The sequence below is a fragment of the Culex pipiens genome, chromosome 2 (genome assembly GCF_016801865.2).
Source record: "Culex pipiens pallens isolate TS chromosome 2, TS_CPP_V2, whole genome shotgun sequence".
NCBI lineage: Eukaryota > Metazoa > Arthropoda > Insecta > Diptera > Culicidae > Culex > Culex pipiens.
The window spans coordinates 158,837,009-158,909,097 of NC_068938.1; the positions used below are offsets into that span (position 1 = coordinate 158,837,009).

Here is a 72,089-nt window from a genome sequence, read left to right on the forward strand (position 1 = left end):
TTTTTTTTGCAATACTGTATATTTTCTATCAATGCCAGCCATGCAAAATATGATTTTAAATGCAGGAAAAGGCATAAATTGTTTTCAGTTAATTGTGCTTCTATTTCCAGTTAAATTTCAGAGTTTTATGAAAAAATATTTTTTCCCCTTGATTTCTCGGACCATTTTTGAAAGGGAAGGGGAGAAGGAGGGAGCGACATAATCTACGAAAAAAAAATTAATAATAATATTAAATACTCAATGTTTTCACTTAGAATACATTTGTTTGAAAATGTAGTAAGTATCAGAGTACAAAATTTGTAAATTTGTATTTCGACGTCGTCGTGCTATCTTGTCGCACCCGCCATTTCGACGTTCCGAGAAAAACGCGTTTTAATGTTTGACATTGAATATACAAAAACGAGAGCACGCAATGTAAACAATAACAAACACGTTTTGTTTGGCTGACCATTCTGTGCATTGTCCCAAAGTTTGGTTGAAGTTGGTTGCTGGAGTCCCGAGTTATAATTACAAATGTTTACGGTAGTCTTGCTTGTACGTGCGACAAACGAGCAATTCTCTACGAAATCGGTCTTTTTTCTTCAATTTTAATTTTTGTATTTTTTAATCCGGCTGAAACTTTTTTGGTGCCTTCGGTATGCCCAAAGAAGCCATTTTGCATCATTAGTTTGTCCATATAATTTTCCATACAAATTCGGCAGCTGTCCATACAAAAATGATGTATGAAAATTCAAAAATCTGTATCTTTTGAAGGAATTTTTTGATCGATTTGGTGTCTTCGGCAAAGTTGTAGGTATGGATACGGACTACACTGGAAAAAATAATACACGGTAAAAAAAAAATTTGGTGATTTTTTTATTTAACTTTTTATCACTAAAACTTGATTTACAAAAAAACACTATTTTTAATTTTTTTTATTTTTTGATATGTTTTAGAAGACATAAAATGCCAACTTTTCAGAAATTTCCAGGTTGTGCAAAAAATCACTGACCGAGTTATGAATTTTTTAATCAATACTGATTTTTTCAAAAAATCGAAATTTTGGTCGTAAAAATTTTTCAACTTCATTTTTCGATGTAAAATCAAATTTGCAATCAAAAAGTACTTTACTAAAATTTTGATAAAGTGCACCGTTTTCAAGTTATAGCCATATTTAAGTGACTTTTTTGAAAATAGTCGCAGTTTTTCATTTTTTTAAATTAGTGCACATGTTTGCCCAGTTTTGAAAAAAATATTTTTGAAAAGCTGAGAAAATTCTCTATATTTTGCTTATTCGGACTATGTTGATACGACCTTTAGTTGCTGAGATATTGCAATGCAAAGGTTTAAAAACAGGAAAATTGATGTTTTCTAAGTTTCACCCAAACAACCCACCATTTTCTATCGTCAATATCTCAGCAACTAATGGTCCGATTTTCAATGTTAATATATGAAACAATTGTGAAATTTTCCGATCTTTTCGAAAAAAATATTTTTGGAATTTTCAAATCAAGACAAACATTTTAAAAGGGCGTAATATTGAATGTTTGGCCTTTGTGAAATGTTAGTCTTGATTTGAAAATTCCAAAAATATTTTTTTCGAAGAGATCGGAAAATTTCACAAATGTTTCATATATTAACATTGAAAATCGGACCATTAGTTGCTGAGATATTGACGATAGAAAATGGTGGGTTGTTTGGGTGAAACTTAGAAAACATCAATTTTCCTGTTTTTAAACCTTTGCATTGCAATATCTCAGCAACTAAAGGTCGTATCAACAAAGTCCAAATAAGCAAAATATAGAGAATTTTCTCAGCTTTTCAAAAATATTTTTTTCAAAACTGGGCAAACATGTGCACTAATTTAAAAAAATGAAAAACTGCGACTATTTTCAAAAAAGTCACTTAAATATGGCTATAACTTGAAAACGGTGCACTTTATCAAAATTTCAGTAAAGTACTTTTTGATTGCAAATTTGATTTTACATCGAAAAATGAAGTTGAAAAATTTTTACGACCAAAATTTCGATTTTTTGAAAAAATCAGTATTGATTAAAAAATTCATAACTCGGTCAGTGATTTTTTGCACAACCTGGAAATTTCTGAAAAGTTGGCATTTTATGTCTTCTAAAACATATCAAAAAATAAAAAAAAATAAAAATAGTGTTTTTTTGTAAATCAAGTTTTAGTGATAAAAAGTTAAATAAAAAAATCACCAAATTTTTTTTACCGTGTATTATTTTTTTCCAGTGTAGTCCGTATCCATACCTACAACTTTGCCGAAGACACCAAATCGATCAAAAAATTCCTTCAAAAGATACAGATTTTTGAATTTTCATACATCATTTTTGTATGGACAGCTGCCGAATTTGTATGGAAAATTATATGGACAAACTAATGATGCAAAATGGCTTCTTTGGGCATACCGAAGGCACCAAAAAAGTTTCAGTCGGATTAAAAAATACAAAAAAAAATCGAATGACCGAAATCCTAGAGAACTGCTCAAACGCATCCTGACTTTCTTGGCCTGAAATACCTTTGGCCTTTTGTCGCACTTACATCAATTTTCATGGAGTGACAAGATAGCACGACAAGATTGAAACTGCTTTCATTTATAAAGTGACACAAATGCACGGAGTTTTTTCGGTTTTTGTTGAATATCTCAGGATTAAAATCGAATTTTGAGAATCTGTAACGGTCAAAAGGTGAGGCATTGTGAGCTGCACAATATGGCGTTCTTAACTCAATTTGGCCCAAAATGCACGTACGACAAGTTATCACGATGGCGACGATTTGAGCACCCAAATTTGTTTACAAAATGCAGTTTTTTTTTCGAAGGTACTCAAATTTTCATAATTTGGAATATGGGTATCATTCGAAGCAAAATTTTAAATGCTTGTTCTCTTTTCTACAGATTTTTTTTTAAAAATACTAAAATATTCAAAAAATACCATATTTTTCGAAAATACTAAAATTTTCTAAAATTGCAAAATGGATATAAAAAGTCGCAAAATTTTGTATGACCTTACTAAAGTTTTTTTTAATTTAGTAAAATTTTCACAAAATATCGTATATTTTCAAAAATACTCATTTTTTTTTAAATTTCTTTATTAGAGTTTTTTTGCTTAAAACTTAAATTTTTACAGTTTAAAAAAATAGTTTTTTTTAAATATGGTATTTTGTAAAAAAAATCATATAAAATAAAAAAAACTAAAAAAAAAAATGAAAAAGCATGCAAATTTCGCATTGTTTGATAATGACCATCCATAAAACACGTGGGTACTTTTTCCTGGAAATTTCATCGCTTCAAATTTAAGTACATTCGAAAAAAAACGGTATTTGATGAAAATTTTAGTATTTGTATAAAACTTTTAAGAATATTTGCAACGGCCTTACTATATTTTCTAAAAATATACTCTTGGAGAATGCATTGAAAATCTAAGATGATGTGGTTGAACTAAAACGATTGCAGAAAGATTAAAAAAAGGGTTATCTTCCATTAATAATCTTATCGCCGATAGAATTAAGTTATAATAGTTATTGTCCCGCCGATAACTATTGAATTACATTTACCTGAACTGTTTTCCCGTGATTTTTTGGATAACTTTGCGGGGAGAGGAATCGCAGCATAGCAAATATATTTATTTTGCATATTCTTTTCTTTCCAAAAAATAGCTGTACAAAAATAAATAGTTAGGGGAAAAAATATAAAAAGAAACCTGTTTTTTTGTATGCCAATCTCTGTACTTGAGATAACTAGGGTTTTATTCTTCTGACTGGATTTAAATAAAAATATTTTTTTATGGGCATTTATTTTATTTTTGAAGAGGTTTTTTAACACATTACCTTAAAAAATTTCTGTTTTTAGAATTATTTGTAAGCATAAGTAATTACAAAAAAAGTTTAATAACATTTTCAGAACAAATGGAGAACTCAAAACACAACCTACTTCAGCACTCGTTTCTACAGGTAACAAAAGTTAAGTGATCAAAAAGCAATTAATTTAACATTCCAACGCCCAAGGCTCCAAAAAAAAAAAAAAAAAAATGGAACGGTAACTTACACTCAATGGTTCTCGGGCATAACTAAACCAATCAAGATGATTCTTCTTTCCAGTGATTTGTAAGGATGTCTAGATAATTCTAGAACTTTGCAGAACTTAATTTGATCAAATCTGCAATTGTTGCGATCAAAAACATCGTTCCAACTTTTTTTTCGCGTGTAAAAAAAAATTCGCCGAAAATTCTGCGGAGGCAGTCGTTTTAACACTGGAACGCCCAACGCATGTCGAACACGGACGCCCAAGCCTCCCAAAAAGTTGGAACGGTAACTTCAACTCGCTGGTTTTCGGGCCTAACTCAACCAATCAAGATGATTCTTCTTTCCAGTGATTTGTTAGGATGTCTAGATGATTCTAGAACTTTGCAGAACTTAATTTGAACAAATCTGTAATTTCTGCGACCGAAAACATCGTTCCACCTTTTTCAAAAAGACTGCCTCCGCGGAATTTTCGGCGATTTTTTTTTACACGCGAAAAAAAAAGTTGGAACGATGTTTTCGATCGCAAAAATTACAGATTTGATCAAATTAAGTTCTGCAAAGTTCTAGAATCATCTAGGCATCCTAACAAATCAACGGAAAGAAGAATCATCTTGATTGGTTGAGTTAGGCCCGAGAACCAGCGAGTTGAAGTTACCGTTCCAACTTTTTTGGAGCCTTGGGCGTTGGAATGTTAAAAAAGGTGGAACGATGTTTTCGGTCGCAGAAAATACAGATTTGTTCAAATCAAGTTCTGCAAAATTTTAGGATCATCTAGACATTCTTACAAATCACTGGAAACAAGAATCGTCCTCATTCGTTGAGTTATGCCGGAGAACCAGCGAGTTGAAGTTACCGTTCCACCTTTTTTGGGAGGCTTGGGCGTCCGTGTAAGTTGGACATGCGTTGGGCGTTCCAGTGTTAAGGTGGCTATACTTGGAAACGGTGCACGATATCGAATGTTATGTTCGGCCTATTTCGATTGCAAATTTGATTTTATGTCTTATAATGAAGTTTAAAAAAAATCAATTCATTTTCTACGCTCTAGAATGTTTTTTTTTTCTAAAATTTGGCAAAATTATTGCAACTCTACCAAATGAATTTTTACCTAATATTGCCATAGCTAAATAAAAGATTGATTTTTCTGTCATTTTGAATTTAATCTAAATACAATATTTTTAAGGATAGCCTAATTATATCTGGGTAATTTTTGTAAAGTGTTACTTTTTACTTAAGAAGTTTCCTAGCCACTCATTTTAAAATAATAAATCATAATTTAACAAGCATTAAAGTCACATGCCTACTAAGGGTTAAATGCTTCAAAACTAGTAAAACTGTGCGAAATGAATGCGCAAATGAGATTCTTTCCCCCTTTTCCTCTGGAGGACGCAAGTTAAACACTATAAAGTGCCCTCTTTTTTATTCCCGCCAACCCAACTCGGTACGTCACGCATCAGTTACTACGGTAATGGATGTTGCTCAGCTCAGCTCGGAGTGCGTCGTCATGACCAACGGCCGGCCGACGTAAACGGCAGGAGGGCGCTTGACCCTTTGCGAAAAGTGAGCAATTATACGGCACTATAGTTTGATAAAAAGGGGAACTGGCTTGATGCAAGAGTTTGGAATATGTTTTTGCGCTCTTTCACACCAAATATGTTCTCAAAAACTCCACATATTTAAAGTTCTCTAATTTATTTAAATGTTTAAAACTAATTAAATTTTGCTTCGACCGAGATTTCGAGAAACTTTTGAAATTCAAACATCACCTAGAACAGAATTTTTCTATCCAAAATTGCCACAAACTGTTGCTCTCCTCTCTAAAAGGTAAGAAAATCTCCACTTCTTCAATTCTACTTGTGAAGTGCAATAAATTACGGCAGCTGATGAAGTTTATCCATTTTTCCTATGAGTATCTCTTGATGCTTGTTGGTACTTGTTTTTCCTCATTTTAATTTGTTTTTTTTCCACCCTGCCAGCTACTTCTCCCTTCTTCCACATTTAACGTAATTTTTGATCCATCATCAAAGGGGGAGTGAAAGTCACCCCTCGAAGATGCAGTTCTAGGAAAAATGGATATTTTTTCCCGCTGAGCTTCGCGATTCGTCAGAGTTGAGGAAAAACCTGCAAGCTGGCTGGTTAGGGAAGATGATGGATGCGCGGTAGGTTGGACAGTTCTTGCCAAAACACGACCGTTATGCAATCCCTGAGGATTGGCACAGCAGTACTGAGGGGTGCTTGCTGGAATTACGGGAATTATGAAGGGAATTTCTTTTTTTTTCTGGTGATTGCTTTGGGACATGGCTATACGGGATCAAATGACAATATTTTATGTATTATCTCCGGAGCAAATTGATGTTAATTAGATTCTCATCAATTTTTGATTTGGAACGGAGTTTAGGGGGTTCACGGTAGAGAACAATTTCTTTTGATTTTTTTGTTAGTACCGAGCAGATGATATTGTTTTAAGGAAACCAAGGAAACATTTCTAAGTTCACATAACCAAATAATAGAACATATTTTTTATTTCAAAGAGTTTACTTGTTTTTTACTTGTCTGAGCAAACAAATAATTCTTTTGCTCATTTTAAACTCGATAATTTTGAACAAAAAATAATATTAAAGTTTACCTTCTGAACAGTTATAACGGCATTACAATATTTCTTAAAAACCATATGATTACAGCTTTGAAAAAATAAAAGTAAATTCAATAATAAATTTGTATAAAATGACATTAAAATTACAAAATCCAAATAAATAACGAAATAATTTCTGATCACCAAATTGATTTAGACAAAGTTATAGGTATTGATGATGATCGTTCAGCCATAAAGAAGTAGGATCAACAATTTTTCCGCCGAGTTATGAATGTTTGGAAATATTGTGATTTTGGAAAAAATTTAAATTTTGTACATAACATTTTGTTGACCCCATTTTTTAACTGTAAACTTGAATTTGCAATCGAAAAGAACTTATCAGTTTTTTTTTTTGATAAAGTGCCTTCTTTCCATTTCTCAATTTTTTACGTTTAACTGACAGATATTATTCAAAAATGATTTTTGGAATTATAAAATATGTAGCATTAAATCCGTAGCAAAACTCATTATCGTCATGATTATCTCACAGGGCTGCTGAAAAAATCATCATTTTGCAATTGTCATACTCGAACTACACAGAAAAAAATGATGGTAATATTCATCAGAAAATGGTGACAGATTTTGTGTCAGGTTCACATTTTTACACATTTTTTAGGTAATATTACTCCAAAAAGAAGTTATATTCAACCTACAAAATTTTCAACAATCTAAAATTATAGTCTTTTTTGGTGTGTACAGTCTATTTTCCTCAAGTCACAGAATCGAAAATTAATTCTTTTCGATTTAAGGGCTGAAGCGCTCTATCACAGAAAAAATAAATCAGAGTAATATTTATCATTCACATTTATCATATCATATTTATGCTAACAGATTATTTGTCAAAAAAGATGTACCAAAATTTCAACTTTCCAAACTTAAACTTTTTTTTCTGTGAACTTTTCTTAATAAATGTACGACTTGTGCTGAAAAAACCATTTCTTTTGCAACGTGTTGCATAATATGCTATTTTGTAACTGCTTGAATTAAGCAAAAAAAAAAAACAAAACTTTACCCGAAACTTGTTTATACGATTCGCCTAATGAAAAACACCCACACACCAAATTTCACCCTCTCTAGCAATGTGATTGACCAATTTTAAGATGTTAAGATGTTTAGGATAGGGAGCATAAATTCCACAAAAAAAAATTCCAAACTATCTGAGATAATTGCTGCATGGCAAAATCATTTTTAATGTTTAAATTGAAAGAAAACAGCATCTAATTTCACCGTACCTCTAATGTTGACAATTCAGCACTCACAGTTCATAAAAAGTGATTTCAACTGAAATTTAATTTTAAAATAAGTAGCCTAATAGGAAGTGAGCAATCAAGTTTTTATCAAAAAAAAAAATTACAAAATACGTTGTTTAAACAGTGGAAACCAGCTAATTGCATGGAGTTAGGAGCGAGTGTTTTACCAAAGGTTAATTGCTTTTTTTATTCATTTTAATGGCAGAGATCAGATTTCGAGAGTAAACCATAACAAATAAAAACTTTGTGTGTTCAGCTAGAGTTATCATTTTTCCTTCTTCTAATCATAAATAATTAGGTACATAAATTTTGCCACTAGAAACTAATGCTAAAGTATCAAACTGCTTTCAATGTGATACAATATTTTTAAATGAGGAAGCATTTTTCTTCTTCTTCCTAATATTCACTTTTTCACTTTCAATTTTGTCAAAATGTGGCATAATGAACTTATAGTCTTCATAAATCAAACATCATAAACTTGCGTCATGAAACGAAAAAGTTTCCATAAATCATTTTCAATTAGATCCCTTTTTCTTCTCTTTACCATGTAACCAAACATCATCACACCATAATTTGATTTTTTTTCTTCGCTCTGTCCTAGCCCTTTATTCGCATTTAATTACCTCCCTCCTCTAGAAGAGAGTCTATCTTTTGCCAAGCCCAACCTTTGCATCATCCCGAAAAAAAACCCAAAACATCTGATCTTGTCTTTGGAGAAGAGAGTGAGCTTCTTCCGTTTGCCAGCCCGAAGCCGAGTCGAATGGTTGTGTCACCACATCCATCTGTTCCGCAAAGGACACACACACTCGTGGTGGAAAGGAAGCAAGAACGAGAAAAAAAAACTATGCACACACACTCGCACACACCGTTTCGGGGATGAGTCTTGGCGCGCGGCTGTTTTATTAAGCAAACTTTCATCCGGGCTGCGACTGCTGGATGTGTTTGTTCGTTGCAGTAGATCAGAGAAGATGGGTGTGTATGTTTTGGGAAATTACATCGGTTCCCGTTAGACCTTCCGTCGTTGTCGCGGTGTGCGGCGTCTGTGTAGACTAGCTAAGGACTATTTTTTTGGCAATGGTTAGATAGGGTTGTTCCCGGAAGAATATAATTTTTGGAATAATTTAATTTTTATGTTTATTTACTCTGATTTCCATACTTATGGGTAATTAATTCTCTGTCAACTAAAAAAAATGGAAACATTTGCCATGACCTTTCTCCAATTTGCGTGAAATTTTGTTCTAAGGCGTAATTTTTGTCTCTGATCACGAATCCGAGCTCAATTTTCGATATCTCGTGACGGAGCGGTGTTACGAACCCTTCCATTTTTGAACATTTGCAAAAGACGTCTTGTTCAATAATTTGCAGTCGGAATCACGATCACGAACAATACTTTTTTTTCTTTTTCGAGTTCAGTGACCCCATTTTAGTCAAATTTGAATAGTTGATTGCCTATTAAATAATAAAATGCATTTTTTTCAATATGAAATCACTGCAATATTGGCCACCAACCTGGATTTAAAAAAATATATATATCTTTACTGCCCACCATTGAAAAAACGGCTAATATCCACTTTTGGCAAAAACGAGATATCAGCATGTAGAGGTAAAGGATGTTCCAACACATCTCCTGGAACTTGAATTTCACTGAAATAGTGTTTAGATCCGGCTGCCGATGCGAAAAACCAAACGGCTAATATGCCACTCTTATGGGAAATTGCCTTGACGGAGATTTTGTGACAAACACTAAAACGCGTTTTTCTCGGAATACTTGATTTGGCATAATAGGAGTAGTGCGGTGCCTGTGTGGACGCGCAGTCCTGTTTTTTCGTGTTATTTTCCGTCTCTTTTGTGTCGCTGTTCGAGAGCATGGGGTGATTGGCTATTATGCTTTTCGGGACGCGCAGTTCTGTTTTTTTACCTTCTTTTTTTTCATTGTTTTTTCTCCACTCGCGTTCGTTGGCCGATGAGTTTTTTTGTGTTGTTCTCTATTTATAGTTTTCTATAAAAACGTACCTATTTTTTTAGACTAGCAAGTCGTATTACTGGAATAAGCCCTTTCTATATCATTTCAATAATCATTTCAATAAATGAAGCCCTTCCTACATCACCGTAGATCGGAAGGCACGCCGACGGAGAATTTCTGGAGAATCGCGGTCGAATTAATACTATATTTCAATCCCTAGATAGCTATCTTTCCGCAGCCAGCTGCCTAAGATTTTTAAAATTTCAACCGATAAACAAATTGCTTATGGTCGCATCACCTACCACAGTGAATCCTGACCTCATACCCATCTTACTAACCCCTCAAAACTCATGTGATACTTTGTCGGAGACGCAGTCGATTTGGCGGTCCCATCACTCAAGTATCGGACTAACATTCCCATCCACTTCCCCGTGTCTTACCTCTGGTCGTGGCCGGCGTCGGTATTGATCAGCATGATAGGGACCTTTGAAAATTGCGAAGGGGTGATGATTGGTTCCTACTTTTCATCTGTGGTCCACGGAGCAATGTTTGGGGGTCCTGGTCAATAACGAAGTAGCAGCTACGGGTAGACACCAATGCTATGCTATGCTATGCTAATACTTGATTTGGCATAATAGCCGAATTTTCAATTATGGGCAGTTTAGCGTAGTTTAGGGGTCATATGTAAGCGCGACAATCAAAAATAAGACAACGAAAAAAAAATCGTGTTTCGATTACCCGAAGTGATTTTTTCCAAAGCCATCGGATAATCGAGTCTGGACTGTATAGTGTAAAATAGGACGCCCAACTTGATGGCGTACTCATAATTTCACAAAAATGTATTTTCATATAAAATAATAAAAAAATAGTTTCAACAATTGTGCTTATTTTCGTTGGTCAACTGAATGTTTTTTGAAACATATTATTTTATGGGAAATTTAATGTTCTTTGTGAATTTTCCATAACCCAGACGGGTCATATTTTCATTTAAAATAAACATTTTTATTTTTAACTTTCGTGTATTTTCTAATTTTGCCTCCTGTTAAATTAACTTTTTTCCGAATTAATGAGAGTTGGTTTAGAATTTTCCATGTATTTTGAGTGAATATGTTTTAAACGGAATTTGTCGTTTTATGGAAGCATTTCTATATTGGTCTATTATACATTTTATTTAAGTTTATGTTCCTGTTTTACAAATAATTTAACAGTTAAGTTATGTTAGACCATTGAAAAAAATTTTCAAAGTATATGTAGTACCTCCCTTAAAAGTCTTCCCGAAAATTGAAAAGGCACATCATTGTTTTTTAACTTCAAAATTTCATTATAAATAGAAGTCGGCAGTGCGTGGCCGAATGGTAACGCTGTCCGCTTTGTAAGCGGATGATTCTGGGTTCGATTCCCATCTGCTGCAACCTTCCATCGGATGAGGAAGTAAAATGTCGGTCCCGGCCTTGGTTGTTAGGCCGTTAAGTCATTCCAGGTGTAGGAGTCGTTTCCATGCCATAAGTACAAACAACACACCAAACCAAGCCTACTCCGGTGGAATCGCTGGCGGCGGTTGGACTCACAATCCAAAGGTCGTCTGTTCAAACACTGGGGTGGAAGGTTCCTTGGAGTAAAAAGAGGTTTGGGTGCCCTCCCCATTCAAGCCTTCGGACTCCTAGGTTCGAGCAGAAACTTGCAATAGAGACCACAAAAGACCCGGGGGTCGTTAATGTGGATGGTTTGATTTTTTTGATAGAAGTCTAATGAACTGAAAACAATTTCAAATGCATTTTCCTGCGCTGATAATCATATTTGGCTTATTTGGGATTGTCTAAAAATATTTTAAATAGATATTTCAAAAAATAAAGATTGCAAAAAAACTAGATTCGACTGAAATACAATGTAAAACATAGTAATCAAATAATTATATGTTAATTACATGGCGTGATAAAGCCCCTTAAAGTTTGATTTTAACTTTAACAATTATATTTCTCGATTAAAAAAGACCATGATTGTCGATTTCTTTAAAAAATGAAACTATAAGATTCAAGAATAAAATTATTTCAAAAGGGCTTTAAATTGAATATTTTTCCATAATAAAATGTTAGTCTCGAAAGAAAAAAACCTAGAAAAAAAAATGTAAAGAAAAAAATCAGAGTAAGCGAAAAAAATCACAAACGTTTTGCCTTCCTCACTGAGGTAAGGCTATAATCCTGCTCGAAAAATGAACTTTTGAAATACAGCTCGTAGACCTATATTCATGTATACCTATCGACTCAGAATCGAAAACTGAACAAATGTCTGTGTGTGTGTATGTGTGTGTGTGTGTGTGTGTGTGTGTGTGTGTGTGTGTGTGTGTGTGTGTGTGTGTGTGTGTGTGTGTGTGTATGTGTTCAAAATTCTTGCCAAGTTTTCTCAGCACTGGCTGAACCGATTTTGATCAAACCGATTGCATTCGACTTGGTTTAGGGTCCCATACATCGCTATTGAATTGTTTGAAGTTTCGATAAGTAGTTTAAAAGTTATATATAAAAATGTGTTTTCACATTTATCCGGATCTCACTTATATGCATGAAAACTATGTCCGGATCCATCATCCAACCCATCGTTGGTTAGGTAATCAAAAGACCTTTCCAACGAGTCCAAAACATTGAAGATCTGGCAACCCTGTCTCGAGATATGTCCTCTTAAGTGATATTGATGCACTTTTTTGAAGCCGGATCCCACTTAAATGTATGTAAACTATGTCCGGATCCACCATCCAACCCATCGTTGGTTAGGTTATCAAAAAACCTTTCCAACGAGTCCAAAACATTGAAGATCTGGCAACCCTGTCTCGAGATATGTCCACTTAAGTGATATTGATGCACTTTTTTGAAGCCGGATCCCACTTAAATGTATGTAAACTATGTCCGGATCCACCATCCGACCCATCGTTGGTTAGGTTATCGAAAAACCTTTCCAACGAGCTCACAACATTGTTGATCTGGCAACCTTGTCTCGAGTTATGATTACTTAAGTTATATGTGTGTACGTATTTTTCTGGATCTAAAAAAATAGCTGAAATATGTGTCCAAACCACTCATATTACACATTGTTGGTAAAAAGTGAGGAAGGCATCAACCAAGTAGGTGGATTAAGTTAGTTTTGCCTTCCTCACTGAGGTAAGGCTATAATCCTGCTCGAAAAATGAACTTTTGAAATATAGCTCGTAGACCTATATTCATGTATACCTATCGACTCAGAATCGAAAACTGAACAAATGTCTGTGTGTGTGTATGTGTGTGTGTGTGTATGTATGTATGTGTTCAAAATTCTTGCCAAGTTTTCTCAGCACTGGCTGGACCGATTTTGATCAAACCGGTTGCATTCGACTTGGTTTAGGGTCCCATACATCGCTATTGAATTGTTTGAAGTTTCGATAAGTAGTTCAAAAGTTATATATAAAAATGTGTTTTCACATTTATCCGGATCTCACTTATATGCATGAAAACTATGTCCGGATCCATCATCCAACCCATCGTTGGTTAGGTAATCGAAAAACCTTTCCAACGAGTCCAAAACATTGAAGACCTGGCAACCCTGTCTCGAGTTACGACCAATTAAGTGATATTTATGTACTTTTTTAAAGCTGAAGTTACTTAAATGTATGTAAGCGAAGTCCGGATCCACCATCTGACCAATCGTTGGTTAGGTATTCGAAAAACCTTTCCAACGAGTCCAAAACATTGAAGAGCTGGCAACCCTGTCTCGATTTATGATTTCTTAAGTTATATGTGTGTACTTTTTTTTCTGGATTCAAAAAAATTGCTGAAATATGTGTCCAAACCACTCATATTACCCATTGTTGGTAAAAAAGAGGAAGGCATCAACCACATAGGTGGATTAAGTTAGTTTTGTTTATTAACATTGGAAATTGGACCTTTAGTTTCTGAGATACAGGCATCAGAAAATGGGGGACTGTTTGAGTGAGACTTTGAAAATTTAAATTTTCGTGTTTGATGTCCATTCGTTATTGTTCTTAGACAAATGTTTAAGAAATTTTGTGATGTAAATAATCTTCCAGAAAATTCAAATAAAAAATATTAAAAAATATCAAAAATGACACGCAACGAAACTATTTTTAAATTGATGAAAACCTGTTTTGTTAAAAACAAACTATAAAATAAAGGGGTTACTTTTTTTTCATAATTTCTATAAAGCTGGTATTTATTGTATTCGAAGTATTTGTCACCCCTCCCCCTCCCCTCCTTCAAAATCGGTGTAAAAATAAGGGGGCAAAATGATTATTTTCCAAAAATATTCAAAATGTCAATTCAATATTATGATCTGGAACTTTGAACCATGTTAAAATAAACTAGGACATTAACATGGTAGAATCACAGACAAACAGACGTAAATCATTGAACAAATTTAACGAAAATCCATCAATCACAAAAAATGGAAAAAGGTTAGCTAGTAGCTCGATCTGGTGGCCAATACTAGCATTAAGCATCACTGTATATGAGAATTGGTTAGTGTGTGAGTGAACGCGGTCACTCTTGTTGTAGTGAGAGGAGGGAGATTTGTTTACTAACATTTACATTTGTTTACCAACATGTGAGAAGAATGCAAGAAGTTCAAATTCTTAACTCACGCAGACGGTCCACGTCCGCGTCCGATTGCGGCCATGCACTAGGTAAATCTTGCCGAGGAAACATTCGTGTAGGCTGCAGAGGTTGATGGAAAGATGCACCAGTTTGAGGGTGGTTTGGGTATTACTGCGCTGTTTGTGAACAATGCTCACAAATTGGCCATGAGTTTAAATAATAAATTTCTTGGCGTGAGGTTAAGCTACCTTCTCGGCAAGCAATTTAGTCCACTTGCAAGCAACCAAATAATCGTATGAGACCAGGTTGACCTTGTTGTCGACGGTCTATACCTACATCTTCAACCTTACCAGTGGCCAGTTTCTGCCATCCAGCTTTCCTGGAGACCAACATCGGCGATTCGGCGTTGAACGTGAAAAATCATTTATGTACAGAGACAACCTTGTTCAAGATCTAGTTGAAATTTACCAACGCCGACGGATGAAATAACAAAATCAGCTGAATGGGACGGCGTCTCGTTGTTGGAATTGCCTAAGAATCTTCCGATGTTCAGAACACCGGAATCGTTACTCGTAGCTTCCGGCATTTCTTCGTCCAGTGGCTCGTGTCGGTCTAGCAGTAGACTTCCGCAGTTCGCATCCGGCATATCTTCATCCTGTAGCTCGTGTTTTGTGATAAAACTTTCAAACCAATCCGGCGTCTCTTCTTCTAACGGTTCGGCCGGGAAGGATTGAGGATTATCTAAATGCTCAACAGACCATTCAGCGGAATCCACACCCGGAGGCGGGTCCGGATCCAAAAATTCCACCGACCAATCTTCTCCAAACTGGTCCATCCTCACACTCAAGTAGCAGCAGAAAAAAAAAACAAAACTTTTGGCGCGCTAGCTTAAACGTCATTTGAAAGTGTGCCTTGATTGCAGCGCCATCCTATTCTGGTGGATAAACCGAGAACTAAGTTTAAAATTAAATCAGCCGTTATATTCCTGATTGATGGAATTAAAAAGAGATTTACGTCTGTTTGTCTGTGGTAGAATGTTTCTATCTTTAAACATTATTATTTGCAGGAAATTAGAGTATTACAATGGTCTACCCTATGTTGCCAATTTTGAACTCATCCCCACTTTCACATTACCCTACAGAACCGGGAACAAACATTCCCAAGGCGCTCCTCCAAGTTGAAGAGCCTCATCCTGAGTAGCACAAATTGGCAACATAAGGGCACCCTCCAATACCGCACACACTAGACGATACTATTTCTCTCTGTTGTATAACACACATCATCCAACCTCCGCGACACAGCATCGAAAAGATCAGAGGAAAGTTTGTTCCTGCCGGAGGCAACACGTGCCACGTGGCTTGTTACGGGATAACTCATGCCACACGCGCCTCAACCTCGATTGGCAGCCAAAGGGAGAAAGGTTGAGGAAAAGTACGAGTGTGTCGACGACCGCCAAATTGATCGGGAGGAGCATATGCTTCCAGACAAGGAACCCAAAACAAACAACAAACGCATGCTGCAGCGACAGCCCAGAAACGCCCAGTCGGTGAACTGGGAGCAGAAGTTGGCTAAATTGAAGCACCTTTGCATCCGCTACCGCACTGCTGACTGTGCAGATCTTGCTGCAGAAGAATCAGCTGGTTGTAAGGTGATACGTCGAGCGCAACGTTACGCGATGGCATCAGTTTTGACCTCGTTAGAGCAGTTGCGTTTTGGTGACACCTTGTCGGAAATGAAACTTGAAACGCATTCGTGGTCGTCAATCAATCAGGCTTTATCTTTATTTTTTTTTTAGGAATTGTTAAACTTATTTTTTTTTCATATAATTGTTTGTAATGACATTATTCTAAATTAAATAACATTCTAAGCTGAATAAAACATTAAATCTTAAAAGTTGCACCAAAAATTAATTTACGAGTGATTTTCCCAGCAAGAAGATATGATCTGGGTAACGGTAGCCAAAGTTATGCACAAAAAACTAAACCACACGCTCTCTTTTTATTCGCAAAAAATGCGCTTGTGCCAGCATAAATCTCACGCTGGATGGCCTTGGGCATCGGAACATCTGTGCAAATATTACATAAACGGTCTGAAAAATTGTACATTTTACGTTCCCCAAGCCACAGAGCCGCCACCGAACGAAGGGAACATCATCGAGAGTGTTCCCATATTGTGTGGTGCTCGTGAGCTGGTTACCTGGGCTGCATGATTTATGCAACATTCTATTCGAGCTCCCTCCCAGGAGCCTGCGAGTTGAGTATGCGCTCTCAAATATGTCTCTCGCCGCAAGCTCACGTGTGAGCGCGCGATCGTTTTCTTTGTGGTTGCACTCGCAAGTGTACGCCAAGGTGCCAACATAATGTACTGACTCTACGATACAGTTGCTGCTGAAGATTATGGTGCATCCTAACTATTCAATCATTTAGTATTTATATACTAAATATTATTTTTTTCTGTTAAATCGTGATGGTTACAAACATTCCTTATGTTTGTACATCAAAATATAAGTAATTGTCTGCTCTATAATTTTGAAGAACAACTCTAAAAAATAATCCTAAAAAGTTACAAAACCACGAAATTTTAAGTGAAAATTTTTGTTCCAAATGAAAAAAAAAACCCTTCTAGTTTATTGCAGATTCGAAATGCATATAGGTTTTTTTTCCAAACTTTTTTTCGTAAAATTGCGATAACTCGTGATGTTTACATTCAAACCCCTTATGTTTATTTAAATCAAATTTTTTGTAATTGTCTGCTCTACAACTTTGCAGAACATTATTACTATCTAAAAAATAACCCTGCAAAGTTAGAAAAAAAAACACGAAATATTAAAATGAAAATTTTTGTTATAAATGAAAAGTGCATTAAATTTCCCATAAACTGACATGTTCCAAAAAAATTTACAGTTGAGTAACGGAAAATGGCAGAGTTTTTAAAACTTTTTTAGTGTTTTTTTTGATGAAAAATACGTTTTTTTTTTCGAAATTCTGAGTACGCCATCAAATCAATTTTACATAAAAGTCCCTTTGACATCAGATTTCTATCTCATCACCGTTTCAGGCTACAAATTATTGAAAACACCTCTTTTTTTGTATGATGAAAATTGAAAGGAGTCGAACCAACCCTCCGTCACGAAATATCAAAAAACAGACCTCGGATTCGTGATCAGGGACAAAAGTTACCCCTTAGGACAAAGTTTCACGCAAATCGAAGAGGGGTCGGGGCAACCGCTGTGTGAGTTGGCAGAGAATTACCCATAGTTTTTTTTTAATTTACTCACTGCATATCGCTTCGCTTCGCTAGGAGACCGTGTTTTAGCGGATTACGTCCCGTTGAACTGCATAACCAGGAGGTCTCGGGACCAAAGCCTATGCCTGAAAATATTTTTACCGGATTCCTCGGAAAATTTTACATTATATATGTTTTGAATGTTCCGAGGTAAGATTTTTTTCACAATAAATACTGTGTTTTTCGACGCGCCTTGCGCATAAACAGGAAAATGATGAAAACGGGAAAAAACTACTTTTTTTGCTAAAACTGCGATAACTTTAAAATTTAAGCGATGACCTATACATTAGACTGGCTCGTCGTTATATGGAAATGTTAAAAAAATATCAAATCAAACCAGAACAAAGTTTTTTTGATGCCTTTTGGGCACCCTAAAGTTTGAGAGCGATTAGTAGCGTCCACACTTTGCGCATTGTATTTTAATTTTGCATGGGAATGAATTTGGAAAAAAAAAATCTTTTTGCATTTTGATTGTTATCATTTTTATTTTTCACTAAATTTTTCAAACCAACAAAATAGCGTTTAAATTAAGAAAATTTTCTAAAACTTTCCTGAAGAATGTATTGTGCTTGCTCATGTCAAAAGATACAGCGTTCTCAAAACTGGTCTTAAACGTGTTTTATGCTCGGAAAAAGAGGGTTTTCCATACTACTCGATAGCAAATGTCTTGGTGGTTTTATGTAAATCAATGTTCAGGAAAAAAGTTACGAGGTACATCAAAAAATGTAAATAATAATCACTATTTATGGATATCGAAAACAAAAAAATCACTGACAGGATAACTCTTCCAACAAATATTCAACGATTATAAAAATCTATTACTTGGAACTAAACATGCGCATTTTGTCTAAAACTTTGTACAAAAATTAAAAGTGTCTGAGAATGTTGATCCTTAGGCAAACTATTTTGATATTGTTGCAAATTATCGTTGAACAAATCTCAAGATTTTAGGATAGGACAGGATTTCAAGATAAAAAAATATCCGTAACCTAGAAAATATTTATCCTGTGGATTTATGTTTTCATTCAATTCTAAGTTTTTTTCATATATTTTCATGGAGGCGCACGACCATTCATAAAGCTTCGTTTTAGGTGAAGATGCAAGAAGTATCACGCGCCTCCTTTTAAATATATATAAAAAAAATAAAATTAAAATAAATCCAAAATTCCGAGGTAAAATATTTTCTAGGTCACGGATATTTGAAAAGGACCTCTTAAGCGTTCTTACCACGAAGATTTTTTTAGATACATTGATTTGTAATAAAAAAACTTCTTCAGCCTTGGCGTGATGTCCATGTGCGTCTTAAAAATTTCAATGGAGATTTAAAAAATTGTTTCGTTTAAAATTGTTATTTAAAAATACAAGGTAACTCTGATAGTCACTGTGCTTCTTCTAAATGTCAACTAAAAAATGAGCAAATTAAATTTATATGTTAAATTAATCATTAAGGCCAGATTTCTTTTAATGATCATTAAAAAAATAACAATTTAATATTTTAGCTTTTAATCAATTGAATGAAAATTTGAGGTTGAGTAAATAAATCCAAATTTACTTACAAATTGTTCTTTTGAAAATGCCTTGAAAACTGGCGTTTTTTTATTTCTGTTTCAATAACGTCTAAAACTAGTAAAACTAGAAACCTTTTTTCCAGGTTTTTCAACTTAAAGAGTTTTTAAATAATCCTATTTATCAATGTTTTCGAAATAAGAGTAAACTAACTTTTGAAATATTTAAAAATATGTGGAGTCGGAGCCAACCATTTTTTGAAAGCTGGAGTCGGAGTTGGAGTCGGAGTCGGAGTCGGCTAGAGTTGGTGGGTCGGAGTTGGAGTTGGAGTCGGAGTCGGTTGGATCTGAAAGCCGGAGCCGGAGTCGGAGTCGGAGTCGGCTAATCCCAGAAAGCCGGAGTCGGAGTCGGAATCGGAGTCGCTTGAAATATGACCCGACTCCGCAGCCCTGGTTATATCTTTGTTGCAGGAATCCGACAGGAAGCTGCTCTGAATCGTGGTGTAAGTAAAGCACTTTCAACAATAGCAATGGAGGATCAATCAAATTAAAGGAAAAATCCGAATCGACCGGAAAAATAGGAGGCCGAGAATCGGGAATGTTTAGGAAACCACGCGGAAGGAACATGATTCAAAGACCCCACGTAAAAAAATCCGTCGACAATTCGCATAACTTAGTCGAGTCTAGTCGGGTGGTTTTGGCCGACCGGGCAACATACTTCTGTGTAATCTTTACATAAGCGTCTGGTGGAAAATCAGTTGTCGAAATCGGCCAACGGAATCGGTTATAAAAACAACCGATTTTTTTCCAATTTAGTCTGTGAAAAAAAAAAAAAAAGAAAATCTGACTCAACCCGAATTAGTCGGTCTATTCGTAGGCAACAAAAATCTTACTCCTAACGCATCCCGATTAAATCGGCAACTGGTTGGTTGTTTTTGATTACCCGATTTCGTAGGGTGTTTCGGCAGGTCGAGAACTGTAATTTTTTTTACGGGGGAGCCCTGGACGTACGTCAAAACTTGAGCTGTTGTTGGAGTCAGACTCAGAGTTGCTGGAGTTAGGCAATTTTGGATCGCTTGAGTCGGTGCTGGAATTGGAGTCTATAGAAGCTGAAGTCGTAGATGCATCAAAAACTACACAGCTAAAAAAGTAGTAATCCAGCTGCATGTAAAAGGCCTGCGAGTAAAACAAATATTGAATTATATTATGCAATTTTATGTAATTTTACACCCTGAAATATGTAGCCCATCAGTATGAGAAACCTACTTGATAGTCCTAACTGTTGGTGCTGGGTTTAAATCCCGTCGGTTGCAACTTTTTTTTTGTGTTTGCGAAAATTGTTCGTGCAGTGAGTAATATTAAGTGTTTATTTTGACGAAGGTAATGTGCATGCTTTTGCATGCGATTTTACCATCGGGTTTTTTGTTGTGTACGCGACTTCGAAGCTCTGCAATTTAGTATCATATTTTGGCCTCCACTGTACTCGTGACGCCACGGCACACAATGCAGGTGAGAGGAAAATCATTCTTCTGGTCTGGAGGCCAAAGATGAGTTACCTAGACACACATGCTGCAATGCAATGCAAAACAAAAAAAAAAAAATGAATGAAAAAAAGAAACATAACCTGCAAACAGAATAACTGTAATGGTTTGTGGTGGAAAATCATATCATGGAATTTGCTGATGCTGGTCGGTTGCTGGCTGAGTGAGCGACTAGCGAAAGGAACACGTACGATTTGAATGAGGACTTGGGGTTCATGCTGGCTGACTTGGCGGATGATGAAATTTCCCTCCGTGGTGAACACGTGTGCCAAAATGCAACAGTTATGATTTAACGCTTGGGGGGATTGTCGTAGGGACTATGGTTAACCAGTCAAGTATAGCCGAGAAATTGAAGGATGTTTGTGAAATGGGATTATTACTTTTAGTGAAATACATAGCAAATCCAACCTAATCAACAAATTACAAATCATTACCCAGAGACCACAAAAGCTAAACCCAAATCCGTAACGGATCCGATGGACCAGAAATTCTCAAGAGGAAGGCAGGCTTTTTTCCGGTTAACCACCGCCTACTCTACCGGTTTTTGGTCTACCACTGACAATGACATCGAGACGTCGGTGGTGAGACCAAACGGTGGAACCCTCAAATTCTAGCCCGCAGTTACTCCGGATGGTTGTTGGGGGCCCAGTTCTCTTTCCAGCTCATTGCACATGAACGATTTCGGAAACTAATTTCCTCTCCAGCTGGAGCTGATGCGTACTGGATTGTGGTTAGTAAAACGCGTTTTTCTACTAGTTGATCACGGTTTTGGGCTATTAGAACAATTTCATGTAAATTTTGAAAATTGGTCTTCCTTTCTAAATTTGGAAAAATCTCGTTTCTATTGCAGGAGGTCTAATCTCCATCAAATTTGTTAGTTCTCACTATTTAATCAAGTATGTTTTTAAAACTGTTAAAAGTAACATAGAAGAACGTGCTCTGTTACTTTCACTTTAATTTCACCACTCTCTGATTGTCAATTTTCATTAAAAGATTCCATCAGATGAAGCGGTTTTCATTTTCTAACAGCGTGCCAATCTCCGGGCATGCATCGCCTCCCCCCGATATCCACAAGTGCAAGAATCCGATCCGACCGAGCTGATCCGATCAACCCCCCTTAATCTGGTCGTTCAATCTCTTGGAAAAATGAAATCGAGAGTGCCCTCTTTTGAAAAAGGGACAAAACCATTTTCCCACCACCATCACCACCAGTAAAGGTCCACGTGTCCACGTGCCCACGTGAGTTGGTGTGTTCGGCATCGCATAGTTTTATTGTGTTTTGCCGGGAAATTCGATTACTTTTTCGATATTAGAAGGAAGGGCCCTTCAACTCCTCGTCATCATCTTCTAAAAGAGTGACTGAAAAGAACTCGGCAAAATAATTTAGCAAATTGAAATCGGTTACAAAGTGTCTCTTTGAAGTCGGTTCAAATTTCTCGTTCGCACTTAAGTGTGAAATAGTAGCAGCAGCAACTAACGACTCTGACGGTGGTCCACGTCGTATCCATGGTAAACGGTCCTCTCTGGGTGATGATGACGGTTTGGTGTCGATATCCTCAGAACTCATTTTCTTCTGGGGAATTGGAAACTTTTGGCTGCTACACGGTCGATCGACGCTGTTGTGCACTTGAAGATGAATCTCCCCGGGGGTGATACTTATCACTTTTTGTACATGGTTGAATTACAGAAGAAAGTATTTTCTATATAGTGAGGAATTCAAAAAAATAACACAAATCCTTCTGTTTAAAATTAATATTGAAAAGCCCAACCATACAACCCTGAACCATTGCCACCATTCACAAGTTCACAAATAGTTTCCCGCCGGAGTAATTGATAAAGTTGTAAAACTCTCATGTTTCATGCCTTTCTCAGCAGCATCGTTTTCCGCTTCTACCTTTGCGTCGATTTCGCACCATTATTTGCAAGCCACGACCGCCGGTCAGCCTGGATATGGGCATCGGTGGATGTGGCGGTGAGGTGGCCAGCAGTCAGTCAAAAACCATCACAATCTTGTCCCATCTTCCATCCTGGTCTCCCCCCCCCCCCCCAATTTGAAGTACCGTAAAACGGGGTGACTTTGATAGCCGGGGTGACTTTGATAGGTTTGCGATTTTTCCGAAAAATGAAGAGTACAATTAAAAAACGTAAGGAATGGTTCAGAAACATACTGACCGTGGTAGAGTTCCTCAAGAAGAAGTTTTCATAAAATTTTGAAGAGTTTAAAAAGTTAGTTAACTATAGTTAAGAAAATGTTAATGAAAGTCATTATTTTAAACTTCTCAAAGTGTCATGATTTTCTCAATGAACATGATTTTGAATCGGAAAACGGAATGCATTTTCGGATTCTTTGGACAATTTTCCACTAGGAGAAGATTCAATAAGTTTGTAAATAATAAATAATATGTGTTTTTGGAAACACAGTTAAAAAAAAATCTTCAAATTTATAGGCATTTTCATTTGAACAAATTTCATGTAAAATGTTTAAACTTGTGATTCGTGCTTCGAATTCAGTATAAAATGCAATATAAATCAATAATTTTATAAACAAAACTAGTTTTAACAAATTTCAGGCAAAATTCCGACTTTTTAGCAATTTTACCTAAAATTTATATGTATTTTGTTAAAAAGGTTATAAACTTAGTTAACTTAACATAAACATTGATTTTTTTCTTACAAACTATATCAGCTACTTTAGTGATGGTAAATTTAACGTAAAATTAAAGTTGGAACATCTTAAATATGATTTTAGCAAGAAAAACTATGACTATCAAAGTCACCCCGGAATTAAAACTAAGAATTTTTAACATAACTATTTTTCTAAACACTACTGAAAAAACTTTTTTTCCAAAATAGTGCATGGACTTAGTGTGGCCTACCCCAGTACATGTTTTAAAAATAATAATCTTGAGAAAACCCTTACCTGTTGGAAAATATTCTAAAAACAATTTGAAATCCTATCAAAGTCACCCCGGTTTACGGTATGCTCGTCCCATCGATGACTGACTGCGCGCATGCAAAATCATGTTGCTTCGGTTTCTGTCCTGTTTGGTTGTGGTTTTAAAATTGACACTGTTATAAAACAAGATTTTTCTCTGCTTATTTGTTCAACTGAATTATTAAATTATCAATAATTTTTACTATTTTTTTGCAGTAAAAATATCAATGTTGGTATACTGTTCCGTGCAAAATATTTTTTTTCTAAATAAATATCAAAAATACAGATAAAGGCCAAATTTGGTGCACCAAGTGGCAATGGAAAGGGGAGATGTACAAAACTGCAACAAATGCTGAACAAATCTCGCAAGTCATAAGTGTTTGGTACTACCCTAACGGGGTTCGGAAAACTGTAACTGAAATTCTAACCTAAACCTAATCTAACCTTGTAATTTGTGTCGCTAAATCTGTATGTAAAATTAGCATATAAACCCATACATTCCCAAATTATGATTGACCTACATAAACCGACAAAAACGACTGCGCAGGCTCAACTCGAGGGGAAGCATGAACTTTGTGGTCCCCAGAAACACAAGACTTTAAAAATTTCAAAAATATTCAGAAAGATTCGAATGATTTTTCTTCAAAGTTTGTGTGGAGAATTAGGGCGCAGAAAATTTGTTGGTCGGTGATATTTTGACAATTTGGCTCAATTCTGAGGGCAGATACAGATTCAGCGGGCAAAACTACACTATAATTTCTTTATGGTGGTAGCATATGCTATTGCCATGAAAATTAGACATTTTCAAAAATAAATATTAGGATGTAACAAAAATTACTTTTAAAAAGCATTCAGGGGCTTGTTAGAATGGGCATACTGAGCCCAAATTCTAATTATGAGCATTGTTGGACATTAAAAGAGTCGTGATTTGAATTTTTTTCTTATTTTTATAAAAAAATAAAAATAAAAATATAAATCAAAAGCCTTGTTTTGGATGAAAAACTGTTTTAAAACGCGTCCAGTAGCTTTCCAATAATTATTTTTCAAAATATCGATGTATTGACGGAATTATTTTTTTTGCGAAAAAAAAACCTGACATAAACTTTGAAAAATATTTGCAACGGCCTATTAAAAATTATTTTTTTTTCAGTTTTGAAAATTTAGCCCGACATTTTTAAATACCAAAAAAATATTGATATAAGCCTTTTCAAAAGGTTATTGTGATTTTTTTGAATTAGTATTTTATTGTTGCAGAACAGAGCAGCAAATTTCACAAAAAAAAAACATTTTTTAACATTTGAAAAAATGAAGGGTTTATTAGGTGACAATGAGAATAAAATCTTCTTTCAAAGTCTTTTTGATTGCAAATTTGGATTTTTCATCTGAAAATGGTTTCACCACTTGACATTTTTTTTATTCTGATGTCGGTAAACGGTAAGTATGTCAGTGAGTAGGAGAAATTTTCGTATGTTTGGCAGGTTAAGCACTTGCTCCTAACTCCATCCAATTTGCTGATTTTCACTATTCAAACGACTTATTTTGTAAAACTGTTTATAGAAACACGCTTGCTCTCTTCCTATTGAAGAGCCATATTTTCGCTAGGGGGCACGGCTTTGTTCTAGAGGTCGTTTCGATGAGCTCCGATTTTGATGAAACTTTCAGCGTTTGTTGGTCTACAAAAAATATGAACTCATGCCAAATATGAGCCCTCTACGATACGAGGAAGTGAGGTAAAATATCAATTCAAAATTTTGCAAAAATGTTCAAAAATAACAGGCCAAACTTTTAAAACTCTCATAACTCAAGTTTGGCACTACGTAAACCTGCTCGCTTGGTTTCATTTGAAAGGTCTTGAACTTAAACTGATACTTTTTAAAGGAATTTGTTCAGAAAACTATTCTTTACAATGCAATTGGTTTGTACGTGTTTTTAAAATGTTATGGAGTAATATTGCAGAGGAACGAAAAAATAGGACCTATTAGGTAATAAATGGTTTTTATAAAAAAATCTATATTTTGAATTGTTTCATATTCAATCTTGTATCCGGGCAAGATGTTGCTGTATTTTCGTAATAGAGCTCTACACATTCTGATACTTTTTGGTAACGATTATCCCATTCCTTGCGAAGTTATGGAAATCTTCATCAATCAATGATTGCCAACTAGGACGTCAATGATTGTTTCACAAAATTATATAATTTTTTAGACACATTTGAGTTAGATCAAATTGGCTTCAAGAAGGCAACAACCGGCACATTCTGATTCATTTTGGTGCAGAAATTCATTAATTTTGTACAGAATATTTTAGATTGATGATCAATTATCTCCAAAAATGATCAACGGCTTCACCTTAACTGACCTTCTGAACATTGGAAATATAAAATCTTTCAAAAACAAACTAGGCATCAGAGGGCTAATGCATTTTTTACTGAGGGCTCGACCTTTTTTTACAGTGCATCCCAGAGAAAAGGGGTTTCGTTTCATCCCATATAGACAGAAGGCATCTCAATATTAAACTCGTTGTTCGGTTGATGTCCCCTTCTCCTCGTCTACCCCATTTAGAGCATCACAACATCCCGAACTTGGGAGTAGCAGCCAGAGGATCGCGGGAGGAGTGGGGTTATGTGTGAGCATAATAATACGATTGTTGTTTAATATTTGCTGTCTGCTGGAGACAAAGTGGTTCCTGGGGCACCATCACCGGATCTCTCTCCGGTAGAGGAGTGGAAAGAATGGCGCGAGAGTCGCGTTTTTCACGATCATATATTTCAATTTATGCTGCGCGAAGGTTTCCCTCGTTTACAAGGGGGTGAGGCGGGGGTTGTAGTTCATGGGGAGACGAAATTAAATTGTTCGAATATCATTGTGCATGCAATATAGCGGTTTTCGTTTATTTACATTTGTCTTGCACTGCGAGTTCGTGTTTGACTTCTTTCTTCTTCTAGTTTGCTGTTACTGCTAGAACTGTTGAGTTTTTTTTCTTGTTGCTGGAGTTAAAATCTTAACATTTTTCTTTTTACATTACAGCTGTTTTTTTAGGGAAACTTTTTCGTATTTTTTCTTAAGTTTGCAATATTTTAAACATGGCAACAACATTAAACCACAGACAAACCTACTTCTCGGTGCTTCCTCTCTGTTATGATCATGATGATGATGATGGTGATGTGGGCATATTTCCACCATCAACTGACCTCCCACAAAAATGCTACCTCCTGTTTCCCCTCATCTGGTTCCGGCTGGCAGCTAGGGGCAGTGACCAGTCAGTGCTCTTCAGCAGTGCTATTTGTTTCATATTCGCCGTGCTTATTAAGTTCTTTGTTCTGCAATCACGAACGTGGAAAGAATCTGTGATCTCTGCGCAAAAGGTTGCTTGAAAGAGGTTGGGCACAGTGAAGACACTGCCTGGCCGGCTTTAAGGTTATGACAGTCGTAACAGTTTAGAAGGAGTTGTAGCTATTCTGGGCAATATATAGTAAAAAATCATGGTAATATTACAACTGGGAACGAGAACATCTTTTATGTCAGAAAAAATGTTTAATTTTACTTAGAGCCGATAATGCGTAAGTTTGCCTCGGGCATACGCAATGCAATGTCATAAATGCTTTAAAGATTATTTCCTTCAAAAAACAAAAAATAAACATAGAACAAAACATTTCGGAGCACCTAGCTATATAATCCCTCAAAAACAATTCCGTCTCATCTGGCTCTAACTAGCTCGTTACTCCAGCATCAGTATCTCCACAGATCGTGTGGCCATCATTGCTGACTAACTGTGTCCTCAGCTCGCGCGGAACTTGTGTACCAGCGGTTACATCAAGTAAATCCACGTACATTCCACGGAATTGAATCACGAGAGAGGCATAACCAGCAAAAAAAAAACGGAACCGCCAAACCAGAGTCATGTCATGCAAATGATACCAAAATGCGGGTTATTAAATTCTTCCCCTTCCCTTCTTGCTCCTTTTACCAGGTCAAAAAATCTTCTCCTCAAGATTCGGGTTCGGAACAGTCGTGGCCTGGAGTATGTGACTCTCCGACAAAGATTGGTGTTCCCGGGGCATGGATTCCATGTTTCATGTTCTATGTGCTGCCTTCCTTGGCCTTTCTCTGAGATGTCGATGTTCTACAAGGTGGATATGTGCTACCGACCGGCAGAGGGCCTCCGAGGGGTCGTCATTTGGCCAGGCTTCGTGTACAATTTAATAAAATGCTCCCGTGTGTGTGTGGCTGACTCTCAGGGCATCGACGACCGTCAAAAAGTGGGACCACTCGGGCTTGAAGTTGAAGTAGCTGGGTAAATCTATGTGAAAAATGTATTTAAAAATTAGTTTACTCCAGGTCTTTGACTAAAAAATCGTTTCGTATGAAAAAATTTGAAGGGTGAAAAATAAGCTTTTACATGATATATTACTCAAAAATTACTAATAAGTTGCGATTTCAACGAGAATTGTCCAGTAGCTGGGTGAGCTGGCCGGGTGGAACAATGACAAGGTTATGAAATTCCTCAGGTCTGGGGTTCACGACGTGCGCGGGGCCAAAAGACCCCTTTGCATGCGCGGCAGGCATTTAATATGAGAAGGAGACCATTTTTGCCCTTTCTTGATACATCATTATGATTTAGCAATTTTTCCCCCTCGCGTACTCTCCTTCTCTTCAGGGATGATGATGATGTTGATGTCTTCTTCAGAGCATTCCCCAGTCTAAGTTCAAGAGTGGAGTCCATATCAACGCGAGGAGCAGTCCTATGTTGTTGCGGTTTGCGCGGAGACTAATGTTAACTCGTTTAACTGGTTGGAAGAGGCCCTCCTCCATAGAACCATCAAAATATTTGCTTAATTGATTCGAGAATTTTGGGCCATCATTCCGGCTAGCGCAACGAGCCACTGCCTCGAGCGGGGAGGAACCAAATATTTTAATTTATATTTGAACATATCGTCTGAAAGCATTCATCAAAAGAATGAGGAGCGTATGTCAATTTAACATGATTCTATGTGCTACTTGTTTTGGAAACTATGTATAATCTTTTTTAAAGTTTTGTAAAATGTTTCACAATTTTAATAATACTTAAAATTTGAAAAAATATTATGATCAAATATTTAAACTTGTAAACCAAGGTACCGTAGACTGGGGTGACATTCATAGGATTTTAATTTACTGCTCAAACATAATTCAAATGGTAATAAGACTTGTAATATGTTTTTTTTAACAGTGATTTGAAAAATAGTTTCTTTTGCAATATTTTAAACCTTAGATAATCACTTTATTTCTAAAAAATATCAGCCTAAAAGTTTGTAAATAAAATTTATACTGTGGTAGTGCAGGTAAAAAAGAGTGCCAAGTTGATATGTTGTTTGATTCTCTCCTGAGCGTATTCGTGTGTGACTCGGGTCGACGGACGGAATAGTCAAAGAAATTCGCGAAGTATTTGTGTCCCTAGGAAAAGCGGTTGAGGAAGCCGCTGGCAGCATAACTGTTGTGTTCGCTCGCGAATGGTTGCGAGCTCCAGTCGGCAATGATTCGTTCGGCGATGAGTGAGTGATTTCTGATCTTTGAACCGAAAATCAGAACCCTTGTTTAAGTAATCCTATTTATCTAAGCTATCAATCTCACGCCGGTTTACGGTATTTAAAAGAACTTTCAGTCCAAACGATTAAAGATCGGATAACCCTATCAAAAGTTATAAGCACTTAAGTGTTATTAATACACTTTTTGAAGACCAAATCTGAGATATTTTCATAAAAACGTTATCCGGATCTGACATGCGACTCAAGCGAAGCATAACTTTTGAAATGGTCTGCAAATAGATCATTTTCTTCATTCAAAATTTTGGACCAAATTTGAAAAAAAAACGAAATTAATTTTATTGAAAAGATATAAAAAAAGTCACAAAACTTTATTTTTTCAAAGGGAAAATCTAGCCAATGGTTTTCAAAATACCGTCAGTTGAGAGTCACAGGGTAATTAGGTGACACTTAAAAGACTCATTTTCATCGAATCTCAGAAATTTACTTTACAATTTCAAAGTCTCAGCGAGAAAATGGTGGGGAATATGAATGAAGTATTTTCTAAAACGAAAAATATTAGTCCAGATCGCAAAATTAAGTGAAGAATTGATTTTCAAGTTTAAATGATAATTTTACATGGATACTCAAAATATGATCAAAAATCGATTATTCGACACTTTGGCTGAGGGTAGATTCAGATTCTGCGGGCAAAATTACATGAAAAAACATATATTTGGACAATTTTCGACTTTCGTAAGAGTGGTTCATATGGGTTTCCCCTAAGAATTTTTAGCGTTTGGCTTGCGCTTTTTCGAGATATTTAAATTGTAAATTTGTATCTTTTTTATCTAAAAATAGCTGTAACTTTTGAACCTTAAGTCCAAATTGACTTCTAATCTAATCTTATCTAATCAGACCCTAGTGCAGCCAATCTTTCGAAGGGATCCTGGAAAGTGCCTTATGTTAGATGACGCCTAGCACTCTTCTTGTCATTTATTAACATTTGTAGTGCGCCATTACATTAGAATGCATTGAAACATCACAAGCGTTAAAGCGGCCAGGCCTACTGCGTAAAGCCGTATCGCAGAGATGACTCGTAATTGGGTTGAGATTGAGCACAGAGTGAACCTTAAGTCCAAATTAACTTGTAAAAAAATAAAAATGCTTGTTTTAAACCCCGAGTATCACTTTTCTCGTTAAAAATATTGATTTTTGAAAGTTTCCTCAGATGCTTTCTTTAAGTTTGGTCGTAGAAGGTGTAAATTACGAGATACAATTTTGGTGTCTTTAACAAAGTTGCTTGGATTGGTAAGGCCGACAACTTTCTAGAAGACAAAAAAAATCCCAAAAATATTCCTCAAACGTTAGATTTTCAAAATCACCCCAATCGTGAACCACCGTAAATTCGCCACTTTTCGAAAAATCAATTTTCCACTTAATCCTATTTCAAACGACCAGCAGTGTGTAATATGGTTGTATGGAAAAAAAATAAAGCTGTCCAAATTTAGTGAGCACATCAACTTTTCAGTTCTTTTTGGGGTCCTAAACAGCTCCCTAAAGTTTGAGAACGATAGGTTACGTCCCCACTTTGCGCAATGCGTTTCAATTTTGTATGGGAATTAGTATGGGGAAAAGCTTTTTTTTGCATTTTGATATTTCAAGAATTCACGTTTCACGCTATATTAAAACCGAATTAATATTCGGATGCTTTGGAATGTGATCTACAACTTTGCTGAAGAGAGTATGATGCTAACTTGTTCCTATAAAAAGTTACAGCGTGTTCAAAACTTGTCTAAAACGTGTTTTTTGCTCGAAAATCACGTTTTAGACGAGTTTTGAAGACGCTGTATCTTCTTTCAGAAGCAAGTTAGCAGTATTTTCTCTTGGGGAAAGTTGTAAAGCACCTTCCAGAGCATCCGAATAAGAGTCCGGTTTTGATATTGCGTGAAACGTGGATTTTTTTAAATATATATATATATATATAAAAAAAAAGATTTTTCCCATACAAACTTATATGGAAAAATTAATCGCTTTGCGCAAAGTGAGGACTGAACCAATCATTCTCAAACTTTGGGGAGTTGTTTAGGACCCCAAAATGAACTGCAAAATTGCTGTGCTGGAAAATCGATTTTGATATTACACCTTAATGACTGGCCTGCAAAATTGCTTCTTTTGACTTAGAGACTGTTTGGACAAATTTTCATCGAAATCAAAAAATGAAAATTTAAAAATCTTGAAATAAAAATCTCCAAACTCTAGAAAACTTCTTTTATGAATTTTCCTGTGATTTGCTATTATAATAATACGTTGCTCTTTGTTCCAGAATTTAAATGACCGTTTTTATTATCCCACCTGGAAAATGTTCAGATTTGAGTCACTTTGTGAAAATTTCCACAAAAAGTCACTTTAGAAAACACTAAGTTTTGCAAAAAAAAGAACTACGTTATGTTCAGTAACTCATGTCGAATATTTTTCCACAAAATGTTCATGACTGATCGCTTGAAAGGTTTAATTGCATGCCAATTACTTTTTAAATGTCAAAAGTTTAAACACATTTAAAAATATTTATTAAAATAACGTTATTTGTTATTTGATATAAGCTTTTAAGTTCTCTATAAACTGCTGTCGCTATTCAAGCTGTAGTCCAGATTCGCGCCAGTTAACGACAGTACTGATATCTGAACTCAGTAGTAAGAGTTTTGTCTGGATCATTGTACTATTTTGTCAAGGTTGAAAGGCATCGCACTATGTTTCCAAAGAATTTGTCAATAAAACCAGATTTTTTTTAAACTCAGTCAGATGCTATATTTTTCGTATAAAAAAATTTGTTAAATACTCTACCGCTAAAAAAGATGTTGAATGACTCCAAGTGTTTTGTGTTTTCAGTGCGTTTGCATTTCTGGCGAAAGAAAGCGAGAGAGCAGACCTTTAGTTGGCCACCACACGGGTGTCGACGACGAAACATCCCTGCGTCTGGCCGGACTGGTCCTGCAGGTCAATCTCGATGGTGACGGACACCAGCGGGTAGATGGCGGTGATCGGCATGGTCAGATGCCAGGTGAGGTCCTCGCCGACCGAGGTTGGGCAGCGAGCTCCGACCAGCCAGTTGCAGGCGGCGGCAATGTTCGCGGGCAGCTCGTAGGGAGCGGTGATTCCCAGGGCGGTAGCGGTGACGACCGGGCGCAGCTCGGTGGCATCGGTCACTGTAAGGTTTAGGGATTGTTAGTATTGATAACGAACGCCGAAACGTCGAAGACTTCACTTACGGGAGGTGTAGTCCATGACCATCATGGCGCTGGATCCACGGCGCAGTTCACAGGGCATCTGGGGGCAGTTCTCGATGCGGAGGGTGGCCGGTGGCGGGCGGGCTCCGGCGCACGGACGGAACGGAATGACATCCCAGTTGTCGTAGTTGACGTTGTCGGCGTTCTGCAGCATCACAGCTGGAACCAGCGCGACCAGGATCAGGAACTTGAACATTGTGAGTGAGGTTTGGAGGTAGCGGACTGACTGCGGATAGTACACTGTTTCACTTGGAAGTTGCTTGTGATCGATTTACGCTCAGGAACCTAGTTTTATACCTGGAGGACTGCGTAACACTGAGTGATAAGCTTATCACTCCCGGTGAGTTATACGACCGCAGGTGTGCCTGGGTTGCGAAAATTGACCATCTGGACCGGCGGCGTTAGATAAGTGACCTTGCGCGTATTAACAGGTGGCAGGTAGAATTTTGCGACATCTGGTCGGCGGGGTGGGTCAGTTTGAATCAGTTGTTGATAAGAGACCACTCGATGAGTGGTAATTGTGGATGATACGGTTCTTACAGATTACTGATATGGTAAAAGGTAAGATTCGATGACGTTAAATGAGGTCAGGGTAACATTAGATTGTAATGATTTATATTTTTTAAACATTGTAATTTTATTGCTCAATCTGAAACTAACCTTCAATATGAATGTTTTGCCCACGATTTCGGTTCCGCCCGCGAAACTCCCCCAACGCGGCAGCAAATGTTTTGAGCGGTGCCCACTGCTTGGTTTGGGGTCAACTAGCAGTCAGCAGTAGCAATTCCAAAAATCGAGAGTTCCAGTCGCACACAGTCAGCACAATAAACTTGGTATAGTATAAATTATAGGTGACCCCAACGCATACCCTTGATTTCGTCCAATTACTCCGGCGCGGTTGCGACGGCGGTGATCGACTTCAATTGAAACATCATCATCCCACTTCGAGGTTCCCTGCTGGATGCTGTCCCTGCGAGAATTCAGAAGCGGACGCCAACAAGCTGCGGCTGTATTCATTTGACACGATTGCTGTGCACTTCTTGGATTTGGTTGGCTGAAACTGGTACAGGAGACGGACTTTTGTGAATAGGTTTCTTGAAAATAGGGTTGTCAGAATATAGTTTTGACTTATTTTTCGTAATTGATGACTAATTTGGATCAGTTTGATCTGTTTTGTAACCAAATCGTCGCTGTCATGATAATTTGTCACACGTGCATTTTGAGCCAAATTTAGTGCAGCTCCAAAATTCGATTTCAACACTGAGGTATTTAATAACACGCAAAGATTCTACGTGAATTTTTGTCACTTTTTATGTGAAAGAAGTTGCAATCTTGTCGTGCTATCTTGACACAACCTAAAAACGTATTAGGTGCGACAACTGGCCAAAGCAATTTCAGGTCAGAACACATTTGACTCACGTACATGCTCAACTACCATAAACATTTGTAATTATAACTCGGGACTCCAGCAACCAAATTCAACCGAAATTCAGACAATGACCACAGAATGGTCAACCAAACAAAACTTGTTTGTTATTGTTTACATTGCGTGGTCTTGTTTATTCAAGGTTAAACATCAAAACGCGTTTTTTCTCAGAACGTCAAAAAGCAAGTGCGACAAATTAGCACAACAGCGTCGTAATGATAAAGCTCAGCAGCAACATAAAAAACTTGTTCAAGGTTTTTGATAATTTTTTTAAACTTTATAATGAAATTAAAATAACTTGCAACAAACATGACTGGTAGCCCTATCGCAACCCCGACTGAACTCCGCCAGTCTTTATGGGACGCTTACCGGACCAAAAAATGCGCCCCATTCCATATATTTCCCATTCGGCACAAATTGAATCATCAAAACATGACCATCCCACCCCCTTCATCACCCCCAACGCCAAAATTGGAGATGCCGGCAACTGGCTAGGAAGCTGAAGGAGGTTAAAGGCACAAAGCATTTTTTTTTATTTCTACCTTTCAAAGCTGAAAAAGCTCGCCCATTTTACGACTGTGAAACGTTTTGATTTGCATTGATTTGTACCCGTCAAAACTGGACACGTATCATTCCGAGAGAACTAGCCAGCCAGCCAGCAGCCAACCCCTCGTCATCGCACCGAGGGGTCCCTCAACGGCCCCCGGAACAGAAGAATGCGTTGAAATTGCGCGCACGCGGTTTTCGGGGAGGACTTTTTGAGCGACGTCTTTAATTTACTAGTTTTGTGAGCCGGGAATGGAATTTTATATCTTTTTCCCTCCTTTTTCAGGTGGACGCGTAAACGAATTGCTTTTGCGTAGGAATAGAACAAATTAATCCGTCTCGAAATGATATTTCCCCTCCAAACTCGCAACGAGCCATCAACGCAGATCGTCGCCGTCGTTCTAGCTTGCCACAAGTGCGGGTTAGACCAAGTTGAGTTAAAATCGTATATTATACAGGTTACAAGATGGCACTACGCCAACGAGATGAGTCGCGGCAGATCTTGCTGTTGAGTCTCGTCCGACATTAGAGGTTGAGAAGCCAAACGGAGATAATTATACGGCACCGGGTTGGGGTTGATTCCGAGATGTATGACCAACCAAACAACCACCACATACTTTGCTCTGTCCAATGTGCCTCGTAAACATTCATTTCGACACGTACTTAAAATGGATTAAGTCATTATCGAAATTTTGGATACCGCTAATGACACGGTTTAGCTGAAATGTGTGCATGTGTGTGTGTGTGTGGGGGGCTCAATCCAAACCAAACAAACAACTCCTAAAGCTGTCATAGCTGGGGCTAGATTTGAGTGCTTGGCCGGATTTTGGCGTAGGAAATTGACGGTGTGTGTCGATTTAAATTGAACTCCATGTCAAGGCGACGAATGGCGTGTCAACCCGGGGCCTTTCTGCACGATGGCAATTATTCCGAGCGAATGTTTGCTTAAGCTCACCGAAAATCCGTCTCGTGGCGGTGACAATCGACGGCCCAATTGGACCGGATGCGATGGTGATGAGAACCTAATTGGCAGGTGTCGCCACACTTCTAGAGATTGTTGGATTCAAGGCGATCTCAATCAACGCGTGTGATGATTGGATTTTAGCTTTTATTTTTTTTTTCAATATATAGTATGTAAAAAAGTGTGTGGGGTGCTTGGGCACTATGCACATTTTTATGAAACAAGTAACAATTTAAAGTTTGACAGAAACCAAGTACTACGTTTTGTTCGGAATCTCATACTGAAAAATGTTCTACAAAATGCTTATAAGACGATGATTCCTATGAAAAGTTCTACAACAAATATTTTTTTCAAAAATAAAAAAAGGTGCAAAAAAAATTGAACACCTTTCGAAAAATTTACATAAATACTGTTATTTGTTGAAATCATTATAAATCCAGTGTCACAATTCTTAATAGGCATCCTTGACTGAATAAAAAATAATTTGATTGGAACATAAAGTTTACAAACTACTTAGTATAAAAGTTAATATAACTATGAAAATGCTACATAAAACTTATTTAAACTTAATTTTGCAAACTTCTATTTTAACTAAATGTCAATAAACTACCATAGAATTGCTTAGTACTCATTTTAGAGTGGATATAACACCGTTTTGGAGGTCTTTGTATCGATATAATTGATTTTACGTTGGCATTTCGAACCAACCCGGAATTACGTCGTAGGAAAATTCGCCGGCATCCAAACCGGTTAACATTTTACAGATTAGTATGTGTCATTTGTGCCATCGGAAAAGGCATATTATTTCCGATCTTTTGATACCCAAACATTCAGATTTTCTTAAAAAACTCACTTTTTAAATACCTGAGCAAAAAGTTTCTTGATCCACTAGGAAAAAAAAATTACAGAAATTCTGAATTACAAATACATTTTTTGATCTTTTTGGCAGGTTGTTCAAATGAAACCATAACAACATTTTTACCTAACTTTTTTACAAAACTCAAAGTGTCAAACAATAGCTGGCCTTTTTGAATGTTGCTCCAGATTTTATGGATATAGTTTTCTAACTTATATTTTTCCTAGAATATTGATAATCCTAATTCAGTGATTTGATGGGGGCTAACTAGTTTTAATTGTTAGGAAGTTTATCAGACTTTTTTCCCCTTTGAAGCATTCTAGAGACCACATCCGTGTTTAATAGGGTGACAATATAAAAAAAATCGATCTCAAGGTTCCTGATTCGTTTCTCGAGGCAAAAATAAGAAACTGTGATAGTTTTGAGCCATATCGATTAAGGTTGAAAGGTCGCTGTAGAACAGTGTTTCTCAACCGGTGAGGAATTCCCCCTGAGGGGGAATTTAGTCATTTTTGGGGGCGATGCATTACAAATTCAATGCCTTTTTATAAAAAAATCAAATCTTTATCTGTACATATTAAAATCTATAAGATATTTTATTTCCGAAGACGACAAAAACTGAATTTCAAAAATATTCCGTGAAATTTTACTAATGAATCTATAAAATTAGAAAGTTTTATAAACATATTTTTATGGAGATTTTTTTTGCAGTCTTGTTTATAAGATAATATTTTATTATTTTGTAAGTCTTGTTTTCTCCCAAACAAAAGCAGCTTATGTATCTCTCAAGATTTTTAATTTTTTTTCTTGTCACCCTAGTGTTCAATCGCCCTAAATCTGTAACATTTTTCTGGTCAGTTGTTTACTACACAGTAAAAAAATCGTGGTAATATTACATCTGGGAAGGCGTGCATCTTTTTTTGTCAGAAAAAAATGAGAATTTTACCACTTTCTTGGTGTAATGTCTCTTCCGAATATGTCAAAATTGAGACCAAAAAGTGCCGCTATGGAGGCCTACAGAGCAAAAACTAACGTTGTAAAATGTTTGTTATAGAAAAACCGAAAAACTATGAGAAAAACCGCGATTGGCCAAAAAGTTAATACCATAGACTTATAGTCCATGAAATCCCCTAACTTTTGACTTTCAGGAGTATGGGAAGGCTGTTGCAAAAAGATATTAAGGTTTTGAAAAAATCCATTTTTAACAGTAATTTGCAAAAGCTATGAGAAAAAGTCAAACCAATCCTGGACGTCTATGGCACATTTTGAAGTGCTTTAAAAGACCTTTCGAACTAAGAGAGTCGGAATTGATGAAGTTTTACGGAAATGCGAGCAATTTTAAGATTTTTAAAGTTTTTTTGACCTCAAACTTCAAAGCCCGTTTTACCCAACTTCCCTTTGTCGTAGAGGGCTCATATTTGGCATGAGTTCATCTCATGTATAGAAAAACAAACGCTGAAAGTTTCATCCAAATAGGAGCACCTCGATACGACCTCTAGAACAAACCGAGCAGAATCTACAAATACTGCCTCTTAATAGTTTACAGGACCATATTGGCCAGCATTTTGGATAACATATTTTAAAATTGCATATTTATTCCCAGATTACTTTGGAGCAGTCCATGAATCAGTTTTAATCAACGATTAAAATTGACACTAGATTAATATTTTGTAATGTGTATTTTTAAAGATTTAGAATATAACACATTATATTAGGGAAGTGATTACCAGATAGTACTAGAAAATTCTAAATGTTATGATCAGAAATACTATGTAGTCACTTAAATTGATAAAGCTCCTAACAACTCAATGGGCCACAATAAACTTGATGCTATCAAGCTACCTTCTGTAATCTGCAATTCATCCGACCATATCCACCTGTATGCCACTCCGCAGTCACACCTGAAGTGACTCTGCAGCTACGTACGGTACAAGCATTTTCGGTGGGGCCGTGCGACTCACGCGATAGATAAGCCCAATTTACTGCACGATGAATACGTAGTCGTTCGCAAACGGCGGTTATGAAGTTTCGGGTTGCGCTCTGCTACTATGGCCAGATAAGCTGAAAGGGCGTGCTGCTGCTGAATGACCATCGCCGTATCGAAACCCCCGGATGGCACAGATTACGGAAAGGTTAAGGTCTTGTTCCGCTCACTTTGTTGGTAGATTTTGTTTGCACCCCCTAATTGAGCTCTACGAGCTTCAGTAGTGAGTGGAACTTTCGTGGTTGAAGGCGGATGGGCTCGTGCGTGGAAGTGACTAAATTAGGCTTTATCAACTTGGGGAAGTCCGCACACACGATTGTGCGCTACAATCGAAGAATCGGTTACGTCTTTGGAACACCTGGCCTGTCTGAGAATGACGAATTTTGGATGATCTTGATTGTCGGTAAACTGCAGCTGAAAGTGAATTTGTCGTTTTGGAAGACAACCTTCAATTGAGAGATGTGCTCTGGACACAAAAAATCCAAAATTATACCTTGCCAACAAAGTTAGCTGTTGTGTCCAGGTCTTCAAGCGATTTGAATATCTCCACTGTGTGATTTGGACCTCGGTAATTGAGATCCTCCGCCGACTTAGCCGAAGTCCAAAGTGCGTCTCCGTCGGTTGCCCACTTTAGTCGGTGACTGCCTTTACGAGAGTGGCTCGCCTGTTTTATTTCTTAAATCGATTTTAACTAGCCCCAACGGCCATTTGTCCGTCGCGCCGTACAGACCAGCTCTGCGGAGAAGTCATCTTCGGAGAGGCCAGCCAGGCCAATTGCCGGGGTGATTTTTTGGCCTCAGCCTGTTTCACCGGGCCAGTGTGTCGGGCCACGGCGCAATCAGAGATGATCGTTTAGAAGTGATTAGCTAAGACAAACCGACCACGGGTACGATACGGTAGACGGTGAGGGAAGAGGATAATGATTGCGACTTGGAGGGCAGGGTTGAAGTCAATTTCTATCAGATGTCACTATTGTGATTAAACCCCCGGAGGTATGCAATGATAAACCAATAGAAGCAATTAAAAATCGCCAACAGATGGCGTTGTTTTCGCGAATCTCCTGAAAGTATGCAATGCCCAAGAATTAAACCCTGCGTCTACCCTTGCCCTGGCGTTAGTAAGGTCTCACCTACAACAATTCTCCGATTGCTACGCTGAAGCTCAATCGTCATGAGAGAGTAAGCAAATGAACAGATGAAAAAACGCACACAATTTTGACGAACCACCTCGGAATGAGCAAACGAGAGTGGATAATACACGGGACGAATAATGATACACATCTGTAATAATAGTTCAAATCAATCATCCTATGATTTGTTTCTTTCTTCGTTCATCTAACACGCACCGACGCGGGATTCGATCTTGGCTCGAAAGATTTGGAAGTCACGTTCTTGGCGGACAATTTGATTGCTCCGGGTCTCGGATCAAGTTGCGAGTTTGGGGCAGAATTAAGGGAAATTATACGTTAGTGTCAATTCCAAACTGGACTTTTTAGAACTTTGATATAACTTTCACAAAAAAACAATACAAATTTCAAATTTTCAAATGGGTAACTCCGCCAACTCACACAGCAGTTGCCCCGACCCCTCTTCGATTTGCGTGAAACTTTGTCCTATGGGGTAACTTTTGTCCCTGATCACGAATCCGAGATCCGTTTTTTGATATCTCGTGACGGAGGGGCGGTACGACCCCTTCCATTTTTGAACATGTGAAAAAAGAGGTGTTTTTCAATAATTTGCAGCCTGAAACGGTGATGAGATAGAAATTTGGTGTCAAAGGGACTTTTGTGTAAAATTAGACGCCCGATTTGATGGCGTACTCAGAATTCCGAATAAACGTATTTTTCATCGAAAAAAACACTAAAAAAGTTTTAAAAATTCTCCCATTTTCCGTTACTCGACTGTAAAAAATTTTGGAACATGTCATTTTATGGGAAATTTAATGTACTTTTCGAATCTACATTGTCCCAGAAGGGTCATTTTTTCATTTAGAACAAAATTTTTCATTTTAAAATTTTGTGTTTTTTATAACTTTGCAGGGTTATTTTTTAGAGTGTAACAATGTTCTACAAAATTGTAGAGCAAACAACTACAAAAATTTTGATATATAGACATAAGGGGTTTGCTTATAAACATCACGAGTTATCGCGATTTTACGAAAAAAAGTTTTGAAAAAGTTGGTCGTCATCGATCATGGCCATTCATGGTCACCCGCGACAGATACGGACGACGAAACAAAGTCATGATTTTGTTTTAGAAACCAAAGCTGATATTGATTCAGCCTTGGAATCTTTAACTAATGCAATTTTGGATGCTAGGAATATTGCTATTCCAAAAGTCCAAGTCAAATTTGATTCTCCCATTATTGATGACGATCTTCAGCTTCTGATTCGTCTGAAAAATGTTCGCCGAAGACAGTATCAACGTTCTCGTGATCCTGCACTGAAGCGAATTCAAAAAGATTTGCAAAAGGTTATTGACCACAGATTCACTCTCCTGCGAAATGAAAAGTTCGCAAGAGATGTCGAACAAATTAAACCTTATTCCAAACCTTTTTGGAAACTTTCAAAGGTTCTTAAGAAACCTCAAAAACCCATCCCTTCTTTAAAAGATGGTGATAATATTCTATTAACTATTGGGGAAAAAGCTCAAAAACTTGCTCAGCAGTTTGAGAGTGCTCATAATTTCAACTTGAATGTTTTGAGTCCTATTGAAAATCAAATTTCAATAGAATTTCAGAATATTGCTGAACAAGAATTTTCATCAGATGAAGTTTTTAATACGGATCTGAATGAAATAAAATCTATTATCAAAAAATTTAAAAATATGAAAGCCCCTGGTGAGGATGGCATTTTTTACATTTTAATTAAAAAATTACCAGAAGCAACTTTAAGTTGCTTGGTCAAAATTTTCAACAAATGTTTTGATTTGGCATATTTTCCCAGTAGTTGGAAAAATGCCAAAGTAATTCCGATTTTGAAACCGGATAAAAATCCTGCTGAAGCCTCAAGCTATCGGCCCATTAGTTTGCTTTCATCTATTAGTAAATTATTCGAAAGAATAATTCTTAATAGAATGATGACGCACATTAATGAAAATTCAATTTTCGCTGATGAGCAGTTTGGATTTCGCCTTGGGCATTCAACTACTCATCAGTTGTTGAGAGTTTCAAATTTAATTCGAAGCAACAAATCTGAGGGCTATTCTACTGGCGCTGCTCTTCTAGACATAGAAAAAGCATTTGACAGTGTTTGGCATAAAGGTTTGATTGCGAAATTGAAAAGGTTTAATTTTCCGATTTATATCGTGAAAATTATTCAAAATTATTTGACGGATCGTACTCTGCAGGTATGTTATCAGAATAGCAAATCTGATCAACTACCTGTACGTGCTGGCGTCCCTCAAGGAAGCATTTTGGGTCCAATTTTATACAATATTTTTACTTCTGACTTGCCTGATTTGCCCCCAGGATGTCAGAAATCACTTTTTGCTGATGACACAAGCATCTCCGCCAAAGGTAGAAGCCTTCGTGTCATCACAAGAAGATTACAAAAAAGCTTGGATATTTTCAATTCTTATTTGAAAGAATGGAAAATTACTCCAAATGCTGCAAAAACTCAACTTATTATTTTCCCTCACAAACCAAGGGCTGATTTTCTTAAACCAAAAAGTCATCACATTATAAAGATGAATGAGGTAAATTTAAAGTGGGAGGATCAAGTGAAATATCTTGGACTTGGTTTTGACAAAAACCTTACTTACAAGGATCACATTGAAAGTATCCAGGTTAAATGTAACAAATATATTAAATGTTTGTATCCACTTATAAACAGGAATTCTAGACTTTGTCTCAAGAATAAACTGTTAATTTATAAACAAATTTTCAGACCTGCCATGCTTTATGCTGTGCCGATCTGGACAAGCTGTTGCTTAACCAGGAAGAAAAAACTTCAGAGGATTCAGAACAAAATTCTGAAAATGATTCTGAAACTTCCTCCCTGGTTCAGCACCAGTGAACTTCATCAATTAGCCGAAGTTGACACTTTGGATGTTATGTCCAATAAGATAATTGATGCATTTCGACAAAAATCATTGCAGTCTTCAGCTGCATTGATCCGCTCTTTATATAGTTTATAAGTTAGTTTTAAGGTATCCCTTTTTCCTTTTGTACATTTAGGACCTCCTACATTTGAAATCACTGAATAGCGAAAGCTACAATATTTCATGAATAAATGAAAGTTGCTAATATTTAAAATTGAGGTGAAAAGTCATCGTTTGTGATTGGACACTCAATAATATTTTAACTGAATGAATGTACATGGAAAAGAAATTTGAATAAATATAAATTAAAAAAAAAAAAAAACGACGAAACAAAGAGAAACGCAAAAAGTAACTTTTTCAAAACTTTTTTTCGTAAAATCGCGATAACTCGTGATGTTTATAAGCAAACCCCTTATGTCTATATATCAAAATTTTTGTAATGGAGCATTTCCATTCGAGCAGTTTTTGCTTTTTTCTACAATGTATTCCTTATGGGAGAACTGTCATTTCTACCACTCGAATCCGGTGCTCCATTGTCTAACATTGTTACACTATAACATTGATACACTCTAAAAAATAACCCTGCAAAGTTAGAAAAAACACGAAATTTTAAAATGAAAAATTTTGTTCTGAATGAAAAAATGACCCTTCTGGGACAATGTAGATTCGAAAAGTATGTCCCGGGGTCAAAAACCGTCGACCTCTTGCTTGTTACGGCGGTAGACCCACAGATCTTAACTCCAGGGAGTCCTTGGATGACCCAAGATAGCCCAAAAAAAAGTCTACCATACTCACTGAAGCTATGCGGGTATGTCCCAAGGTCAAAATCCGTCGACCTCTGGCTTGTTACGGCGGTAGACCCTCAGATATTGACTCCAGGGAGTCCTTGGATGACCCAGGACACCCTAAAAGATCATCAAAGTAGTCTACCATACTCACTGAAGCTATGCGGGTATGTCCTGAGGTCAAAATCAAAAGTCAAAAGTTGTTACAACAATGCACTGTAGCCTACCGCACTTACTGAAGCTGTCTGGGTAGGATCCGTTGTCAAAATTTTGAAGCTTCGACTTGTTTCTTCGGTTAGCCTGTTGCACAAAACTTCCGGAAGTTTCGGATGGACTAGAACATCCCAGGTGTTCCAAAACCATGCTAAAATGTTTAAATAACATCACTAAACAAAATACAATTGATACATTTTGGAAATTTTCCAACAAATTACGAAATCACAAAGATTCTTAAATTAAGTCATATTCTCAATTAAAGTCATGGACATTCTTTTTTTAAACGATTCTCGATTTAAACACCCCCATTTCGTTGTGTAAATCAAGAATATGGTGTACGCCATCAAATCGGGCGTCTAATTTTACATAAAAGTCCCTTTGACACCAAATTTCTATCTCATCACCGTTTCAGGCTGCAAATTATTGAAAAACACCTCTTTTTTCGCATGTTCAAAAATGGAAGGGGTCGTACCGCCCCTCCGTCACGAGATATCAAAAACGGACCTCGGATTCGTGATCAGGGACAAAAGTTACCCCTTAGGACAAAGTTTCACGCAAATCGAAGAGGGGTCGGGGCAACTTTTCCCGATTTCGTGTGAGTTTGTAGAGAATTACCCAAATCACTAAACCGATGAGAATCGACGAATCGTCTTCAGAAAGCAAACACCAAACAAATTAAATGATTCCCCGAGGGGTAGATTGCACATTGATTTCGCAATTCCAGCACATCCAGCAAGAGAGATGATGAACCCGATCTAGATTTGGATTATGTGGATTGTGGATAGGCAGCATCAAGCCAACCAACTGATCGGTTGAAGACCGTCAGATAGCGACAAATTGCCGGTTATACCGGACGAATTGGGCTGATTATGTCTCATTGTTGATTGTTTGAAATGAGTGGTTATTCCCAGTAAAGTTGATGGGGTCTAATGATTTCTGATGAATATATTCTTGATTTTTTTTTTTTTGCTAAAATTTGTGATTCTCTAACGAAAAACTCAAAATCCCATTTACAACATTGTCCACGAGCACCCAAAGACCACCCAAAACAATCCCACCGATTCATTTCGCGTAAAAATCTCCCACAGCAGAGCGTCTTCGTTCCGCCCCGATGCAGTGATGACACTTAACCTAAAATTAACTTTCATCAGTGCGAGGTTGTTTCACGAAACCAAGCAAGCGAGAGGCACCCCCCTTTCCCGTCACATTTTTCACACTTTACGCACTCTTGACGAAATCAGGTTGCGAATCGGCAATCGCCCCCCGCGAAAGAGTTATGAATGGCTGCCATTTATTTGTGGCCTGCTGATTGTGGCCACTACTGCGCGGATGGATGGGGATGGTTTGGTGGTGGGAAGGGATGACCAACCCGCCAAAACTCTCACTTTCCGACGCTCCCAAGTGGTTGCCGCCGGCACTATGCGTTGAGTGCGGGGGAGAGCACTGTTATAAAAACTTATAAATAAACATTTAATTTTAAAATGTTTTTCTCTTGTTCGGACTCGATACCGACAAATTTTACTTTTGACCCTCAAATACGCAAAATTGTTTTTAAAAAAATGGTGTTGATAAAAAATGCATTTTGTTAGGCTTTTAGTTATGATCTAGTAGGGGGTGAAAAGAGAGAACGCGTAACGTGATTTTCGAATGATCCCACTTTATTTACATCGAAAAAGTATGAGGTGGTTCAAACACAAGCTTAAATTTTATTCTTGCACTCTAATAATTTGGTTTGAAACCTGTTGTGCATATTATTTTTTCATGTTTTTGATTCAATATGTAGTGTGTCTCCCGAGGTTTCGCCAATTTCTCCACATTTCACCAATTGTGGTCGGATAAAAAAGGTCTCTTCCGGGAGGTTTCTTTTCGGGAGACAAAGAACTGCGTCAGAAGTGGGTGGAGTTTTGCGAAGACGGTTTTAACCAAAATTTGAGCGAGAGCCTTTCGGATGTTCCGTGCACATTGCAAAACGAAACTATTGGCACTACGCCCCCCGGGGCATGGCCTTCCTCTAACGTGGGATTTCTGCTCCAGCGCCTCTGACGAGACAGGAGAAACCGGGACCGACCTTTTACTTCACCATCCGATAGAAGCTCAGTGGATAAGGCGGGAATCGAACCCGCGTCTCATAGCATCATCGGGATCGGCAGCCGAAGCCGCTACCCCTGCGCCACGAGACCCACACACCCATGCACATTGCAAGAAAAAATAAAACGACTGGAATAAACGTTTAATACAAAAAAAAAACAGAGACGTGCTCACCATTCGGGCGGAATTAATTGATGAAGACGACCTCCAGATGGGCAAGGGAATTAGCCAGCAGGAATCACATCTATTACAAAATTCACATCCCTTACAAAAAATCAGGAAACCAAAATTGCTTTTCTCAAAAATTTCTCTAATGATCGATTACAATACTTGCTGCTTCTGGCGAACAGTAAAATGGTTCCGCTTTGACAGCTCAAAAACGGTTCCGCTTTTGAGCCCCTCTATTCACCCCCCCAGATTATTAAATGCTTTAATGAGGTCGCAACGCAACAACTCGAATTTGATGTTTAAAGTGAGATTTTTTTTAATTTGTTCATGGTTGGATTATTTGAAGTCTTATACAAACCTTCGGATAGTTAAACTTCGGATAATCGAAACTTCGAGTTATCAAATAATATATCAAATAAGAAGATAGTTTCAAATTAAAATAAAAAATCTTGAAGGTATTTTTAGTGTTCTTTACATAATTATCTCAACATTCAATGGTTTTCATATTTGTACAATTAGTAAAAACTATGCAAATATCATATGATTTTATTTATTGTATGATCTCCATACCCGGAGGCAACTTAGTTTTGGAATCGAATGTGAGCGCTAGGTGAACAATTCGATCATCTTTTACTCCGTAATCTATACACCCACGTGCATAAGTTGTATCATATAATTAGATTTATTTCGATTATATTGTCTTATCCAAATACAAACAAAAACTTTTTAACTGTATAACTAAATGCAATACTTAAAAGAACAATTCTCTGACACTTCGGACAACGGTTACATTTATTTTTGGTTTGAATGAAACTTTGTGTGTTCCTTTTGTATGACCAAAATAGGTTTGGCATTATTAGTTTGTCCATTCAAATCTCCATACCATTTTGGCAACTGATCCCACAAAAAGACTACTTAACTATTCAAAAATCTATATCTTCGAATTTTATGATTAATTTGGTGTCTTAGACAAATTTGTAGATATTGATAAAGACATCTCAGAATCACTCATCCAAAAATTTAAACACGAAAAATATTCATTTTTGGAAACCGCGGACCCATTTTGGATGCCCATATTAAATGGCACTTTTTCTCATTTAAATCTTTTGGTTCAAACGTTTTTCATAAACACTTATTTACTGGGATTTTTATACAGCAAAAGATTGAAACAATGGAATTGTAGTTATTATATGTAAAGTATGTTTTAAAACCGCTATTTAAAACATTTTAGAGTTCATTCCAATTTTACCATCGTTTTAAAATTGAAAAAACATGATTCAACATTGGAGTTTGCTTAGTGAAACGATATTGAAGAAAAATTTAAGAAATAAAAAAATTAACACTTTCTTACTACAATAACAAGTTTTCTCTAATGGCATTTAAATTTTATTGTTTGAAACATTAAAAGAGCCTTTTGAAGTGCCGTTTGAACATATTTTATGATAGGCATAGCAATTCATTTAATTTATTAAAGGACCTTTTTTTCTCAAAAATTGTTCAACATTAAAATTTTTAGAAGAATCTTATTTTTGGAAATGTTTGAATGGAAATTGCGTAGCTCACCGAGTTCGGAAAGGTTAATTTTACTTTCAAAATTAAATATTTTTTTTTTGAGATTTTGTTTCTTTGGAAAACATTTAGCTCAGTCAAGGCGAATAGTTTGGCGTAAGGGGTTTGTTGATAATTTCACCAAGATTTTACAAAACCTGGAAAATTAAAACAATTAACCCCCTACAACTCAACCCCGCCTCTAGGCGCCAACAATCAATTTTTAACCGATTTTTCATTTTTAAAAGCAAATAAAATTTCAGAAAATTTTAGGATTGGGTAATTTCTGAAAAAGTTGGTCGTCATCGATCATGGCCGTTCATGGTCACCCACGACAGACACGGACGACAAAACAAAGAGAAACGCAAAAAGTAACTTTTTCAAAACTTTTTTTCGTAAAATCGCGATAACTCGTGATGTTTATAAGCAAACCCCATATGTCTACATAACACAAATTTTTGTAATTGTCTGCTCTACAACTTTGTAGAACATTGTTACACTCTTAAAAATAACCCTGCAAAGTTAGAAAAACACGAAATTTTAAAATGAAAAAAATTGTTCTAAATGAAAAATGACCCATCTGGATCAATGTAGATTCGAAAAGTACATTAAATTTCCTATAAAATGACATGTTCCAAATTTTTTTTATAGTCGAGTAACGAAAAATGGGAGAATTTTTTAAACATTTTTAGTGTTCTTTTCGATGAAAAAAACGTATTTTTCGGAATTCTAAGTACGCCATGAAATCGGGCGTCTAATTTTACATAAAAGTCCCTTTAACACCAAATTTCTATCTCATCACCGTTTCAGACTGCAAATTATTGAAAAACACCTCTTTTTTCGCATGTTCAAAAATGGAAGGGGTCGTACCACCCCTCCGTCACGAGATATCAAAAAATGGACCTCGGATTCGTGATCAGGGACAAAAGTTACCCCTTAGGACAAAGTTTCACGCAAATCGAATTGGGGTCGGGGCAACTTTTCCCGATTTTGTGTGAGTTGGTAGAAAATTACCCGATTGGGAGTTTGACTTTTGTTATGTAACTTAGCCAATGTTCTTCAAAATATGTTTTTTTCTTGACTCACTAACATTTTCTTTATTTTATGTTAAAATAAGCATGCAGTATTTTTTTTGTTAAACCACACAGAAATAGTGGTATTAATATTCATAAGGGCATATTGATAGATTTTTTCAGAAAAAAATTTAATATTACACAAGAACTGGTTAATTATCATCAGTTTCTGGTTAATTTTCATAAGGATCACATTTTTACACAATTTTTAAAGTAAAATTTTTCAAAAAGGAGTGGTATTTAACCAACCAAATTTTCAACATTCCATTTTTTTTTTGTGGTGCAGACTTTGCCTAAATGTATTTTAATATATTTGAAATGATAATGGTAATTCTATAGTTGAAAATTTAAAAAAAAAAAACAAAAATTGAAAAAGTGGCTGTCAATAAAAAAAACTTTAAATGAAACAAGAAATAATAAAACAAAATTTGATCAAAATGACTTCCCATGGATATTGGGAAAAATTAGCAGTGGAGGGTGAATTTGCTTTGGAGAGATACAGCCATCAATACCTCCCGAGTCTAGTGGTGAGATTGGGCCATTCAAAATACTGAAATTTTGTATGACCCAATCTAACCCCTTAAACCCAATATCACCCCGGATAACGGTAGCCAAAAGGTCTCTCTTTCAGAAATGTGTTTTCTTTTTATTCTCGACAACTTGGTATAAGACTGAAAAACTCCCAAAAAATCATTCAAAAACGTTGCATACAAAACCCGTTTTTTTTACCATAATAAGATAAAAATTGGTATTGGTCTCTACTTAAACTGCGTCGACGAAACTTTGTGTAAAAAAAGAAAAAAATCTGCAGGATACATTTTCCATCTGACTTCTAGGTGGATTGATCACCAAACTTGATACGTAAAAATGTGTGCCTTGGAACAACAAAAAACTTTCCTGAAAACACTAAATCCTTAAGAGCGAGTTTTTCACCGATGTGAAACAGGTCGTATCGAGTTGCTCCGATTTGGATGAAACTTTCAGCGTTTGTTTGTCTATACATGAGATGAACTCATGCCAAATATGAGCCCTCTACGACAAAGGGAAGTGGGATAAAACGGGCATTGAAGTTTGAGGTCCAAAACACATGAAAAATCTTAAAATTGCTCGCATTTCCGTAAAACTTCATCAATTCCAACTCTCTTAGGTGCATTCGAAAGGTCTTTTGAAGCCCTTCAAAATGTGCTATAGACATCTAGGATTGGTTTGACTTTTTTTCATAGCTTTTGCAAATTACTGTTAAAAATTGATTTTTTAAAAACCTTAATAACTTTTGGCAACAGCCTCAAACACCCATACTCCCATAGGTCAAAAGTTAGGGAATTTCATGGACTATAAGCCTACGGTATTAACTTTTTGGCCAATTGCAGTTTTTCTCATAGTTTTTCGATTTTTCTAGAACAAACATTTTACAACGTTAGTTTTTGCCCTGTAGGCCAAGAAGACGGCACTTTTTGGTCTCAATTTTGTCATATTCGGAATCCTCGGTCAATTTCACGTAAGTTAGAAGTATTGGAGTTGTAATTTTGATTTAAAAAATAATTAAATAAAAAATTTTTGAAAAAAGAAATAAATCTTATTTACCCTATGATCAATACGTCAAATGCTGTTTCAAGTAGGCGAAAACTTGTTTACCCCTAATCCTACAAAATTCTAAATAATATTTTAATTAATTCTAAATGGCATTTTTTCCAATCAAATTCAAAATTCCAACACCTCAATCTAATGTAAAATTTTCTGAGGATTCCGAATATGTCAAAATTGAGACCAAAAAGTGCCGCTATGGAGGCCTACAGAGCAAAAACTAACGTTGTAAAATGTTTGTTCTAGAAAAATCGTAAAACTATGAGAAAAATTGCGATTGGCCAAAAAGTTAATACCGTAGGCTTATAGTCCATGAAATTCCCTAACTTTTGACCTATGGGAGTATGGGTGTTGGAGGCTGTTGCCAAAAGTTATTAAGGTTTAAAAAAAATCAATTTTTAACAGTAATTTGCAAAAGCTATGAGAAAAAGTCAAACCAATTCTGGATGTCTATAGCACATTTTGAAGGGCTTCAAAAGACCTTTCGAATGCATCTAAGAGAGTTGGAATTGATGAAGTTTTACGGAAATGCGAGCAATTTTAAGATTTTTCATGTGTTTTGGACCTCAAACTTCAATGCCCGTTTTACCCCACTTCCCTTTGTCGTAGAGGGCTCATATTTGGCATGAGTTCATCTCATGCATAGACAAACAAACGCTGAAAGTTTCATCCAAATCGGAGCAACTCGATACGACCTCTAGAACAAACCGAGCAGAATCTACAAATACTGCCTCTTAAAATGTGTCCTAGCAAAGTTTTATATTTTTGATTGTAGAATTGTAGAAATAGATTGTGTGCATACAAACTATACCCTTAGCTCATATTTGGTCCAGAAGCCTAGACATCTCTCAAGGAACAATATTCAGAATGAGCAATTTCTCGATTTAAGTTGATTTTTTTACTGTCCACAGCTGACCCACCCGCACCAACTGTAGTAAAAGTTATGCGATTCAAGAGCGCTTGTGTGCACTCTTTTTGCAGAACATCTTGGCAACTATACAGTGAAAAAATAATCCCAGGCCAGGGCCGGCTGACTGATTTCCTTTATTATTTTTGCTTCGGATTTGGAGCTGCTGACTGGCTGAGTGAGGAAAGTCCCAAGCTTCGGCAGTTATAAATGAGATGTTTATCTCGTTCGGGCGCGCAAGTTTTGCCTTTCATCTTGGCGACGACGACGGAAAAAAGCACACCCAATTCCCCCAGTAGTGGTGTGGTGAATGGACGAATCGGTCCCAAAGATTTATGCCGTTCGCCAAAGATGCCATCGAGTGCCATTAGAAGCGCAACGACCTTCGACTGGTCCCGGGAACCCGAGCTTTGTGTAAACAGAGAAAGGCACTTTTTTGTACACTGGAATTGATTTATTGTGTGATTTGCGTTTTAATCAAACGGCGTCGTCGCCATAGTCGACCCTGGTTACGGCCCCAAAACTATGGCCAGACTTTCATCGGCTGGTCAGTTAGTGGCCGGCGCGGCTTTGAGGGCCCCAAAAGGGCCCTTTTTTGGTCAAATCTAAAAAGGAATAGAGAAAAAAATAAGCGGTGCTAACGAAAAACAACAAGCTAACCAAATTGGAGAAATGATTTACAAATATTGGAAAATAGTGGAGATTTATGGAATTTCGCCGGCGATGAGTAATGGATGCAGCGAAAATCAAGGGGTTTGTTTATCGGATTGTTTTCTGATTTGGGGGTTTGAGAAAGTGATAAGTGTTACATGGCCATTAGGGTGCCCAGAATATGCGACTTTTTCTCAAAACCTCGCTCCACAAGCTGATTATTGTTCCTGGAGCTATTTTAGAACTCTGGACCAAATATGAGCAAAATTGGTTGACATTTACCCATTGATACTCAAAGGTGATGTTTGTATGGGAAAAATTGAAAAAATGTATGGAAAACTTAACATACTCTTAAGAGAGCGGCCGTGGCTGACTGGTTACGGTGTTCGCTTTGTAAGCGAATGGTTCTGGGTTCGATGCCCATCTGCTCCCAACGAGAAAGTTAAGAACATAGAAAATTGAAATGATGAACGAAAAACCAAAGTCGCTCGAGGCGGGGTTCGATCCTCCGTCCTTTGGATTGGTAAGCAAAAATGCTAACCACTAGGCCATGACGACTTGGTGAACCTGAACTGGAATTAGGAATACTATTAAAGAGAGCGAGTTGTGGCGCTATAACCACGGCAATAGTGTCCAGGGCATTCGTGGAAATACAATGTCCCATCCCAGAGGGTCCCGGAGTACCAAACCTTCTTAGCATGGTGCTCCCAACGAATACAACCAAATCTCGGAGCGTATGGTGGTGTGTCCCCACGCTTCTTCCTCCCCTGTCGATTCAGAATTGTGTTGTTGTTCGAACACTCAGTGCTCAAACTCAACCCAATTACGAGTCATCTCTGCGATACGGCTTTACGCAGTAGGCCTGGCCGCTTTAACGCTTGTGTTGTTTCAATGCATTCCGATGCAATGGCGCACTACAAATGTTAATAAATGACAAGAAGAGTGCTAGGCGTCATCTAACCTAAGGCACTCTCCAGGATCCCTTCGAAAGATTGGCTGCGCTAGGGTCTGATTAGATTAGATTAGATTAGGAAAACTTAACATACTCTTACGTATTGATCTGCACGGTGCGCTTCTTCCATCAAAATATTCCAAAAAGTGAGATTCTCATTTAAAATTTAATGCTCTACAACTTTCTAGAACATACCAAAGCTGTAAAACTTGATCCGGAAAAGTTGTTAGCGATTTAGAAAAGTCATTTTTGTATGAAAAACATTTTTTTCACCATCTTTAGACTCGGGTATCAATGGGTTAATCTCAACCAATTTCGCCAAAAATTTGCACAGATGCTTAAAATAACCCAAAAAACCCTTTTCCGCTTGTGGAGCAGGGGGTCATTTTTTCTGGGCACCCTAATCGCCATCCATATTAATTAAATCGTACACTGAAAAAAACCAATTCTCGAAATCGTGAATTAAATTCACGAATGCGAGAACCACGAAGGAATATATTCACGTTCATGGTGCAAATGCACCATACTCATGAATAAATTCCTTCGTGGTTCTGACATTCGTGAACTTAATTCACGATTACGAGAATTGATTTTTTTCTGTGTACGATCAAATGATTTAAAAAAAATTAGATTTCCAAACCGGCCTAAAAGAATTTCAACAGTTGTTTTTTCATGAAATATTTTAACGAAATATAAACAAAATTTAACATTTAATTTTATGCGGCATTTTTAAAATTTCTTTTGAGTTGGGTTGCCACATAATACTCAATGTTGATAACTGAATTCTTACAATTATGGAGTAAAAATATTTTATTTCAACTTCTAATATCACATTCCATGACCAAGCCAACTAGCCTAAGGTCCACCTCAATTAACATTGAAAAATCATACAGAACCAACTTTCCTTCCATCAGTCGCTCTCATAATGCACCTTCACTCGGAACTGATGAACGATGTGAAAGTGCACAAACTTTCCTACGCGAGTCCAATCAAAATGCACTTGCACAAACTAATCCAAACGGACACAAACTGACTGGGTTGCATCGACTGCCAACTGCCGGCCAGCTGGACTGACATACATCATCTATGACCGACCAGTTCAACACTGTACAAAAAATGTTAAAAGTTATTCTATTTTTGTTTAAAATTTTGTTATTTTGAACAAATTCAGGAGAAATTAAAGATTTCAGTCGTGAACGTTTGATTTTTTTTTTCAGTGTATACGAGGGCAGCATAAGCAACATATCACAAGAAATTTTCCCATTTCCTTTTGCCATTTCCCAAGCAAATTGCACTTTTGCATATAATCAGGCTGAACTTACGATCCCAATTTTGTCAAGAGTTGGGTTGGTTGGGGCGCAAAAATAAAAAAAACAAGCTTTCCACTTGGGGCCAACATAACTCAAGAAAATCAAAACGGCACAAGAAAAAGCGAAGAAGTTGAATAAGACGTTTGAAACAATGCTATCGGAAATCTCACCCAAGCCCGTGGTGGTGGTGGTGGTGGTAATTAGATTTGGACCGCTCTTCGGAGGTTGTTGTTTGGGCGAAGGATCGCGATCAAAATGACGAGATATCGATGGTTGAAAGTAAGGAGGTAAGGTGAGCAGACAGGAATGCAGCAAATGAAAGAAAACAGTCAGTGCAAAGATCGAACGATGCCACCGCGGCGATGAGGTGAGCATGAAATCGAAAGCTTGGTGGGATCACTTAGTGGAAGTTGTGTTTTTATCCTTTGATTTTAGTTGATGTTCTTATAAAATCAATGCTTTTTAAAACTATTTGTTGAGATAAGTGCAGTGTTTCTGGGGACGCGCAGTCCTGTTTTTTCGTGATAATTTTCGTCTCTTTTGTGTGGCTGTTTGTGTGCATGGGGTGATTGGTCAGTATAATTGAATAATGCCGTCATAAGTGCAGTGTTTCTGAGGACGCACAGTCCTGTTTTTTCGTGATAATTTTCGTCTCTTTTGTGTGCATGGGGTGATTGATCAGTATAGTTGAATAATGCCGGCATAAGTGCAGTGTTTCTGGGGACGCGCAGTCCTGTTTTTTTCGCGATAATTTTCGTCTCTTTTGTGTGGGAATAATGTTCCGTCAGTGCAAGCGGATGGTTGTGTGTGTGTGTGCAAAATGAAAAAAAAAAACAAATCAGGATTGTGAGATGGATTTTTGTGGTGTTCTTTTTGTGCTGTATTCGCGATCGTGAAAATCAGGAGTGAGTTGCGCTGTTGCTATAAAACAAGATCGATCTTGGAATTTATTTATATTAATCGGTGAGTTATTGTGTGCTTAAAGCCCTTTCTTCATCATCGTTGGTTGGAAGACAATTTGACGGTTGAGTTCGTTAGTTTTATCGCGTAAAAAATATTTTGATTCATCAAGAACGTTGTGTGGTGCGCGAGTCTTTTTTTGTGTTGAAAAGACCTTCCCATAGCTCCGTAGCTCGGAGGGCTCGACGTCGGTTGTTTGTGTGTTAAGCCCTCTCCATAGCATCGTAGCTCGAGAGGCAACGAACATCAATACCTCATCTAGCTAACAGAAAGAAGATCGGAAGGTATCTGATGGTTGAGTTCGTAGCGTCTATTCCGTAACAAATTTATGAATTAAATGGTTATATAATTAAAATCAGACTACGCTATCATTGCAGCATTGCGTTTAACACCTCATTTTATAAATAAATATTATTAATAATTTCGAGAAAAATTAGAATCCTGCGCTCCAATTAATCGCCGCAGAAAGATATCGTCGCAATGGAAAAGTATAGATGAGAGAGTAGAGTAGGCTTAGAAAAAATCAAACTGAAGTTGTCTGTCAATTTAAGAAAATCGTGATAATGCGCTCTGTACAGGTAATTTTAGTAGAATTTTTAAATTCAACAATTTTTCTAAAGTATTTTTTGTAGAAATGGCGACAGCCCGTCCGGAATGGCCGGGAAGACGACGTTGGCTGGACAGTTCGCGTGTGGACGAAGCAGTTGTTGAAGCGACGGAGTTGTCGGTGCGGAAATGCGACGGCTACCCCGGGACCTGCTGTGGGCAGCGTGCTGCCCGTACTATGTCGTTTCCAAGTCATGTGTAGAGTCAAGTGTCGAGGATGTCGGAACCCGCATCGGGTCAATGGTAGGAAAGTGAGTAATAACTATTTTTTCAAGAAGTTCTTTAAAACATCTCATTTTTTTCAGGTCCGCCCCACATTCCAGAGCTGCAGAAGAGATCAACCTGCACAACGCAATGGTCAGCGAGGCACTCTCCATAGCCACGACCACCGTACTGGCGTTCTAATCCACCAGCGACGTAAACCCGGTAGTTGGTTCCGGCCCGGGAGGTGGCCAAAATCTACGCTTACATCCAAGAAAAATACAATTTCAATGTGATTTGAACTGTAAACAATTTTTGAACGAAATAGAAGAACAAACTAACTATAGTTTATTACTTAAAGAACCACGTGCGTGGATAATTTTATTAGAAAAAGTCAAGTGTTTCATCTCGAGCTGAGATTCGAGCATTTCGCTTATAAAATTTGTAACGGCGATGATACTATTTTTTTTAAAGGTTTGTCTCGCATTTTTAATTTTTCGAAATTCTCTGGCTGGCTGAAGATTACGAAGAATTCAACTACCTAGTTACACCAAAGAACTTAACATAAAGCTTATAAGCTATTATCTATAGATTAACTTTAATTCCTGAACCAGTTGAAGATTACAAAAGACAGATTTTCTCCAGCAGCTATAACGTCGTGAAGGACCAGGACATCGCGCAGATCAACCGGATGTGACCCATTTAGCGGAGTGTAATAGCCTTCTTCACGCAGAAACCTAACTGTCTTAATTCTGGGAAGAGGCACCATGTCAAACCACACAAATTCGAATTAATAGAATATTAATAAGAGCAAGGAGAAGAATTTAAAATAATATTTATATTTTCCGTAAAAATCACTTGCTGCCTGCAATAAACCCACTCAAAACGCAAAATGATACATTTGATCGCGAAAATCAACAAGATTGCTACGATGAATTCAAAAAACTATTGCGCTCGTATCTTTGAGACCCCTACAAGAAAATCACCAAAACTGATATTTTCTCAATACGCGCAATATTTGGTTTTATCTTTCCACAGCCGGCTGTCTAAGATTAAACCATTCCATTAAAAATTTAACAACAGTTAAACGGGAAATGTCTCATCCGCAGCATCAGATTGTTTGCCTTGAGAATAAAATATAATACCTTTCAACAAACACAATAATTTTGGGTCGCATCATCATCTTCTATGATGAATCCTGACCAAGCACCCTAACCTACTAACAAATTTTCAGGTTCCTGGCGCTCGTGGGGTGTAAGCACAGAGTAAATCAGCTGCCCTAGTAGCAACCTGCGCTAACTAACATTCCCGTCCCTTAAAATCGAGATCTACAAACTGACATGGCGGGCGCCGTTGGTGGCCAATGACTGTTACCTATTTGCAACTGATCTAGTTTTAGCAATCATGGTGTTTTATCTTTTCGGCGCATTCATACATGCTGTTGATAAGGGAAACACCACTAGATCGTCGAAGCCTATGATCAGTAGTGCTGAAAGGATATTACGGTTCTGTTCAGCAACGGAGGGGCAACCATGGGTGGTCTCTCATGCTCATGCTCATGCTTTTTAAAACTATTTGTTGATTTTAAAATAAAAAGAACCGCTAAAACAAGATTTAAATGCATTCAAATCTCAAATGTTAAATTTTCTGAATTTTAAAAATATCTCAATGCAAGCAATTAAAAAGTTTTATTTTAATTTTTATTAAAAACAATCCATTTCAACTGAAAGTTGTATCCAGTTCCAGTATTTGGCACAAAAGTTTACATTTTTAAACATATGGGGGTGATGAGGGCCACCCTCAAGAGTTTTTTTTTAAATAAATTTAATAGAGTAATATGTTTATCTATAAGGTGCCTTATATATTTTTTAGTTAGACTAGATTTGCAGAGCTGAGAGCTGTTGCAAATTTGTTTCCTGTAACTCTTTTCATTAATTTTCATTTATTTGAAAATAGTAGTGAATGCAACAAGTCAAAAAGAAGATAATTTCAGCACGAGTCGTTAATTTATCTAACGAGGTTCACTAAGTCGAAAACGAAAAGATCTAAAAATATCAAGTTTTGCAACGAGTTGCAAACCACATTTGTTGAAGACATGACGATCTCTGAAAGATATTTTATTTATGCTGGTGAATAGTATTTTGTTTTTTTTTTTGAATGTAGCTATGTCCAATGACATTGTCCATACTATCTCCATGTAAAAAAATAACACATCTTTAGCGCTAGAGTTAAGATGATGAAAATCTTGGCAAAAATACTAAAATTCAAGCCTTATTTTCAAAATTTCGGATCATACTTAATCCCAAAAAATAGAATTGCAATGAATTTAGTTGAATATGATTTGTTTCCTTATGTTTTACGGCTTTTCAGAATTCAAAATCAAAAACAAAATCGAAAAATTAATGAATTATTCGACGGTCCAAGTTTTTTTTTAAAGGAAACTTGAATTTTAAGAGCGAGTTTTTCACCAATGTGTAACAGGTCGTATCGAGGTGCTCCGATTTGGATGAAACTTTCAGCGTTTGTTTGTCTATACATGAGATGAACTCATGCCAAATATGAGCCCTCTACGACAAAGGGAAGTGGGGTAAAACGGGCTTCGAAGTTTGAGGTCGAAAAAACATGAAAAATCTTAAAATTGCTCGCATTTCCGTTAAATTTCATCAATTCCAACTCTCTTAGGTGCATTCGAAAGGTCTTTTGAAGCACTTCAAAATGTGCCATAGACATACAGGATTGGTTTGACTTTTTCTCATAGCTTTTGCAAATTACTGTTAAAAATGATTTTTTTTAAAACCTTAATATCTTTTTCCAACAGCCTCCAACACCCATACTCCCATAGGTCAAAAGATAGGTAATTTCATGCACTATAAGCCTACGGTAATAACTTTTTGGCCAATCGCAGTTTTTATCATAGTTTTTAAATTTTTCTAGAACAAACATTTCACAACGTTAGTTTTTGCCTTGTAGGCGTCCATAGCGGCACTTTTTGGTCTCAATTTTGTCATAATCGGAATCCTCGGACAATTTCACGTAAGTTAGAAGTATTGGAGTTGTAATTTAGATTTAAAAAATATTTAAATAAAATATTTTTGAAAAAAGAAACAGATCTTATTTATCCTATGATCAATACGTCAAATGCTGTATCAAGTAGGCGAAAACCTGTTTTACCCCTAATCCAACAAATTGTTAAAAAATATTTTAATTCATTCTAAATGGCAATTTTTCCAATCTAAATTACAACTCCAATACTTCTAACTTACGTGAAATTGTCCGAGGATTCCGAATATGACAAAATTGAGACCAAAAAGTGCCACTATGGCGGCCTACAGGGCAAAAACTAACGTTGTGAAATGTTTGTTCTAGAAAAATTGAAAAACTATGAGAAAAACTGCGATTGGCCAAAAAGTTATTACCGTAGGCTTATAGTGCATGAAATTACCTATCTTTTGACCTATGGGAGTATGGGTGTTGGAGGCTGTTGGAAAAAGATAATAAGGTTTTAAAAAAAATCATTTTTAACAGTAATTTGCAAAAGCTATGAGAAAAAGTCAAACCAATCCTGGATGTCTATGGCACATTTTGAAGTGCTTCAAAAGACCTTTCGAATGCACCTAAGAGAGTTGAAATTGATGAAATTTAACGGAAATGCGAGCAATTTTAATATTTTTCATGTTTTTTCGACCTCAAACTTCGAAGCCCGTTTTACCCCACTTCCCTTTATCGTAGAGGGCTCATATTTGCCATGAGTTCATCTCATGTATAGACAAACAAACGCTGAAAGTTTCATCCAAATCGGAGCACCTCGATACGACCTCTAGAACAAACCGAGCAATATTTACAAAAACTGCCTCTTAAGCATTTTTTAGCTTCCTGATTTTGTTGAGGAAATTTTGAATGGGAAAGGAAAAGCTTGGAGCTTTTTGGATCGAACTTATTTGCTTCAAAACAATTTAATAATGGTCTGGTTTAGTTGTACAAAACTGTATATCTTTAGTTTTAATGACTAGTATTGGTAACTTACACACTCAAAAAATTAGTTCACATTAACGTTATTTTAAAAATTATAAAAAGTTTTAACATCAAAAATAAATTGGGTAATTCTCTACCAACTCACACGAAATCGGGAAAAGTTGCCCCGACCCCTCTTCGATTTGCGTGAAACTTTGTCCTAAGGGGTAACTTTTGTCCCTGATCACGAAACCGAGGTCCATTTTTTGATATCCCGTGACGGAGGGGCGGTACGACCCCTTCCATTTTTGAACATGCGAAAAAAGAGGTGTTTTTCAACAATTTGCAGCCTGAAACGGTGATGAGATAGAAATTTGGTGACAAAGGGACTTTTATGTAAAATTAGACGCCCGATTTGATGGCGTACTCAGAATTCCGAATATACGTATTTTTCATCGAAAAAAACACTAAAAAAGTTTTAAAAATTCTCCCATTTTCCGTTACTTGACTGTAAAAAATTTTGGAACATGTCATTTTATGGGAAATTTAATGTACTTTTCGAATCTACATTGTCCCAGAAGGGTCATTTTTTCATTTAGAACAAAATTTTTCATTTTAAAATTTCGTGTTTTTTCTAACTTTGCAGGGTTATTTTTTAGAGTGTAACAATGTTCTACAAAGTTGTAGAGCAGACAATTACAAAAATTTTGATATATAGACATAAGGGGTTTGCTTATAAACATCACGAGTTATCGCGATTTTACGAAAAAAAAGTTTTGAAAAAGTTACTTTTTGCGTTTCTCTTTGTTTCGTCGTCCGTGTCTGTCGCGGGTGACCATGAATGGCCATGATCGATGACGACCAACTTTTTCAAAACTTTTTTTCGTAAAATCGCGATAACTCGTAATGTTTATAAGCAAACCCCTTATGTCTATATATCAAAATTTTTGTAATTGTCTGCTCTACAACTTTGTAGAACATTGTTACACTCTAAAAAATAACCCTGCAAAGTTAGAAAAAACATGAAATTTTAAAATGAAAAATTTTGTTCTAAATGAAAAAATGACCCTTCTGGGACAATGTAGATTCGAAAAGTACATTAAATTTCCCATAAAATGACATGTTCCAAAATTTTTTACAGTCGAGTAACGGAAAATGGGAGAATTTTTAAAACTTTTTTAGTGTTTTTTTCGATGAAAAATACGTTCATTCGGAATTCTGAGTACGCCATCAAATCGGGCGTCTAATTTTACACAAAAGTCCCTTTGACACCAAATTTCTATCTCATCACCGTTTCAGGCTGCAAATTGTTGAAAAACACCTCTTTTTTCGCATGTTCAAAAATGGAAGGGGTCGTACCGCCCCTCCGTCACGAGATATCAAAAAACGGACCTCGGATTCGTGATCAAGGACAAAAGTTACCCCTTAGGACAAAGTTTCACGCAAATTGAAGAGGGGTCGGGGCAACTGCTGTGTGAGTTGGCGGAGAATTACCCAATTGCTATAATTATTTTTTTATTGCATTTGTTCAATTTTATTTCCTTGATAACTTTTTCTTCATAAAATTGATAGAAGATTTAAAAAAAAATACATTCGAATTAACTTCTAAATAAGAAGGAATTCTTTCCTCATCAAAAAGTCTCCCAATCCCTCAAACTCTAATCTGTGTCAGCCGAGCAACCCGAGTTCGCTGGCCCTGTTGTAACACGAATAAAAAAAAACCGTGGACACAATGAGCGCCTCCCAAATCTTGCCAGTCCCATCTTGCTTTCGGAGTCCCATAAGGCTCCTCCGCCGATCGATCGGCCGTCTGGATTGTCCTTAAGCGCGGTACACCCGGCTGGCTTAAAAACGCCACATCGAAATGAAAAATAACCCAAACCAGGCACGATGCACTTTTCAATTGTATCGCACGATCAAGCTGTGGTTGGGGGTTTTCAGGTTGTTGTGCTTTTTTTCCAGCGCAACATTGAAAGTTCTTTTGAAGGAAAAACGAGGGAAGTTCGAGCCCTTTTTTGGTTTAGGGTAATTTGTGGATTTTTTTTTGTGATTTTATTATAATTGATATTAAGAAATTAGAAATTTCATTGAAAAAAACATTGATTTCAAGATTTTTTATAAGCATTTTTAAAACAACAATCAAATCACCCCAGTTCATGTCTCGAGGTTGCCAATTGATCGGTTGTGATAAAGAAAAAGCGAAAACAGAAATTGATCATTGGCGATGGCGCGTTTTCCTGGGCCATCGTCCTGAGCTCAGAAAATCGCGAGCAGCCAGGCAAAAGAAAGTTAATTACACTTTTTTTTCTCTTACTCGTTTTCAGCTTAAGGTGATCGTGTTCCCCGGAGGTTGCGAGGGTTGAGTTGTTCAAACAAAAGCGCACGAATTTTGCCCTCCCTACCTTTTCCCCCGTACTGGATTTAGGGTCTCTCGGGCAGCTTTCGCTCGACCCTGAGAGCTTGGCGGTTTCGCCCGATCGAATGACACTCCACCGTGGTTGTGGCTATGGGTTGGAATGATCGAATATGGGCGATTCCCCTGTGCCTCTGCGTCTGTCCGTGATTGAAATCGAAGGGTCCTCAGTCGGAAAACGTGGGGTCTCGAAAATTAACCGAAAAAAGACCCACAGCTGCCTGAAACAAAGAGCTGACTCTTTCCCGTGGCCAAATTAGATGATCACGTTGGCTCGGAACGTCGAGGCATCCCTTTGGGTTCGGGGGCTCTGCGCAGAGGTCAACATTATTTGGCGACGTGATGACCTCTAGGGTGGGAATCTGGTTCGGAGATCTTTTATGGCTCGACAGCTTCGAAAATTTTGCCGTGGAGAAGCCCAGCTTTCCAATTCAATTAAAATGCCTTTTGAGAATTTCATGAGGCAAAAATAATATGATTGGAATCCAGCATTTTTCTAAATTTACATTTAAAAGAGCTCCGTCAGCTTCAAACATGTAACGAATTCATTTTAAAAAATGATTCCTGATTTAAATATGTCTTTTATTACGAAAAGATGAATTGCCATGATAAGTATTTTCAAATACATAAAAAATAATACATTTATAAGAGGGCTACAAAAAAAATCGTTAGCGCTAGAATTAAGGCTGGTGCAAAATCTGATACCGGAGCGAAAAATTAAAAAAAAGGATTTTAGGAAAAATTCTTAAACATTGTCAAATAAAATTTCAGAAACGTTCAAAGAAGTATAAATGTTACGTTTGATTCTTAAAAAAGTATTTTTTTGAAAGGGCAGAAAATTTCACAAAATTTTAAATTTTTAACATTGGAAATCGAACCAATAGTTTACAAAACATCACGAGTTTAAAAATGTGCGCTTATTAGGCGACACTGAGAAAAAAACATTTTTCATAAAAAAAACTTTTAAAGGCAACAAATTGAAAAAAGAGGAAAAAAAATTCCCAGCTTCACGAGATTATTTTGTAGGGGTGCTATTCCTTCATAACATATTTTTTAAATGCAAAAAAAAAACTGAACATCTATGAAAAAAACTGAACATCATATATGATCCATCAGGTCTGAAAGGGTTAAAATCAAATCCAATGAAATCCCTTGAAAGTTAGGTTGAAATAAAATATATTCTAGGATTGCACAAACACCAATCACATCCGTTTAAACACGTTAAAATAGTAGTTTATGCAACAAGTTGCAAAAAGAGGATTTTTTTCAGCACGAGTCGTACATTTGGCCGGGACCGTGGTGTAGGGGTAAGCGTGATTGCCTCTCACCCAGTCGGCCTGGGTTCGATCCCAGACGGTCCCGGTGGCATTTTTCGAGACGAGATTTGTCTGATCACGCCTTCCGTCGGAAGGGAAGTAAATGTTGGTCCCGGACTAACATAAAAAAGGTTAGGTCGTTAGCTCAGTCCAGGTGTAGGAGTCGTCTCCCTGGGTCCTGCCTCGGTGGAGTCGCTGGTAGGCAGTTGGACTCACAATCCAAAGGTCGTCAGTTCGAATCCCGGGGTGGATGGAAGCTAAGGTGTAAAAAGAGGTTAGCAATTGCCTCAACAATCAAGCTTTCGAACACCTAGTTTCGAGTAGGAATCTCGCAATCGAGAACGCCAAGGCAATGCTGTAGAGCGAATAATTTGATTTTTTTTCGTACATTTATCCAACGAGGTTCACCGGGTTGGATAAATACGAAGAGTGCTGAAAAAATCAAGTTTTGCAACGAGTTCCATACAACATTTTTTGCAATTCCAAAAAACACACACTGAGTGAAATTTTAAGTCAAATTTTCATGTATTTTGTCAATAAATCGTTTAAATCAAAAAAATGTTGAAAAGTGTTACTTTTCGAAACAAGTGCTGAAAAGTTGAACTTTTTAGCACCCATTTGAGTGCTGAAAAGTTGAACTTTTCAGCATTTATTTTGAAAAGTGTTGCTATTCGATTCTGTTATTTTTGGTACAGAAAAGTAGGCTATTTCGTCGTTCAAGAATGACAGGAAAAGTGAGTAGTTTCACGACGGAATTGCAAAATAGTAGTTTATGCAACAAGTCGCAAAAAGAAGAGTTTTTCAGCACAAGTTGTACTTTAATCCTACGAGTTTCACCGAGTTGGATAAATATGATAGGTGCTGAAAAACTGAAGTTTTGCAACGATTTCCATACAACGTTTACATTTGCAATTCCAAAAAACACCCTTTGTATGGAATTGTAAGGCAAATGTCCATGTATTTAGTCAATTCACCGTTTAAATCAAAAGAATGCTGAAAAGTATTACTTTTTTCAAACAAGTTCTGAAAAGTATCTTTTTGCAATTCCGTCGTGAAACTACTTACTTTTCCTGTCATTCTTGAACGACGTAACAGCCTACTTTTCTGTACCAAAAATAACAGAATCGAATAGTAACCCTTTTCAAAACAAATGTTGAAAAGTTCTACTTTTCAGCAATGAAATGGATGCTGAAAAGTTGAACTTTTCAGCACTTTGACTCAATGCATGGACATTTGTCTTATAATTCTGTCCAAAGAGTGTTTTTCGGAATTGCAAAAAACGTTGTATGGAACTCGTTGCAAAACTTGATTTTTCATCACTCGTCGTATTTATCTAACTCGGTGAACCTCGTTAGATAAATGTGCGACTCGTGCTGAAAAAAATCCTCTTTTTGCAACTTATTGCATAATAGTAGTTTATGCAACAAGTTGCAAAAAGAGGATTTTTCAGCACGAGTCGTACATTTATCCAACGAGGTCCACCCTTTAAACAGAATTATAGAACAAATGTCCATGCATTGAGCCAATGAATCGTTTAATTCAAAAAAATGTTGAAAAGTATACCAAGTGCTGAAAAGGTCAACTTTTCAGCATCCATTTCAGTGCTGAAAAGTTGAACTTTTCAGCATTTATTTTGAAAAGTGTTGCTATTCGATTCTGTTATTTTTGGTATAGAAAAGTAGGCTATTTCGTCGTTCAAGAATGACAGGAAAAGTGAGTAGTTTCACGACGGAATTGCAAAATAGTAGTTTATGCAACAAGTCGCAAAAAGAAGAGTTTTTCAGCACAAGTTGTACTCCTACTTTGATTTATCGTTCTATAATTTGACACATCCTGCTCTCGACGGTCCCTTCAATAGCGACTACGAGAGAGTGTACTGTACTTGTAAAGAAACATAAACATTGATTTTCGATGAATGCAAAATTTATAAGTCGAAAATGACTTTAGCAACAAAACATGAGTGATCAAGTGTACCATAAATAACTCAAATTGATTCAAACAAATTTTGAAAGGCCATTTCAAATTGAATAAGGGGTTTTGTGGGGACGCTTTGAAAATTTATTACGTGATAAGTCAACAATCAACACAATAAATCGAATCGATCCCCATTCGAAACGGCGCAGGGAATTCGCAAAAAGGCAGAAAATTAATCATTCACGCGTTTAAGCCACATTCAAACCAGGCACCTTGTGACAAACTGAATCGCGTCTGCTGTTGGCCCTCGAGCTCTCGGACAAAACTTCGCCGCTGCCGCCGGCCCGTCAACCAATTTGGAACAGAAATTATGCATAAATCGAGAGATCCGTTGACTCGCTTGTCACTGTGCTCCTTCACGGGCTCCGTCCATAATTGAACCCAATCGATTACTTATTTTGAGCGATGACCATTTAAGTGGTCACATCGGGGAGATGGTATTGTGTGATGAAACTTGACCAACTTGACGCCTTTTTTCCGCGCAGCAATGACTCTTTGAAGTCACACCATCATCAAAGACCTCAGCCTGCCAGGGTGACCCCGACGTCGGAGTGGCCGGATTGGCCAGGGCCATTTGCAGATCATTCGTCATCAAGCTGTGAGCAGGCGCGGTTTGTGACCATGGCTGGCGGCTGGTGAGTTTGGTAATGAGTATTCGGCTGGGCTGTGGACAAGCACAGCATGACAAATGTATATATCCAGCCGACAAACTAACTAACTACTAAAGCCGGTCGATGGCGATGGCCCTGGTGAAAATCGAAAATGCCATTAGTGAACCCGGGCAACATGTGTGCTCTACTGGGGGAGATGGGTTAAACTGGGTTATGATTATTGTTAGGCTGTTGAAAATATTTTCCTGTCCTGTGTTCCTGTCGACAAATCTGAGCTGTTTTTTTTCTAATTTGCAGGGTTTTTTTAGAGCGTAACAATGTTTTAAGTTTAAAGCAAATAATTACAAAAAATGATACATAAACATAAGGGGTTTGCTTGTAATCATCACGAGTAATCGCGATTTTACGCGATTTTTAACCCTGCAATGTTACAAAAAACACGAAATTTTAAAATAAAAAAAAAGTTCTAAATGAAAAATCGACCCTTCTGGGTTAATGTAATAACGAAAAGTACACTAAATTTCCCAAAAACTGACATGTTCCAATTTTTTTTACGATTGAGTAACGAGAAATAAAAAAGATTTGCTGTTTCTTGGTGAGAGCTTTCCATCATAAGTTGATAAAATTTTAAATTCCCCTATATTATGATATTATAAATTAAATAACCCTTCTATCCCTTCCCCATTATCCTTTTCCCAATTCCCACTTTCCCCAACTTCAATTGCCCAATTCCACTTCCCTCCTAAAAATATAATTATTTGCCAAATTACACTAACACACCACACCTAACTGATTCGGAGCGTTTGGTACGGTATGTCCACGCATCCTTCCTCCCTGTTGATTCTGTGAAATGTGATCCGTTTATCGAATCTGTCTCTGCGGTTAATGCAACGCAGTAGGCCTGGCCGCTTTAATTTTTGCTGTACATTTTTGGGGTTACTCGGATGTACTGTAATCATTAATATTGACAAGAAAGGACTTGAGGCGTAATCTAACCGCAGGTTCTTCCAGGATGCTTGCTTCGGACTGGCTGCGCTTTTTAATTCAGACAATAATTTTATTTGTTTAATACTTCATGAACAGCCTTTAGGGCCGGTCATAGAAATATTTTAAAAAGCCGTCGCGGGCCGGATGAAATGGCTTCACGGAACGGATCCGGCCCGCGGGCCGGACGTTGGGCAGGCCTGATTTATAGGTTCCAACTTAAGGTCTACTCAAAAAGAATTTAGTTATTTTCAAGAATCTGATTTGTTTGATAATTAAAAAACAAACGTTTTGGAATAAATGCAATTGGGTACTAAAGCCCTATGTCAATTTTTATGTACAACGGTAAAAAACACGCTTAAAAACATTTCTGATCACTTTTTTTTTCATTTTAATGCAAATTTTTTTTTGACAAGACAACATTTTTTCGATGGATCAACTATGGTCCCCTTGGAACGAGCTGTCAAGTAGGAGCTTTTCTGTCAAGAAGGACCGCAAGGTTAATTTTTCAAAATTGATTTAAAAATCAATTTTAAACTTTTTGTGGTCGTACAAAGGGTCATTGTACTCAGAAAAATAAGCTTTATCGCTGTAAACAATAATATCAGCAATCTAAGCTTCATTTTAGGACTCAATTCGGTTGGAAAGTATATAGCCGTATTGTTAAACTGATAATTTTGATGGATATTTTAACCGACATGGCATGTCAAAACCAAATGAAATCAAAACCGATGAAATGTTAAAAAAGCCGAAAGTTAACATTACGGCTCTAATTTAAGTAAATCTCTAACTGCCTAAATTTACAAGAACTCATCTCCATTCTTTAGGAAACATGGATAAATATTGTTTACCTTTGAAAAATTCAAAAAATAAATAGAGTATGATGATCTAAATTGAAGTTATACAAAATTATCAAATTATCAAATTGATACGAAATTTCATAAAAATATATAAATTTTGAAAAAATGTTGTTCTTCGACAACTTGGTATAACCCCACGTTCTTCACAACAACAATATGACATTCCAGCGCTCCACGGTTGTTTTTTGCGTCCAGCCAGGGCCCAATAGAAATTATGTAACAAAAGTCAGTTTTATCACAGTACGCGTTCCACTCCAATGGGCAGCAGCCTTTAACGCAAATTCGAGTTGCGAAATTGTTATTTTTTGCCGAAGCTTAAAACTGTTGAACCTGTCGCGAGGGCCTGACTGGCCATCTGCTGTCGATTTGCCTATCGAGGTCTCTCATTTGGCGGCATGAATGGGTGTGATTGTTGTTGGTGAGATGTTTAGAGAGTCATTGATCAACCGTTTTGTTTTGATCTGATAATTGACGGTTTGGCGATGGAGTCAAATCACAAAAAAATAGTTTTTGAAAACAATACTTAAAACAAGAATGAGCTTTTAAAGCATTACTTAAAGGTATGAGGTGAAGTCTGATAGGGACGGATTTTCTTCAAATTATTGTGTTGTTCCTTCGAAACTGCAATTAATTCCTACAACACTAATTGCATGCAATAAACGACTAAAATAGAAGGAACAAAAAGCAAATCTCTGCACATAGACCCTTCTTCGATCATCGCTCGCGAACCCGCTGGCCGGATCGCCGGGGTCACAATCGATTTGTTATGCTGCGCACGCATCTGTGCAACAACACACAGAAGGTACCATAGTCTGCAGAAAATCGCTGTTTTTGCTGCTGCTGCTGCTGCCGTCCAGTAAGTGCGGCCAGAGCGTGAATCATGCTGAGCATAGGCCGTTGCTGCTGCAAAGGAGACTCGCTTCGGAACCCAAGGAATATGCAGGCGATGAATAATGACGTTGATTATAAATTCTTGCAGCATCCAGCGAATATCTTCATCGCGCGAACTGCAGCGTCGCTGGAACTCGATGGATTGCACAAGACTCGTTTTATGGCATATTTATAAATGATTCAACCTGTGGGCTTTGGCAAACGAATCACTCATATCTGCTGCTGTTGTGGGGTCAGGCAAATGCGCATAAAAAAAAAAACAAGAATCGTTTACAATTGCTTCATGAACGTTCCTTTGCCCAACGCAGCTTTATTAGATGTTTTACATGAATCAAAACGATTTGACATGCACGCGCTGTGGGCAACGTTTCCAGCTGCAGCAGAAATTCTCACACGTTCCAGATGCATCCAGGGGGAAAAACGTTTTAAAAAATACCCAGGCTTGAAGTCCATCGCATAGCAATTAGCGATTTGATTTTCTGGGAGGACGGTACGTACGCGTATGGTCACTCTAGGACTAGATGGTTGCTGACTGGAAACCGCAACCGCATCATCATCATCAGGAGCTGCAGTCATGCAACAGCTCTTTTCAATCAGTTCGGGAATAGTGCATCCACCGTTGTCCACCAACAGCTTGATGTCGTGGGTAGAATTCTGATGGAATTGTCCATTCAAGTGCTAGTGATTTGGTGGTGAAATTGTTACTGCTAAGGTAGCAGGGTGGTTTTGTGATTCTGTATTTTTATCGTATTTTTAAATTCAGGAGAATATTCAATACGAATTTGCATCTAAATTTGTACAACCAATGGGTAATTCTCCACCAACTCACACAGCAGTTGCCCCGACCCCTCTTCGATTTGCGTGAAACTTTGTCCTAAGGGGTAACTTTTGTCCCTGATCACGAATCTGAGGTCCGTTTTTTGATATCTCGTGACGGAGGGGCGGTACGACCCCTTCTATTTTTGAACATGCGAAAAAGAGGTGTTTTTCAATAATTTGCAGCCTGAAACGGTGATGAGATAGACATTTGGTGTCAAAGAAACTTTCATGTAAAATTAGACGCCCGGTTTGATGGCGTACTCATAATTCCGAAAAAAAAAATTTTTTATTGAAAAAAAAAAAACCCTAAAAAAGTTTTAAAAATTCTGCCATTTTCCGTTACTCGACTGTACAAATTTTTGGAACATGTCATTTTATGGGAAATTTAATGTACTTTTCGAAGCTACATTGACACAGAAGGGTTATTTTTTCATTTAGAAGAATTTTTTTTCCATTTTAAAATTTCGTGTTTTTCCTAACTTTGCAGGGTAATTTTTTACAATTTTTTTACAAAATTGTAGAGCAGACAATTACAAAAAAATAGATATATAAGCATAAGGGGTTTGCTTATGAACATCACGAGTTATCGCGATCTTACGAAAAAAAAGTTACGATGATAATATTCATGCCTCAAATACAACTCTGGAGTTTTTTTTAAAGGGTCCAATAAACGAAATAAACACCCAAAAAGCAAAAACTGAAAATTTGGTTTATTAGACCTTTTCAAAAAAGAAAAAGAAAAAAAAAATCACTACAATTCTGTAGCTGTCCTTTCAAAACAGCTATGAAAATATTCAAAAATCTGTACCATGAGAATGGATTTTCTTATCGATTTGGTGCTTTCGGCCCTGTTGTATGTGTCTTGAAAAAATATCTTTCAATTTGTAAAAAATCTCACCCTTGCAAATTTAGTTTAGATTTTTTTCTTTCCATCTCTTAAAAATATCTTTTGGAAATAAATTATAATTGACTTACATTTAAATTTCCATTAAAAAAAACTTATGAAATTATATGTTAACTTTTGAGATTACATTCTAAAACGCTTTTTGATATTTTAACAAAATTTTAGTTTTTTGGACTACTTATTGACTAAGTTCAGGAAAAAAAATATTGATGTTGTGCTTTTTTTTCTGATCAAAACATAACGGTAATTATGTACGCAGCATTTTGTGATCATTATAAATAATTTTAAAAATTTTTAATTTAAAAAAAGCATGAAGTTTAACAATTTTTATTTATTTTTTCACCTTCCTTCCTCCATTTGATCTTGATCAGAGCCGCAAGATAAAAACTTTAAACAACTTTGCAATCTTTTAAAAAAATACATAAATTTTGATATTCATATTTTTTTCCTGGATAAGTTCAAGCTTGACCACCTCTGATTTTTTTTTCGAAAACATCATGACATTTCCTATGAATTTGCTTCCAAGTGAAGATTGCTTTGAAATAGCGTCTTTATATCGATTTTCAATATTAAAATATTAAAATTTTATGATCTTTGCAACAAACACATTCTCATAACATCGATATTCAGCATTACTTCATAGAAGGTATACACTTAGGAGCCCAGGGCGGCGAAGTCCTTGTAGATAAAAGGAAGACACTAGTGGTTGGCACTAGCAATGGTAGCTGACAGCAATAAAGTCAACTTCGTTTCGTTTTTCATAGAAGGTCCAAATTAACTTGTTAAGTACCATTTGAGATAAGGGTTGGTTTCAGTGCTGCAAATGAGTGATAGAATGAGGGATGAGGGATCATTTGATAATCTCTGCACCAAAATATCAGAGAGTATAGCGACCGTCACTATAGCTTGTGAGATCTCTTCTTGTGTCTCGTGATTCCCATCGATGGCATTTTCTCTCTATCACTCCTCTCCTTTTCATTGACTATGCGCTCTTACCGCTGAGTCTCTCAATCTCCTCTCAGAAAACTGCAATGAAAGAACGTGAGACGGCCATTAGTATCTGATGACCACCCATGACGTCCCGTTAAACCGCGCTTGCAAAATGGAGCATTTCCATTCGAGCAGTTTTTGCTTTTTTCTATAATGTATTCCTTATGGGAGAACTGTCATTTCTACCACTCGAATCGGGTGCTCCATCGGTTTTGTGGCGGCTTTTGTGGTTAAACGCTTTCGCGGTTGGTTGATTTTGAATGCGGGAATGAGATAGAAAAGGAGAATGTCAAACGCGAGTGTGTAAACACAAAAACATGTTCGGCGCTGAGAGTACCAATACGGAAAGAAGAGCAATTGTATTTGTAGCATGAGTATTCTAGCTTGATAATTGTTGTAACTGAAAGCTGATAGATTGATATCTTTACAACTCTGGTTGTTTTTAAATGTCCGTTAGAGTTTTTCGTTAGATAAAATTTTATCTTCCAACTTTTGATCTTCAAAATGCAATGGTGTTGTTTGTTGTAATTTGTTTGTTTTTGTAATATCTTTCCCTTATTATACTGAAATTTATATTTTTCTCACAAACAAAGCTTAATATATGCAGACTGACGCCGAGCTCCTGTGGTCTAGTGGTACGGGTTTAGCTTTGTAAGCGAAGGTCGATGGCATTAAACCCATATTGACGAATTTAAAGGGGTAGGTGCAGGTCAAGAGGAGAATTCACGTCACGAATTATTATAAACCAAGATACCCCATAGGAGATTTATACTAAGAAATTTTAGTTTTACCGGCCTGAATCAGAATCTTTAAAATTTATATGTGTGACGGCCATAATATTTATTATAACAAATATTTTTGGATGAGTCCAATTGTACAAATTTGAAGCATATGTTCAGTTTGGTATTTTTTTTTGGTTTTTAGTTTATTGTGGACCCTTAATTTTTAAGAGGGAGCCTTATATTTGTAACGAATTTTATATAATAATTATGGGTTTTTGTTCCTTGGTTAGCATTCTAACTATT

General features: G+C 36.9%; 2 protein-coding genes across 4 annotated transcripts; one reads left to right on the forward strand and one right to left on the reverse strand.

Annotated features, from left to right (window-relative positions):
• Positions 1-31,972: 31,972 nt before the first annotated feature.
• On the reverse strand, positions 31,973-32,761 carry LOC120426420 (NPC intracellular cholesterol transporter 2 homolog a-like). Its single transcript, XM_039591178.2, has 2 exons — positions 32,472-32,761; positions 31,973-32,408 (listed from the first exon to the last, which is right to left on the reverse strand). The coding sequence occupies exons 1-2, from the start codon at positions 32,683-32,685 to the stop codon at positions 32,134-32,136; spliced, it is 489 nt and encodes a 162-aa protein (XP_039447112.1). The 5' UTR covers positions 32,686-32,761; the 3' UTR covers positions 31,973-32,133.
• A 22,200-nt stretch (positions 32,762-54,961) lies between these two features.
• Positions 54,962-55,821, forward strand: LOC120426414 (uncharacterized). 3 transcript variants are annotated; one of them, XM_039591172.2, is made up of 3 exons: positions 54,962-55,122; positions 55,177-55,401; positions 55,456-55,821. In XM_039591172.2, the coding sequence occupies exons 1-3, from the start codon at positions 55,108-55,110 to the stop codon at positions 55,645-55,647; spliced, it is 432 nt and encodes a 143-aa protein (XP_039447106.2). In that variant the 5' UTR covers positions 54,962-55,107; the 3' UTR covers positions 55,648-55,821. The 3 variants fall into 3 exon arrangements, with proteins under 3 accessions (XP_039447106.2, XP_039447105.1, XP_052564576.1); XM_039591171.2 differs by having other exon boundaries at positions 55,177-55,393; positions 55,456-55,613; XM_052708616.1 differs by having other exon boundaries at positions 54,962-55,401; positions 55,456-55,613.
• The last annotated feature ends 16,268 nt before the right edge of the window (positions 55,822-72,089 follow it).

Coding starts and splice junctions, on each gene's coding strand:
- LOC120426420 (XM_039591178.2), bottom strand. CDS start 32,685: ATGTTCAAGTTCCTGATCCTGGTCGCGCTGGTTCCAGCTGTGATGCTG. Junction 32,409..32,471: donor GGTCATGGACTACACCTCCC/GTAAGTGAAGTC, acceptor TAAACCTTACAG/TGACCGATGCCACCGAGCTG.
- LOC120426414 (XM_039591172.2), top strand. Junction 55,402..55,455: donor ATCGGGTCAATGGTAGGAAA/GTGAGTAATAAC, acceptor CATTTTTTTCAG/GTCCGCCCCACATTCCAGAG.